At 41.6% G+C, this 72,089-nt stretch overlaps 1 protein-coding gene across 2 annotated transcripts; it reads left to right on the plus strand.

Moving 5' to 3' along the window:
• The first annotated feature begins 8,514 nt into the window (after positions 1–8,514).
• Positions 8,515–34,287, plus strand: Tsen15 (tRNA splicing endonuclease subunit 15). Of its 2 annotated transcripts, XR_009057154.1 has the most exons (6): positions 8,515–8,707; positions 11,199–11,280; positions 11,623–11,758; positions 27,190–27,331; positions 27,788–27,888; positions 30,939–34,287. XR_009057154.1 is itself a non-coding variant. In XM_057770477.1 (5 exons), exons 1-5 carry the CDS (start codon positions 8,579–8,581, stop codon positions 27,806–27,808), a joined length of 510 nt encoding a protein of 169 aa, XP_057626460.1. In that variant the 5' UTR covers positions 8,515–8,578; the 3' UTR covers positions 27,809–28,631. The 2 variants fall into 2 exon arrangements, 1 of the variants encoding a protein (XP_057626460.1); XM_057770477.1 differs by lacking the exon at positions 30,939–34,287 and having other exon boundaries at positions 27,788–28,631.
• The last annotated feature ends 37,802 nt before the right edge of the window (positions 34,288–72,089 follow it).

The following is a 72,089-nucleotide window of genomic DNA, read 5'->3' on the forward strand; positions in this document are numbered from 1 at the left end:
GGGGCCTATGGCAGCACAGAATAGAGCTAGGTGGGAATTCCAAGCAGTGATAGAGAATAAAAGAAGGCAAAGTCTAGAAGATGCCATCCACGTAGCTGCCAAAGGAGGCTTACCTTACCACGAGTCTCATGGTAAAATATAAAATAATAGAAATGGGTTAATTTAAGAGATAAGAGTTAGATAATAAGAATCCTGAGATAATAGGCCAAGCAGTGTTGTAATTAATAGTTTTAGTATGATTATTTTGGGTCTGGGCGGCTAGGAAATAAACAAATAGTCTCCAACTACAAATTGTACCAATGTGGGACAACTACATCCACATAAAACCTGAGAGAGCTTGAAAAGGAATTGTAGACACACACACAAAAACAGAGTTTAGTGCAGCTTCTTGGTAGCCGCATTTTTTTTTTCAGATGGGCTCTGTTTGCTGGCAGCGAGCAGAAACTCCCAGGCTCCTTTAAGAGAGGTCTTCCTGACTCAGCATTGGCAGTGAAGGCTGCACAACTTCTTTAGGGAAGGGCTTCCTGGTTTGTGCTAGTTACAGGAACAGTTCTGGCTCTTACAGGAGGCCGAGCACTTAAATAGGGTCTGTGAGCAGTGTGTTACAAATTGCTTAATGGTAACACAGACCTGCTGTGGTCCTGGAGCTGGGGTAGTGTGCATAGCTCTCAGAGGCAGTGAACATGCCTCCACCATGTTGGACTGGGTGGAGCCAACAGGCAGTGACAGGGAGTTGGTCCTAGCCACACCTACTTAGCATTAAAAAAAAGCACTTTTGGTCAGAAAAGATTACAGACACATATGCAATAAAGACAGATTCTGATGAAAAAAGCCTCTGAATTGGTCACAGTGTTGGATAAACGTACATAGGCTTGGGAGAGAAAGGAAAAAGGATATAGGCAGTTACAAAATAAAAGAATATAGACAGTCATACATTAAAGGAGTAATGATAATAAAATAAATACTAAACTTGTAGAAAAAGTAATAGAGTAAGAAAAATAAGCCACGTAAAGATGGAATATACACAGAGTCTAGATTATTTTTATTATTATGTTTTCTTTGAATTTTTGCCTGTAAATGAGCTAAGTACAGAGAGACATTTCATTGTACAGGCTGCTAAGCTAAACCAACATATATATTTTAAAGGTATCTTGACTTCAAATTTTGGGTCTAAGGATATGTTGCTTTGGAAAAGAGGTTCTTCTTTTGTTTCTACAGAGGATGAGAACCTATGGATTCCTTCCAGACTAATGTGGTTTGATGGATCAAGACCCCTTGAAAAGTCTCTGTGAACTCTAAAAATACTTTGCCTAACAAAAAGCAGGAAGCAGTTTGGAGAGAACTATGCCCAAATTCCCAAATATTGTTTATAAATGTTTGTTTTTATTTAAAGGGAGATATGCTATAGAGTTGAATACTTTGCATTGGTATGGATTTTGGTCTATTGGTACAAATTGAAGGTTAATTTTGTTACACGTATTTCTGTTCTTGTTTAAGGCATTATTTTTGTTCAGCTTATTTTAAAATGTAATATATAGTTAAGAAATACAGGTTAATAGATAGTCATTTATATAGTCAAACTTGTAGTCATTTTAATTAGGTTTTCTAGATGTACAGAGATATATTTCAGATGGATAGGTATTCTTAAATCTTTCAAAAACATAGAGAACATGGCATTTAAAATGCTTTAAGAACTTAGGACTTTTCGTGACAATGAGACACATCTGCTCCTGGCAGCAGCAATCTACTTCAAGAGGATGATGGGCATTGAAGAGGCTCCTTATGGAATTTGTTAGAGATTTGGGCAAGAGGCTGCTCTTGCCTGAACTGCTTGATGCATGATATATAAACTGGACATTCAGGACCCAAAGAAAAATGACTGTTAAAGTTGACTAAAGAAGGTGAGACAGTCCTTCAGGATTCCTGCTTCATGAAATAGTCTGCCAGACATTCTGCAGAACACAGAAAAAAGTACTTGACTAACTACCAATATAGGCGAAACTGTCCTTGAAATTTCCTGCTTCATGGAAAAGTCTGCCAGATTCTATGTGCCTATAGGCTAAAGATGGATGCCCCAACAGTACAGAACTTTGGGTGACTGTCCAGGCAGCAAGATGTCTCTGTTAATTCTAGAGTTTTGGAAGTTGCTTACAATGTACTTTCTGTTTACTTAGGTAATATTATATCCTTCTGGGTCTTTGACGGAGTTGAAGAAAGATAGTTATAATTATAAAAGATAGATTAGATATAAAACTTTAGACTAACAAAAATAGGACAAATGATAGAATATTTTTTAATTTTCCAAATGTAAATGGGCTAAATATTGTAACTATAATTCTTGCTTGATAACTGTTTTTATATGTAATCTTGCTATGTTAATTTTAAACTTTCCTTTCTTTTTTTTTTCGGTTTTTCGAGACAGGGTTTCTCTGTAGCTACGGAGCCTGGCCTGGAACTAGCTCTTGTAGACCAGGCTGGCCTCGAACTCACAAAGATCCACTTGTCTCTGCCTCCCGAGTGCTGGGATTAAAGGCGTGTGCCACCACCACCCGGCTTTAAACTTTCCTTTTTATTTAGACAGAAAAGGGGGGGTAGGCCGGGCGGTGGTGGCGCACGCCTTTAATCCCAGCACTCGGGAGGCAGAGGCAGGCAGATCTCTGTGAGTTCGAGACCAGCCTGGTCTACAAGAGCTAGTTCCAGGACAGGCTCCAAAGCCACAGAGAAACCCTGTCTCGAAAAACAAAAAAAAAAAAAAAAAAAAAAAAAGAAAAGAAAAGAAAAGGGGGGTGATGTAGGAATCCCCTTTGTATGCTGTTTTATTATGTTATTATGTTTATTATGTTTTATTACCATTGGTTAATAAAGAAGCTGCTTTGGGTCTACAGCAGTGCCGAATAGAATAAGGTGGGAATTCCAAGTAGAGATAGGAGAAAAAAGAATGTGGAACCAGAAAGATGCCATGTAGCTGTTAAATGAGAAAGATGCCCTCCCTGAAACCTTACCAGTAAACCATGAGCCTAGTGGTAAAATATAACATATTACAAATGGGCTAATTTAAGATGTAAGAGTTAGTTAATAAGACGCTTAAGCTAATAGGCCAAACACTGTTTTAATTAATACAGTTTCTGTGTGATTGATTCAAGTCTGGGCAGCCGAGAAAAAAACAAGTAGTGTCCTACTATATCTTAAGCTTGTAGCCATATCATAATACAAAACACATTTAGTCTAATTTCAGAAGTATCTCTAGTCTTTCACAGTCTCAACACTGTTTAAAAGTCTGGAGTTCAAAATTTCTTCAGAGACACAAAACCATCTCTTAACTGTAACACCCTGTAAAATCAAAATAAAAAAGCAGACCACATACTTCCAACACACAGTGGCACAGAATATATATTACCATTCCCAAAGGGAGAAAAGGAAGCATAATAAGGAAATATTGGATAAAGGCAAGACCTAAAACCAACAGGGCAAATTCCAAATTCTGCATCTCCAAGTCTTATCTCCAATTCCTTCCAGCTTTGTTGAGAGTTTAACACACTTCTCTCACTTGTGCTGGTTTCTCATCCTCTCTGAAGCTCTCCTTGGTATCCTACAATCTCCAGTATCTTGGGGTTTCAAATCACAGCTTCATGCAATGGCCTCTCCGAGACTTCACACAGTGATATCCCTGACAGTCTCCTGGTGTCCGAAGCTTTCTTTAGCCATGGAGGAAGATTCCACATCCCCTTTCTTGTATTTTTGACTTTAAAACCAGAGCCATATGGCCAAAGCTGCCAAGTTCTGCTGCTTATTGGGGATGGAGCTTGCCCCCTTATAAAATTATATTTGCATCAGCTTTCTGTTGTTGATGGCTTCCTTTACTGCTTAAACTTTTTAAAATTCCTTTTCACAAGTTGAAAGCTTAGCTGGGTAGGGCTTTGTCCTGGGGTCACTACTCCCTTTATTCCATTTAGCATCAGGTTTTTCTTTAATTTTATCTCCTTGAGCACTGGAATTTCTGTCTTCTATATTACACTTTTGTTCTCCTGTTCTCCTCAAACTGTATATTTTATATTTTTCCTTGCTCTGCTTGCTCCTTTCCATTACATATTTGCACAAGAGACTACTAATAAGCACAGCACAAAGTCAGTACTAGGCTGTGTTGAAATCTCTGCCAATACCATTAATCAAAACTCTTCAATTTGGCCTCAGAAAGATTTTTAGGACAAGAGCAAACAGCAGTCACATTCTTTAGCAAAATATTGTAAGAATGGTCTCTAGGCTATTTACTAATATTTTTCCCCTTTGAAATTTCTTGAGCCAGGTCATCATAAGTTATATTGCTCTCAGCATCTTCCACTCTCCTACTAGGATGACCCAGTAATCTTTGCTTACAGTGTTCAACCGTTACTAGTCCAAAGTATCAAAGTATTCCTTTAACAAACAGCATGGTTGGGCCAACCACAGAAATACCCCACTCCTGGCACCAATTTCTGTCTCAGTCACTTCCATCTGTTCTCCCTTTAACCTGGTCCATTTAGCCTGCAGGGAAATTTCATTTCAGAATCTGTCTCCTGCCCTAACCCTTTTCTATGGTGTTTATACTTAAATAACTAATTGATTAAAAACTACCCTGCTCCACATCCATCCCCCTATAGGAACTCTCTTCACTCTCAGAGACTCACCAGCCTGTGGAAGACACTAAATGAAACATCTACTAAAAACACCACGGCAGAAGTATATTCCAGCTACAGCAGAGGAACGTGAGGTCATTTCTACAGGAGTGGTAGTGATAGGTACCTTTTATAAGGGTTACACAAAGATGTTCTTTCTTCTTTTCTTTCATGGCCAATGTTCATTCAACTTTAAAAACTAAGAGCATTTACTTTAAGGAATATTTATCATTTGTCCATCTTACTACTAACCAAATTAGTTAAGACTAGGACATCATATTACCTTCTTGTTTCCTTCTGTTACCTAATAGCTTGCTTTAGCTCTTTTTTTTTTTCCCAATGAATGTGGAGGCCAGAGACTGACAGCAGCAATCTGTTTCAGTTGTTCTCTGCGGAACACAGAGTTTTCAACTCTTCCAGTCTGGCTGTCCAGCAAGCCTTTCAGTTCCCCATCACTGAAATTACAGATATGCCCTGCTCTGTCAGCATTTACATGAGTGCTAAGGACCCAGACTCAGGTCCTCATACTTGAACAGCCAGCGTTTTACCTACAGAACCCTCTCTCTAGTCCCTGGAATAATTTTCACACCATGTTTTCAATTTGTATTTATTTAGTCTAGGTTTATGTCAGTTTTCTTTAGAGAGATTGAAAATTCACTTTGGAGGCAGGTGTTGACTAAATAGCTAGAGATGAGATGTTTGGAGAACTATGACTTGATTTTGATGCTTTATCAAAGCCAGCTATTATCTGAGTACGTATACCTACATTTCTTTATTTGCAAAAATACCAAACTATTTGTGTGCTCTATAAAGTATTTGTTAAACACAAACTATAATTATAAACTAATATAATCCAAGAAAACCCAATGTGCTAGTTTTAACACTATTAATTGAGTACCCAGCACCTGCCTTGAGAAACAGATAATGGCCACCGACATGAAGCCCAGTATGTCTCTTCTTCTTCACATGACTTGCTCATTTCCCCAGGGATGAGCAGCAGACTGAGCTTCAGGTTTCTCAGTGTCTTTATTTTCTCTGGAATTCTTTATCCTGTGATTAATTCCATGTGTTAGCACATCTAGACAAGGGTACCAAACAGTATAGAGATTGCTGTGAAGGTATTTTTTCTCTTAGATATGATTATCAATCAATTCAGTAAACTTTAGGCTAAGCATTTTTTTTTTTTTTTTTTTTTTTTTTTTTTGTATTATGGCCAAACCTCATCTAATCTGCTAAGGCCTCAACCAGAAAAAATGGGATTCCAAAACAAGGAAGAAGATTGCCTTTGGATTCAAGGCTGGAGCATCAACTCTTTCCTGCATTTCCTCCTAACCTGTCCAAACCTGCTCTGCAGATTTGAGGCTTCTTGGCCCCTCTGATCACATGACACCCCCCCCCCCCATTTTGCAAACAAGAGCAGAGGTGGGATGTTTGGAGGACTATATATTGATTTGGATAACTTTTCATATTTACTTTTAAGCATGCATATATGCAGCTCTTTACAGAGTTACCCATCTATCATACGCTTACGCTGTTTCTCCGTCTGGCTTTAAACTCAGATTCTTCCTCTTTCAGCTTTCCAAGCGCTGGTAGTACACACACATATCATGCCGTCAGGTCGTCATATTCTGTTCATTGCAGACTTTCTTAAGCACTCTACTCCATGGTTTATAGCAAGAAAATCCTTAAATACATTTGCATCCTTTATGTACATTTCAGAACTGCTCATCAACTGTTAGGACAATGTCTATTGGTTTTGTTGGAGACTGAGAGAATCAATAGATCAATTTAAAGAAAGTTTTTTATTAAATTTATGATCTTGAGTGTTTCTGGGTGCATGGTCTTTCTAGCCATGTATTTAAACCTTGTCTAATAATCTCTAAAAACATCAGCAATATTCTTCAAAAACATTTTGCTTGTTTTTATCCTAGGAACCTTATTTTGTTGCTTTGTTCTAAATGTAAATAGCCCTTAAAATGAAATATATTATATTCTAATTTTGTAGATGGAGGCTTTAGACTGCACTTTAAATATATGAAAAGAATCAGAGACTTGTATTTGGTTTATTCTGGAAATGTTTGTACTTGTTGGAGGTTCCCTCATATACACACTTGCATATGAGTAGGAAAATATTATAGTTTTCTAAATATTTCACTAAAATTAATATCTCAGCTACTCTTGAAACAAGAGAGTGAGAAGCCATATGGTTTGTATACAAATCATACATACAGATATACACATATGGACATATATGAAGAATTAATACATAAAAATGATCTAGAATGCTAGATATTTTAAAACTTCGGGTTATTGTCTTATGCAATGCTATGTAAAAGCCCCTTCTTTTTTCCAATGCACTTTGCATCACAATTTAGTGTTGGCTTTTTCTCTTGAGATTAACTAAATATCTCTGCATAGACATTACTGATTTTTTTTTTTTTGTAGGAATAAAATGATCTGGCTCAAATATCAGCTTGGGAAATCAGCACTACAGGTTACTCAGAACGCAATACTCAGGAGGGAATCGTATTCACTGCTACTTACCTAGGTTTTTTTGTTCTAAGCCCTTTGGTACTCTAATCTAGCGAATTGTTAAAGCATTTACAAATGAGAAATTCCTGCTGCCTATCAGAGCTGAAACTCTACCCTGCTTTCTGGTAGATTTCACTCTGAGCTTGCCACAGAGTCCTTCTGATTCTGTACTTTAAATGTTCCGTTCTCTAAGAGTCCTGAATTCTTCCTGTTCATTCTCATTCTTAAGCAGCAAGACCTCCTTTAAAAATCTTCATTTCTTAATCTGGCAGCAAAAATTCCATTTTCATTCATCTCTTAATAGACAGTGAAATTAAAAGTCAGAAACACTTTATATATAACTGTGCATAAAACATTATTTTTCTAGACAATAGATTTTAATTCACTTGAAAAATCAGTTTCTAACACGCTTTTTCCCCTTCCAGGTTTGTTTCTCTCCCTCCTCCCCGCTACTCACCCTCTGCCCTCTAAATGTAAGGTACGTAAATTGTCCCTTCTGAGCTTGAGTCTTGCTCCTTGGATTTTTTTTTTCCTGAATTATAGGATCCCCTTTCTCAGATTAGCAACCAAATACTGTTAACTCTTCAACTGATTTAAGTCTTTAGGAGCCAGAAAGAAGGTTCTATTCATTTCCAATTGCTTGAAGTAGCATCAGTGTTTGGTACTCCAGGGAGCCTCCTAATTTTAGTATTATTTGCTTTGGAGGGCGGGGTTCAAATAGCTGTTTTGTGGAAGCAAAGATAACGATTTCATCTGAACATAACATATTTGAGGGTAACTTATGAATCTTTGTAGGTAGAGTTTCCTTGTGTTTAGTTTTCTGATACCTTCAAAGTTTTCTCTTTTTCTTTTGTTTTCAGCAGTTTTGGGACAGCATGAACTCAAGTCTCTTTGAATTGATACTCATTTATCATTTTGAACCTAAATGTATTTCATTAAAATTGTGAAAAATTTGACCATCATTTCTTCAACGTTTTCTACCCTCTCCTCTAAAACTATGTTTTTACTTTAAACTTCGACTGTAGGAAATTGAATGGGCCTTTTCCTGCTCTCAGGGAATTTAAGATCAGGATAGAAGCCTTCATTTCTCAGGCGAGAATAAGGACTTAACGAAGGGCCGAAGGAATCTGAAGTCAGGTTAGTAGCGAACTTCCCCCACTCTACAACCTGCCCAGATTGGGGAAAAATACAAATAAAATATAAAGGCCGGGGATGGGGGGGGGGGGCTCCCAAGCGCGTGCGCGCAGGTGAGAGCATCTCCCCCCTCCCCCGACAGGGGGCGTGGCCGGCATTCTCCGCCCAGTGTGCGCGGCGGGAAGCGGAACTGCGGCGCGCAGGGCTCGGCTGCTGGCCGGGCAGGCTTCGTGGGACACCACGGTCTCTGCGCGGTCGGCATGGAGGAGCGCAGCGATTCCGAGCCTACCCCGGGATGTAGCGGCCTTGGTCCGGGTCCCGTTCGCGCTGGCGGCGCCACCCCCCCCACGTGGGCTCCCGAGGACGCCTGGATGGGCACACACCCTAAGGTCAGGAGGCGCGAGGCCAGCCGGGCTCCGACCCGGCCCTCTTCACCGCGACCCCTCCGCCTGTGTGTGGGCGGAGGACGCACGTCAACCTCGTGGCGGGGGCGACCCGTGTGCACGGCCGCAGGTCGCCCGCAGTATCAATTTTTGTTTGTTTATATGACTAACACTATTCCTCTCACTCTGCCAAAGCGGCTCTTAATCCAGAGGCCGCTGATAAGTAATAACTGTTTTCCTAACTAGGTAGTCCTTTCTGGGATGAACTGATTGAATCCACAGTTAACCCAACTGTGGGCTGTGGCTGAGATGCAGGGGTCCGCAAATAAAGTGTTTAGTTAGACACAGGCACATTACACGTAGTCTTGGGCCCAAAGTGTGTGCATCTTCATTCTGTACGGGAACAGAATTCCAATTTTTCGGATTCTCAGAAAGTTTGAGGGCACAGGGCAGAACTATTCACGTTGTTGGCCTCAGGGAAAATAAGGATAGTCTTTTGCTAACCTCTGCTTGGGAAACTGGTGGTTTGTCTCCGTAAAGCCACAAACAGTATGCTGCTAACGAATGACAGTTGTGTACGGGTCTTGAAAACTGGATTGGTACATTAGTAAAATGGCAACTTTTCCTTTTGCGTTATTAACTTAATAAACATCTAAAATAATCGAGAAAGGGGAAATATTTGAAAATACAATTCGGAAAAGAAGAACCTTTCCCTACTTTTTGAAGCTTGATGTTTTCTTGCTCTCTTCCATTCATTTTCACCAAAAACAATAGCATGGAAATGTTATAAATTTAACAAATTATAACAAACTTAACAAAGTATAACAAGTAACGGGGAAGGGGAGAGCAAGAGAGACAGAGAAACAGAGACAGCGACTAGGAACATGGTGGACAACTCCAATTCAGACTTCTCCCATTTGAATCTTTTTTCTGTTACTTACCAACTTTGACTCTTTTTGACTTGGCTGACCTCATTGTTTTTCAATTTTTTGACGAGTCTCAGTATATCACAGTCTTTTCACTTAAAAACGGGATAATAGTGTACTTATCCTCATAGGGACATTTTTATAAGGTATTTGATATTTGACATAAAAAAGCACTATATAAATATTTACTAGTAACCTTTTAAAACCACATTTAGGTTTGATGTTGCCTTTAGACAATTTTCTTGCTTTCAGAGTCTTTTCGCTTTGAAGCTAATGACTACCAAATCTTCCTGTTGATTTTTTTTCTTCCAGGATCAACAAATTGATTTAAAAAGGAAAAGAAATAATATATGTTTTCCAGTTATACCCTTTAGTTACTTAATTTGAAAATTGCTTAAGATGTTACTGGATTTTCCCATTTACAAGCTTATTATTTGATTCTTTGAATCAGAAATGCGTAGTACTCTACATGGATAAAATTCATCTTTAGCTTTGTCACATGGACTTTGTAGCCTGACCTCAAATTATGTCTCAGTACTATTGTCAAGCACTTCTTGAGACTTGGGACACACAGATGCCCACCCTGTCCAACCTGTTTGTTTGCTGTACAGCAAATAGGAGAAGGTGACCTCAGGTCTGCCTCTTAGGGTTCTGCGAATATCTCATCTGTCCATGGGCTCTGCCCAGGGCTTTCCCTGCAGGACTAGGTTTCTGTTGTTATAGACCGTCTCACTGACTGTTTGGATGCCCAAGGCTTTCTGCTGCCAGGACTAGTTTCTGAGTTTTTCCTGTAACAAACAGTAAGTCTTATGGGAGTGGTGAGGAAATTAGCTGAAGTTTTTCTGTTTGCAAATTAGAGGCCAGAGAAATAGCGCATCCCATAACATAAGCCAATGAAAATCATACTTAACTTTTCTCTGCTCCTCGTGGATATGTTTCTTTGTAGACTCTTGGATATATGCAGCTTATCTTCACTCCATAGTTACACACTTCTCCATACTCAAATCCTACAAGGCTTGTTTTGCATCCAGTCTATCATGAAACATTTGCCAGTCCATCACCTGAGAACACTTCCTATTCTGTCATTGTTTTATAACTCATTTGCCTAACAGTATTAAGGATAGCTAGTTCTACGTATATGGAAGGTTTGCTATTGAAAACATTTGAAAAAATTTCCCATGTACTTTATACATCATAACTTTATTGTCATTATTCCTAAACATACAGCACTTGGATTGTATTCTGTATTGTAATTGTGGTAGGATTGCACAGGTTATATGCAAATATTTTTGCATTTCATATAAGGGACATGAACCTTCGTAGATTTTGTGATTGATAAGGGGGGTGTCTTGGATACAGCAAGGGAGGCTGTATGCATGTGTTTAACAATTGCAGATTTTTTTTTTTTTTAGGGCAGAGATAAGACCTTTCTTTTTAATTTCCATTAAATCTGGAAGAGAGCTTATATACATAGATACATATAATATGCATGCATTTAGTGAATACTTGTTAAATGAAAAAAATATTGAGCTATTTCCTTCTCTATTTAACAATTATGTTTTGACTTTCAGTACTTAGAAATGATGGAATTAGATATAGGAGATGCCACCCAAGTTTATATAGCATTCTTGGTTTACCTGGATCTCATGGAGAGTAAGTTCCTTGCTTAAATTGTTTTGCTATTGGAGTGTGGGAGGTTGGGGAATTGGGTTGTCCTATAGCATTGTTCACATATAATAAGCAAACACTTTTTATTTACTAGTAATTCTTCCTGCTAGTTTTACACATCTCTGTTCATTTACGCTGAGAATTACTAAGTTGTGGAAAAGATCAGAAAAACAAAGAGAGGAAGTTGTATTACGGGTGAAGTTTGCTCTCCTGAATATGAGAAATTTAGCATGCTTATCTTTTGAGTGAAGTTGGCTCTACTGCGTATGGGAAGTTTAGAGCGCTTATCTTTTGTTCTCAAGGAGTGCTTTCTTGGTGCTCTTTCAGGTAAAAGTTGGCATGAAGTAAACTGTGTAGGAATACCAGAACTTCAGCTTATCTGTCTCCTTGGCACTGAGATAGAAGGGGAGGGGCTACAGACTGTGGTGCCCACACCCATTTCTGCTTCCCTCAGCCATAACAGGTGAGTGAGTGCTTCTTGTCTTAGTTTAACAAACCCATTGCCTGTAAGTTTTTTGTGTGTTTTTTTTCCCACTTTTATAAATTCTTTTTATATTTTAATCCATCATCTTTTATTGGCCTTATTTTTAGTTTTTAAACTCACACCTTACTGTTTTAAGGTATGTTTTAAATGAGTAACATCTTAATTTGAATATGACCATATATGTCTGCTCTTTCTTTTATAATCATCATCTTTGTGTCTAGCTTAAGGTGGATTTCCTGTTTGGAATTCTAAGTAAAGGTCTGTTTTTAATTTTTAAAAGGTTACTAAGAGTTTCAGTGTTTTTTTTTTTTTTTTTTAAATGATACAACAGTAAAGGGCTCCCATTTTCCTATGAATAATCACCTTTCACCTTTATTTGCAGCAGTCGGTTCTCCATTATTTTCTCATTTATCACCTCTTATAATTCCCAAATTCCATACACACAGTGAAACCATGTTGTGGTTTTTGTTGTTGTTTCTTTTTCTTTTCTTTTTTTTTCTTTTTTAGTTGGGAAATTCCTGCTTTAATAGCATTACTATTTATAGATCTTTTAAGTTTATATCCATTAGGTTTGTTAAGTTTGATAGACAGTATTTCTATCAATTTCTTATACATTTTCCAATTTATTGGAGTCTAGATTTTCAAACAGTTCTTTAATGAGCCTCTGAATTTCATTAGTATCTTTTATCTCCAGATTTTTAGTTCAGTCATTCCCTATCTCTGGTTAATTTGGTTGTCTGTTTTATGTTTGTAAATAATGAGCTCTTAGTGTCTTTGGTTCTTTGTAAATTCTGCTTTATTTCCATTTCATCGATTTCTGCTCCATCATTGTTTTTCCATCTATTATTTTTGAGTTTGGTTTTTCTTATGGTTCTCAAACCTTAAGGTACACCATTAAGTTATTTATTTGAGACCCTCTCACTTTTTAACTTAAGCACTATAGCTTTGAGCTTTCTTTTACTAATTGCTATACCCCCAAGTTCTCTTGTGTTTTCATTTTCATTTGATCCTAGAAATCAGTAGCCCTCTGATCATTCAAGAACATAGTAAATCTCAGTGGGTTTGTATATTTACTGTAAGTTTTCTATTGATTTCTACTATTATTTCACTATGATATGAATGCCATCTGTTAGATAATATTGCTTGGAATAGTAAAATTTAATTCTATATGTATTGAGCGCATTCTATGTGTTGGTGATGGCATATTGATCAAGATGTCTTCATGAAAGTATTTATTCTAGTACAAATGTTGACTTGCAAAATAATTTTTTCTTTTTTCTCGTTTGATTATTATTGGGTGGGATAGAATAAGAACAAAATTGTCCTCTGTTCAAATAGTTCATTGAATGTGTTTTGGGAACTGTACTAGATAATTGAGTAGCAGGGCTATGGAGGACAGATAAGCATTTAGTCTTAGGACAGGAGAAGTCTATTGATACCACGTTTGGGACAGCAATAGTTCTCAACCCAACCTGTGTGTTACCACCTCCACAAGGGCTAATATCAGATATCCTGAATATCAGGTATTTACATTATGATTTATGACAGTAGCTAAATTATAGTTATGAAGTAGCACTGGAATAATTTTATGGTTGGGGTCACCACATGTGAGGAACTGTATGAAAGGTCACTGAGGACCACGTGGTAGGAGATCTGCGAGTAACTGAGCAGCGTTGGCAGTGGGTGCCTCGTGGGGTCTGATTAGCGCGTGGTGAGATTGCCTACATGAGTGAAGAGCCAGGTGAATGGCCGGGACTCAGGAGAGAGAGGGCAAGGGTGGGAAGTGAGGGGAAGGTCTTCTCGATCACAAAGGCCTTCACTATGTTCACTTTCCCCAAGCTGCGATGCTCCACTATGAGCAGCCTTATTGACAGCTCTTGTACTTAGGTTTGAGAATTTTCCTGAGGACATGATTGGGACATCCAGCATTGATACCTACCTCGCGACTATTACTGCTGTGGTGTTCTTGGAGAAGAGTTGCTATCAGTTTACACTCTGGTGGGCAATGTAGAAGAGATGTGCCATGTGTAATTGGCAAAGTTTAAGTTAGATTATATAGTTATTGTGACTCTACTCACCTGGTACTCAATGGAGTAGGCTAGGCTGGTGGGCCAGTGAGCACTAGGACCTCCTGTCTGCTTGCCTCATGCTAGGATTGTAGACTCATACCCTTGTGCTTGTTTCTGTTGTTGATTTGGTTTGGATTTTTTGAGATATGATTTCTCTGGGTAGCCCTGGCTATTCTGGAACTCTCACTGTAGTTCAGGCTGGCCTTGAACTCAGAGGTTCATCTCACGTGCCCCAGCCCCTCCAGTCCTGCCTGGGGTTAAAGGTGTGTAAGGCGTGTGCCGCCACTGCTTGGCTTGTTTTGTTTTTAATGGGGATTCTGAGGATCAGACTTAGGCCCCCATACTTGTGCTGCAAGCACTTTAGTGCCTAAGCTTTTTCCTCTGCCCCTTGTTTAAAATGCAATTTTTAAATAGAATTTTAAAAGATCTTTTATTGTAAAAGTCAGATACAGAATTTATATAATAATATGTAATCATTACATAAGCTCATAATTACAAATTTGAGTTATCATAAAATACTCATATCACATAACCATGGCCAAGAGCTTTTTAAGCCTTCACAGAGCTCTTCCCAGGGTGTGGAATAGCTCTCCTTCTCACACAAGAACTCATTTTTGCTTTCACAGTGCTGCTTTCCCCTTTGACTCAAGAACTATGTGGGAACGTGAGTGAATGAGACTGATATATTATCAAGAATACTAAGTTTTGGAGCCTGTCCTGGAACCAACTCTTGTACATCAGGCTGGCCTCAAACTCAGAGATCCGCCTGCCTCTGCCTCCTGAGTGCTGGGCTTAAAGGTGGAGCACATGGGTTTTGAGGCACTGTCTGAAGCTGTGCTGGTCAGCTTCATGAGACTGTTATTCTTAATGCTCTATATTCCTAACAAAACTGTAAATAATATTTTTATTAATAGGGAAATGGGAAGCATGTTAAACCACAGAGCCAAAGGAGTAAGCAGTCTATTGGCATGCAGTTTCATATGAATTTGCAATGATAACTCCTTGTATATGGTACACATTTTAGAATTTGTAAGACTTGGCAGCTGTCACTCATTAACTCTTGTTATGCTAACTGCAGTGTAGTTATAGACCTCTTACTCCTCAGTGCAGACAACAACAATCCTGCTGTATCAGTTAAACCATTTAGCTGCTGTCTCGCCTTTTGAGCGTTGAGTGGCAAATGCTGTAGAGTGTATATTTACTGATTCCTTAAAAGGTAATAGTCCTGGGCAGTTCCTAATGTCAGTTCTTAATATCACTATATCTGGCTACATTTCTCAGCATTTCTAGACTGTTTTGCTTGCATTTCCTGCTTATTTTCCCAGGCTTTGGACCTGGTGGCTCTGTTTTCTTAGTTTCTGGCACTAGACAGGCAGATTCCATTATAAGTTGTGTATGGGAATGTGCTGCAGTTGTGGAGTTGCAGAGATATTCTGACTTATCGGGAAGCCAGGATACACTTAGAGCTACAATAGGACAACCATGGAGAGGTAGAGCCTCAGTAGGACAGCTCAGACCCTTAAGGAGCATCCTAGCAAGGTTCTTCTGTTCTGTTCCACCTTGCTCGGGTCCCCTAGGGGAGTGTCTCAGCAAGGTTTTCCAGCTCAGTCCTCTAAGGGATATCCAATCCAGCCAGGTTCTTCTATTCTGCTCCGGCTAATGAAGGTCATCACCGAAGACTATTTTGAGAAAGAGATTTATTGAAAGGAGGAGTCCAGGAGAGTGGCTTTCTCTGCCATGGGGGGATAAATGGTGCCCTCTAACTGAACAGGCAGAGAGGCTTATATAAGGGCTTCATAGGAGCGGAGTTTTCCCAGGGAAAAGAGGAATCGGTTAGTTTTTCCCTGCTCAGGGATTGGTTAGTTTAGTTGGTCAGGGGCAGAGATGGGTCTGACTTTATGTTTCTTTCCCTGGCCCAAGTCTCAGATCCAGGGTGTGTTTCTTTCACTGATTCTGGGTTCAGAGGGTGCTCAGTGATTGGTTGGTTTCCTGCTCCAGTTGTCCCTTTAATCCTACAAGTTGTATGAGTACTTGAATGGGTGACGGTCTGTATGAGTTAGGTAAACTAGTTTGTCACAGTTTTAGACACACATTAACGTGGTGTATCCATATGCATGGAGCTTCAGCTTCTTTTCTGTTTAAATCAATCTGAGGGCTCTAAGGCATCAACAAAACACTTTGGTAAATGCCTGTGCGGGTAAATGCTTTCCCCCAGACAAAGTAATGCTATGAAGTAACGGCCGTAGATTTCCACAGAGGTCACAGAGCTGATGGGTTTGAAGATGAAACTGGGCATGTAGCTCTGTGGGTAAGAGTGCTTTCTCTATAAGACTAAGAATCTGAGTTCAAACCCTAGCACCTATGTAAAAAGCCAGCTATGTGTCTGTCACTCCAATGTTGAGGGGCAGAACAGGCAGATCTTGAGAGCTTGCTGGCCAGCCAGCCTGCCTCGCCAAAACAGTGAGGTTCTGGAGGGACTCGATTTTAAAGGACTACATATGGCACTGAAGAAGGCCTTCAGCATCCTCTTCTGGTCCCTTCACATGTACGTCTTATGCAGTGTGCACCACACCACACACTCATAAATGTGTGCGCGCGCGCACACACACACACACACACACACACACTTAAAAAACGATGACACAACAAGGGCTTCCCGCATAAGTTGGAGGCCTGTTCTATCATTTTCAATGCTGATGTTGAAAACGAAGGCTTCTCTTTGGGTGGAAAGTAAAACTAAGCATTTTAGCATGGTCATATATACTTACAGTTGTTAGAATACACATTCTTCCATAGAAAAGCTACTTTGCTCCTGTTTTTTGCTGAGAATCACGTGCAGAGGTTGTCACACTGAAGCCATGATTATAGTGTTTCAGGTGTTTGGGAAAGGATTGGGTACAGGTGACTAGAAAAGAGAAATATTGTAAGTACCTTACAGCAAGGCTCAGAAAGAAAAAAGAAAAGTTTTTTTGTTTGTTTTGTTTTCAATGTTTTGACTACTGGTGATTTGTTTCCCCCCTATAGACCTTATATATTTTTTTTTCTCAATTTCAGTTTTTCAGTAAGATACCAGAAGGGCTGAAACTTGGACCATAGCCAGCACACCTGAGTCTTTCTGTAGTTATATGTGCTTAAAATGATCTGAGAAAAGTTCCTTTATTACATGATCATAAAATCCACAGAGTTATGGAGTGCTATTTTTCACATGATGTTATAAAGTTGTCCTTATTTGTCCTTAACAATAGCTGGCTAAACTACAAAACTCTCAGTGTTAGCTGTGCAAGTGAGGATGGAGCCTCCCGGTCTCACAAATAGTGGCATCCTCCAGGTGAGAGAAAATCATGTCAGATGTCCTCTTTCTGGGCATGACTTCTAGTTCAGGTGTCACTCTGCAGATTAGGAAGCGATGTCAACACTGCCTGCCAGGTCACCTCTAGAGAGCCAAAAGCCTAAGCCTGCTCATCTTAGGCCAGTGAGTCTCCTTTGGCAAGACTCTTGTACAGTGAAGACTCTTGTGCAGTGAAGACTCTTGTGCAGTGAAGACTCTTGTGCAGTGAAGACTCTTGTGCAGTGAAGACTCTTGTGCAGTGAAGACTCTTGTGCAGTGAAGACTTGTGCAGTGAAGACTCTTGGAGCCAAACTTAGGGATCCTAGTCTTGGTTTTCCTCGTCTGCCTAACTTATGTAGTCATACCATATCCTGTTAGCCACAATGCTCTCCAAAGATGCACTTTCTTTCTCCCTGCATTGAATCACATGAGTTGCAGTCCTTTTTTTCTTTGTTAGAGTTCTTTTCTCTACTTAGCCTTTGAGGACCGCCAATGATGATTTTTCTTTAAGAGACATGATTACTTACACAAGTACTTTATCAGCTGTTAGTGTTGTCCCAGCGAGATATCACAGCAGTCTCCTACACAATAGAAACGGATAAATTATTTATGTGTATGCCAGTTGCATTAATGGATTTGCAGGGAGAAGAGCTGATATTTTAAAACACTATGCTGTATAGGGAGAATTAAAATCTTATTTACTGTTCTTACAGTAAAGTGTTAAGAATATTAAAAATGTATATAATTATACTTTAACCATTACATACAGTGAATATAAATAAGTGAATATAATTATAGGCTGTCAAAAGGATAAATGGAAAGATGTTTTAGGGAGAAGATGAGAGAAAGATTTCAGATTGCTCATGCTTTTATTCCTTTCTGTTGGATGCCTGGGACCAAGGGAACACAGTATCACAGACCTTTGCTACTAGATGCTTGGAGTCCAGGGCTGAGGGACTGATGATACCCAGTGTGATTGAGTGTGCTGAGGGATGTGTCTGTAAGGAATTGGTATCATTTAGGATCCCCAAGTCCAAGTCCTCAGAACAATGAGATTTGTTTGTCCCACAGGGACAAAGGGCAGGGAATGAGACAGATAAGAGATAGAGCATGAGGAAGAAGGGGAAGGGAACAAGAGAGAGGGGGCAGGGATGTTTGTCCTGGAGGGACAAAGGACTGTCTCTAGCTAGGGAGGAGACAGACATGGCACATAGGAAAATGATGGTTTATAAAGGTAAAAGGGGAAACCCCACATTAGGATGAAGTATCTGATTTTAATTGGGCATGTTAATTAGGGCTGCCTAAGGAGGGGGGCTTTTGATTGCTGGACTTCAGTACTTTGATAACTGAATCTTAGTAGTCAGCCTCAGGAGGAGGAATTGACCAAATAAGGGAATAGACCTTGGTGGCTAGCTTTAGGAATGTAATGTAACAGCTTTTAGCAGGGCAGAGGGAATGGGGGAGAAGGGCATGACTTGTTTGCCACGCTTGGGCTGGCTGGAGTCCCTTCAGTGCCAAGGACACTGAGGAAGACTGCAGAGGTCTAGGAGGAAAGGGGGAGTCTGGGAACACCCCCTGGAACACAAGTCATTTATTTGAAAGAAGCACAGACATTGAGGCTTGGGAGAAGGAGGTTTTTAGCAGAAGTAATTGTGGAAGCAAATTATCGAGCTGAAGAAAGCCTGAAAGTTATGACAGGTTTATTGTGACGGGGTTAGCAATGACAGAGGCAGCAGCTGCCTACAGCTAGTGAGAGTGCTCTGTATTTTGTGTTGGAGTTCATATGTGTATGTGGGTGGGGCAAGGGAGAGATGTGTAGTGGGAGGGGGGAGACAGAGAGAAGGTCTCAAAAGTAACCATCCTGGGAAGCAATACTCCAGGAGAAGCCCTGTGCCACTGAAGGGAGAAAGGAATTAGAGTAGGGATTGAGAAGTAAGAGAAAGCTACAGCAGGAGTTTGCCACCCTGCGTCAGTAGGAAACAGCACCGGGAATGGTAGGCAGTGCTCATTCCCATCCCCATACAGCTCATGGGACACACCTGTGCGGGCGCAGGCGGCTGTTAGTGCAGGAGCATCCTTGGAGCTTGAGGGTGTGCGGTGCTCTTTTACGTCCTCCTCACTTCTGCGGAACCTTTCCAAGTTTCTGGTCTGTAGGTGTTGGAAAGCTCTGGGGCTCAGCGCTTTTCTCTTCACGCTCACTCCCTAGTAGCTTCCCCTGGTCCGTGGTTTTATATGTTGTCAGTATACTGATTGTAGAAATTCGCTCGATACGGGAAATAACCAGGCTAATAACAGCTAAAGGATAAAACAATTATATTTTTATTTATTATAAGGGGAAAACTCACGAAACAGGAACGGGAAGTCCAAGCTCAGCTGTGTCACAAGAGTACCACAGAGAGAGAGCACCTGGTCCATGCCCCAGTTTTTTCTCTTGGGCTCCAGGAAGCCACGCCTTAACTCAGCTCCACCTCTTTTTTTTTTTTTTTTTTTTTTTTTTTGGTTTTTCGAGACAGGGTTTCTCTGTGGTTTTGGAGCCTGTCCTGGAACTAGCTCTTGTAGACCAGGCTGGTCTCGAACTCACAGAGATCCGCCTGCCTCTGCCTCCCAAGTGCTGGGATTAAAGGCGTGCGCCACCACCGCCTGGCTCAGTTCCACCTCTTAAAGATGGTTAGTTAACAAAGCTTCCCCCATCAGCTGATGGCTCCCAGTTTATACCTTCTAATTCCACTTCAGCCTCCACTGTGAACTTCAAGTCATATATGTAACTCTTTACTTGACATGTCTGCTGTGGTCTAAAAAGACGTCTCTAGTTAGGATTAAGATTGGATGTCTTAATGTCAAATTCACCCTACATTTGCTCCTTTTGTGATTTCCCCAGGTTAGGAATAGCAATTCTGTTCATTCTGAAGCTCCCACACACGGGGGTGGGGTGGGCTGTGTGTGTGTGTGTATGTGTGTGTGTGTGTGTATAGGAGGGGAGAGAGGAATATATGTATTTCTTCCTATTCCTCATATTTGACAAATGATCACCAATACTCTCTTTCCCTAGAATGCATCTGGCAGTTTCTTACCGTCTCTGCCACAGCTTCCTCACTGTGGCCTGAGCCATCATTTCTGCACTTTCTGAGGTGTTATATTACAACACTTGGCACATACTGCGTGTTTGGTATTGTTTGATTACTTATGTTAGTGTTTCTCCGCTAGGAAGTAAGTTCCATGGAAGCAGAGCTTTACTTGGTTCCTTGCTTTGCCCCCAGTGCCTAGCCTGTGCCTAGCCTGGTGTCGGTGCATAGAACCCAGTGTTCATTTGTAGACTGACTAGGTTCCTTGATAGGTAATATACTAAAGAATATAAGGATATTTGTTAACCATACATCCTTCCAAGAGTTTACAGCGAGAGAGAAAGTCTGCGCTCTGCTGTTAATTTGCAGAGACTCACCCCTTCCCATCTTTCAGTTGTAACTGCGGTATACTCCCCAGAACAGTCACCAGGCTGATGAGACAATTCACCAATGCTCGTTCTTTTTACCCGTATGCACCTTGCCCCTTCAGCCTCTGTCCCCTTGTGTTGTCTTATGAAATAAACGATGAGAAAAACCAAGTTTCTAAATATCATTTCTACTTAAATTGTTAGGTATTTGATTTTTTTTTCTCAAGACAGGTCTTGCTTGCTCTGTAGCCTGGACTACTTTGGTATTCACTTTGTAGCCCAGGCTGGCCACATGATGGTCCTCCTGCCTTATCTCCTGAGTACTGGGCTTGTAGACATGCACCACCTCATCTGGCTGGGATTTAATACTTAAATGCCACATTGTCTTCTTGAATAATGACTTGGTACTTTAAAAACACTCCTTTCTGAAAGCGTGGCTTTTTTATAAGTTTATTTAGCAGCCACTCTTATTTGAGGCCTGAAGTCTAGTACCTGATAAAATGACTGGTACGGTAATCAGGACACATGTCCTCATGCCACCTCTGTGGGAGCCGTTGCTTGCTTAGGAGACCCAGTCCTGACAACTTTTTTCAATTGACTCATTTTCTTCCCTTACCCTAAGAAAAGGGTAAGCTCCCACCTCTCTGTCTCCCTCTCTCCCTCACCAAAATGACTTCCCAGTGAGGTGAGTAGCCACACAGGCACTTGATTCTTCAGCAGCTCTGTTGCGAGTTCAGCTGCCTTGTTTTTTTGTTTTTATAAATTGGGAAGTGTTGGCCTGATTCCCAAAGCTGTGGCCTGTTCTCCCTGGAGCTTTTCTTGAGGACTGAGCCCATGGAAGAACACAGCTTTCTTGCTGTTTCTGCTTCCAAGTGACTTCTGAGCTGCCCCAGATCCACATTATGGGGTAGCGTTCTGTACAGCAAGATGAGGCTGATGGAGAAATCGGTGCCTTCTGGAGCCAGGGCTACAGCACATATATCCCTGCTTAGCCACAGCGAGAGCAGCAGGAGACACTCCTGTGCATAAAAGTCAGTATTACTTTAGTTCACGGTTCATTTTAGTTCAACATGTTTTAGTTGAAAATATTACTTTCCTCAGCTTCTTGTTCTCACTGCAAATTTCTAAAGATTTCAGGCTCTGTTTTTAGGATCATTAGAGAAAAATAAAATTTAAGATTTATGAAAATGGTTTAAATAACTTGATATAGGGACATTACCTAAATAATTTTGACTTTGTCTTGATTTAGTCTGGTTGTCAAATTAGTTATATCAATTTATTAAAATTCAACACCCCTTTTTATCATATAGGAGTCATCTGTGAAGAATTATGAAAAGGGGAAATCTGCCATCAGCATCAAATGTTGTTACTGAGAACCAACAGCTATGATTATTATTGATATACCCTGTTCTTTTTTTACAATGAAAGAAAGAATTGGTTCTTTAATAAATAAACAAAAATAGGAAAACCATTATCTAAACTAATAAAAAGGCAAAGAGAGAATATCCAAATGAACAAAATAAGAAACAAAAGGGGGATATAACAACAGATACCTAGAAAATCCAAAGAATGATTAGGTCATACTTTATAAACCCATACTCAATAAAATTGGAAAATATAGAAGAAATGGATAATTTTCTTGATAGATACCACTTACCAAAGTTAAATCAAAATCAGATAAACAATTTAAATAGACATATATCCAACCTCTAAGTAAATAATAACAGTCATTAAAATCTACCAATCAAAATCGGCCAGGGTCAGCAACTTTCTGTGCAAAATTCTACTGGACTTAGTTGAGATTTTCTCCCTGAGATTTCATTGAGTGAAAAAATGAAATCCTTGTTAGTGTGGAGGGCATGCTCACATGGAGAAATCCTTGTTAGTGTGGAGGGCATGCTCACATGGAGAAATCCTTGTTAGTGTGGAGGGCATGCTCACATGGAGAAATCCTTGTTAGTGTGGAGGGCATGCTCACATGGAGAAATCCTTGTTAGTGTAGAGGGCATGCTCACATGAAGAGTTCTCTGTTTCCAAATGAGGTTTCACATTACTGAAGATTAAGTAAGTTGCCCTTCTCTGCATCTTAACAGTCACATGTGATTTTAAAGTAGAACTTCAGAGTCTCCATTGTTATCCATAGTTTGTTTTTTGTTTTTTTTTTTTTTTTTTTTTTTTTTTTAACTAGACTAAGGTAGCATGGTTGGTTGGCTTAAATATATTTGTGAGTTTATACAGTATACTGTAAAAGAAACAAAGTCTTGACTAGGAAGATGATGCCCTAAGTAAATACATGTTCAGAATAGACTAGACAAGATTTTGAACAAGGAACTTTGTAAGCTTGCCCACACGTGGTCGGGTAGCAGCTAGGTAGCATTTTGTCCGTCTGCTGTGAAGATGCACTGGGAATTTTCCCACACATGCCACCAAGAGGGATAAACAAGCTCAGAAATGGGAACTTCCATTTAATTTGGGCAGTAAGTTCCCTCAGCTCTAAAAACAAAACCTCCTTTACAGCTCTGAGTTAATTCTCTAACCTTAGGTGTTTGGGGTAAGCCTGAAAATACTTTGCTGTTTAGGACTCTGAAAACAAATATCAATTGAGATTCAGTGGTGACTGAAGTGGAAATTTCTACCCTCATTTGTAGTGTGAAATATAAAATCCCTATATGGCTCACCACTTTACCTTAGGAGAAGCACACACACACAACATGCACATACACGAACATATGCATGTGCACACACACACCAATCTTCAGCTTAAACAGTGGATCATATCCTCAAGAAAAGAAATTGTATAAAGCTGTCTTAACAAGGTTTTTTCTTCTTTGTCTGTGTCCTGTTCTCATCACACTCTGCAGTTAAGGATGCTGAGAGAAATTCATGTTCAGCTTGTCCATTGCAGGGTTTTGTAGGCGTGTCTTACGTTTTATATGTGTTGCGTATTGGGAAATAACTGCATCACAGCTCTTTAAACTGGTACGAGAAGACTTATATAAACATGTGGGGATTTTGTGTGACCATGTTGAACCAAGGATCCGTTAAAGGAGGACTGTCATCTTACTGTAGTTTCTCCTTAGGAACACTGCTCTTCCATTCCTGTTGGTCTTAGTTTTTCTCAACAAAAGCAGAAATCTTAGCACTGTTCTATATTAGAGGGAAAACTACCTTTTATTAACTGCATTAGCTAAACAGTTCTGATCCTGCCATTTATAATAGTGAAGACATTTCCCTTTTTTTCTAGTTTCTGTTAAATTTTATTTGTTTATTTATATTTATTGTGACAGGATCTCACTATGTAGCCCTGGCTGTCCTGTAATTCACTCTGTAGACCAGACTGGCCTTGAACTCACAGAGATTCATCTGCCTCAGCCTCCTGAATGCTGGGCTTAAAGGTATGTACTACTACCTCCTAGCTAAAATATGTTATTATTAAAAATAAAAAACTGTTTATGGCTAAAAATTTAGGTAACTTAGTCTATTTATTCTCATCTTGGTAGGAAATATTAACTCAAAGTAGAGAACTTATAAATGTTATCTTTTTCTGTAGCTATCAATTTAGGTACAGGTTTGTCATTCTTTTTTTTTTTTAATTTATTTATTTTTTATTGAAAATTTCCACCTCCTCCCCTCCTCCCACTTCCCTCCCCTTCTCCTCTCCCTCCCCCTCTTTCTCCAGTCCAAGGATCAGTCAGGGTTCCCTACCCATGGAAAGTCCAAGGTCATCCCTACTCACCCCAGGTCCAGGAAGGTAAGCATCCAAACAGACTAGGCTTTCACAAAGCCCGTCGGTGCAGTAGAATTAAAACCCAGCGCCATTGTCCTTGGCTTCTCTGTCAGCCTCCACCATCAACCACATTCAGAGAGTCCAGTTTGATCACATGCTCCATCAGTTCCAGTCCAACTGGCCTTGGTGATCTCCCATTAGATCAGTCCCACCGTCTCAGTGGGTGGACGCACCCCTCGCAGTCCTGACTTCCTTGCTCATGTTCTCCCTCCTTCTGCTCCTCATTTGGACCTTGGGAGCTCAGTCCAGTGCTCCAATGTGGGTCTCTGTCTCTATCTCCATCCATCGCCAGATGAAGTTTCTATGGTGATATGCAAGATATTCATTTAAGAAGGAAAGTAGTCAGCCTGGTCTACAAGAGCTAGTTCCAGGAGAGGCTCCAAAACCGCAGAGAAACCCTGTCTCGAAAAAACCAAAAAAAAAAAAAAAAAAAGAAGGAAAGTAGTTACACTAAAGACTTTCAATCCATTGATGGTTTTTATTGCATGGCCCCTTTCCATAGAGCAGAATAGTGAAGTCCTCACTAAGACTTCACGAGAATCTCTCTGGACCCTGACTCACGGTCATGCAATTCAACAGAAGTAGAATCCTTTTAAGAGTTAAGTCAGGGTCTTGGATTCAGGCTACTTTAAAAAGTGAATAGTTCCTATGATAGCCAGCATACCTGTGTAGTTTAGATTAATGTTAATATTTACTTTAGCAATAACTATGGAGGTAAGTGTGAATACCACATATTTTCCATAAGAAGGAAAGCTGGCAGTTAACAGTACTTATGCTCTGTGACTACATGACCCTTACAAGACTTTATTTCAGCTTTAAATAATCTAATGTGGACTTAGGAGTTCACTGTCTTCGATCTAGAGCACTGTTTGTTGGAAAGATCATCTTAATTGAATTCCTTTTGTACTCCTGTAAACATTAATTTACCAACTTTATAGCATAGTAAGAAACAGGATGCGGGGCTAGAGAGATGGCGCAGTGACTAAGGGCAGTGTTGCTTTCACGGAAGACCAGATTGATTCCCAGCGCCCGCTAGCCAGCAGTAACTGTAGTTCCAGAGGATCCAGCACCCTCTTCTGGCCTCTGCGGGCATTGCACACATATGGTGAACAGACAGGGTAGGCAAAGCACTCACATGCGTAAGATAAAATGAATAATTTTAAAGAGCAGTATGTATGACAATTTAAACAAAAAGTGTAGGGGAGAGTAAGTCAGTTTTTAAGCAAGTAAATGATACCAAAGAATAATGTTTAGAAACAAATGGCAGAAATCTTGAGAATGTTAATATAAAAAACTGTGTCCTATTAACTTGAAGAAAAGAAAAAACTTAAAGGACAGGGTTATTGTAGAAATTCGCTCGATTTGGGAAATAACCAGGCTAGCTAAAGGATAAAACAATTATATTTTTATTTATTATAAGGGGAAAACTCATGAAAAAGTCCAAACTCAGCTGTGCCCTGCAGGAATCACAGAGAGGAATACCTGGGCTGTTTATCTGTTTTACTCCCGGTCCCAGAAAGCCACGGCTTAACTTGGATCTTAAAAGATAATTGGCTAACAAGGTTTCCCCATCAGGTGTTATTAAATAATTTAAATGGAAAAATCAGTAGGTGACTTTTACAGTTGTATAATCTCAAATATGTTGACCAGACATGCACTTAGAATCATGGACCGTTTGTGTATTCTGTGGTAGAAGTCAGTATGCTAATTAACCTTCCAGCCTCCAGTATCTGGAAGCTGCTCTTAACCACTGGAAATTGATTTGCTTTATGATAAACTAGTTAATCTTTTTATTTTTATTTACTTGTTTTAGAAAGTGTTTGGAGATGTTACATTTTTACCAAATTTTTGATCACAGCCCTTCTTGAGTAGGTAATAAGGAGTTTTAGCTTGTAGTTAGTAAAAGTAACATTATTTTGAAGGCCTGGAGTTAGATCTGATGGATTATCTTCCAGGACAAGCAAACTAAAATTTTAAATGTTTTTTTCTATTTTTCTCTTAGATTTTCATTGTCAAATTATGTAACGAAAATAGTAGGACTGTTGCCACTTAAGTCTAATAATTCTGATATGTAGAAAGACTAACCAGAAATATTTGAAATGTCCAACATACAGAAAGATGCCCCCTGCAGCCAATCTTTATTGATGTGTCCCCTTGCCTGCCCCAAGTCAATAAAAACTGGAAGAACCCCACAGCAGAAGGTGAATAGTTGGGCCAAAGAGTGACCAATGGGGAGTGACATATTCAATGGCAGTAGCTGTAGATGGTATGTGGAAACAAGGGGACATATTTATTACAATCTGGTCATTATAGTTCAGGGATTTTGAGACAGGGATTCACTGTGTAAGCCCCAGCTAGCCTAAAACTCTTTGTAACCCAGGCTTGTCTCTAACTTTCTGTGCCCTCCTCCCTCTGCCTCCCAGGCCACAAGTACAGTGTGTCCGTCACACCAGCCTACAAGCTATTTAAAATAGTAGACCCCAGCGTCACTTTGTTCCACTGAGCTTTCAGGCTGGGAAACTGAAAAATTAGCATCTGTAGTTTTTAGCCAATTAGATGCACAGACCATTCTTACCGTTGTATTTTGTGGGTTCCAGATACAGTTCATCTGAATGGGTAAGTCTTTCTTAGGGCGTTCTGTGTGAGAAGACAGCTTCAGATGTTTATATTTGAGCTCAGACATTGCCTCAGCAATATGAATTGCAGTATCCTACTTCCCCTCAAGAATTTATACTGTTTGATCTGTCGTTAACTGGGTGTCTGTGAGTCTCAAACATACTTTGCTTTCATTTTCAGGATAAGGGAAATCTTGAAGGCGTCTAGAAAACTGCAAGGTGATCCAGAACTGCCCATGTCTTTTACTTTGGCCATTGTGGAGTCGGATTCCACAATAGTCTATTATAAGCTTACAGATGGATTTATGCTGCCAGACCCTCAGGTCAGTTTTGAAGTAGCTGACAGAAAACTGGTGGAGGAAAAATGGCGTGGCATGGATCAGGCCACTCGGCTTCAGCTTCGAGGGAAAAACGGCTGTTTTTATCCCTCAGAAAACTGCCCCTGTCTTATGCAAAGCAGTGCGTTCCTAGCTATTTTTGAAAAAATAATTTGATTTTCCTATCCTCTGGAGAATTCATTTCTCCATAGCATTTGTGAACTCATCATGCATATAACCGAGGTGACATGCAAAGGCCAGTGACAGTTTTAATCAGAGCGCCTTTCTACAGAACCCCACGTTACTTGACGTCATGTTGGCAACATTTTAATACATAGTTGGCATATGCTTCCTCTCCATTTGTCAGCCTGATTGGGATAGTTATATTGCATATCTGTCTGATTTTACTCTTGCATGTGCTCTCCGCTAGCTGCATTCTGATCTTCTTCCTTTGCGTTACAGAATATTTCGCTCAGAAGATGACATCTGTCCTCTTGATGCTGATTTCATTTGTGAAAGATTGGATTTGAGGGCATCGGCCTGTTTCGTCTTTTGTCTCAGAGGTAGTCAGGCTTGGCTTAGCTTGTCCCAACCTATAAGCTTTCTTTCAGCATAAAACCTTCTCAAGTGGAAGAAATCTATATTGCTTGCAAATATAGGGTAGTTAGCCTAGAACTTTACCAGAGACATTGCAGTTATATGTAGGTTTATACAAGGATATGTTTAGAGTGGGGAACCTGTAAATGCCTATGCCGTCCCACAGCTCAATGGACAGGTGTCCATGAATAGTACATGAGAAAATGACACAAGAGCATCAGAACATAGTTGTGGGTGCAGATGACACACCAAGGTAAAAGAGCAGACAATCAAATTACCAGTTGTGGTCCTGGTAAGATGGCAGGGCAGTGAGTGGATAACTTTGTCTTCTCTCAACGTTTCATTTGTTACTTGTATTACTTTTATAATAAAATGTTTTAAAATAAAAAAAAAAAGCTTGACACCTATAGTAGTCATCCACCATTGCATGGTAAAGTGAGCATCTTGTAACAGCATATTTATTTTACTTTTGAGACAGGGTTCTCTGTGTAGTCCTGGATGTCCTGGAACTCGCTCTGTACACCAGGGTGGCCTCTAACTCACAGAGATCCACCTGCCTCCACCTTCCAAATGCTCAGATTAAAGGTATGTCTCAGCACTGCTGGCTTAGCATTATTTTATGGGTCAGTGAATTGGGCTTGGGTGTGTTGGCTGCAGTCCTAGCTGAGTGTCATTGAGATGCGCCTCCTCCCTCAGCTGGATGTCCACAGCTGCCCACGCCTTGTGATACTCTGTATAGGGGAGGCCATGTTCAGCTCCTTGTCACAGTGGGCTATTCCAGCATGGCTGGTTGCTTTTTCAAATCCAGCAGGAGGTACAGCAGGAGGGGCTGCTGTCTTGTGTAATGTAAGCCTTGTCCCCTCTGCACCTGATCTTGTGACCGACCAGGAAGCAACAGTGGCAGGGGCAGAGAGGACGACAGAAGGCAGAAGTATGACAGTGTAACAGGGTTTCTTGGTCTGTAGTTGATCTGCACTCCCTTGCCCGTTCCTGATTTCACTTCCATTGATGAAAGTCGTTCAGTGTCAGATCCCTTTGCTGCCCCTGCAGTCTTGAAGAAGGGGACTCTGTGACTCCAGTATGGCTCTTCCAGAACCTTCAGGTGTGAGTTCTCACCTTAGTTCCTGCTGGGTCAACATGGATTGCATGTAAAGAATTCTTTCATCACGGTGCTAGAGAAAACAATCTACATTTTCAGATGGAAATGTGAAGTTTAACAAGTGTCAGATTAGTGAGTTGGAGCTGGGTGACAAGACCAACAGGGCTTTTTAAGTCCAAGGCCAGCCCTCAGTTTTACTGTACCACTCGGGGAGTTGACTCAATTTCTGAATGTTCCCTGTGGCTTAAAGCTGTCCTGCCAAAGCCAACCAGGTAGCTGTTCATGTGCCCAGCGATGCAGCACAGCTTGAAGAGTGAAGTGTCAGTGAAAAGACTAGGTTAAGTGGCCTCTTGGATGAAGTCACTTTGTAATAGAGTTTACATTCCATTCTCCAGTTAGGCTGAATCCTTAGGAGCGGAGCAGGAAACCGTGGCTTTTAATGGGTTCTTGATCCTATTGCACGTAATGGCTTTGTGGGAGCCCAGGTAGTTTGGATGCTCACCTTAATAGACCTGGATGGAGGTGGGTGGTCCTTGGACCTCCCACAGGGCAGAGAAACCTGCTTGCTCTTTGGGCTGAGGAGGAAGGAAGACTTGATTGGGGGAGGGGGAGGGAATGGGAGGTGGTGGCGGGGAAGAGGCAGAAATCTTTAATAATTAAATTAATTAATTAATAAAAAAAATCAGCAAGAAAAAATAAAATAAAAAAAAATTGAAGAAATAAAAAAAAAATTGAAGAAATTAAAAACACACTCGGTTCCAATTCCCACAGTTACTGGCCCCTTGCAAATTCTCTAACTATTTGGCAAACAAAGCATGCTGTGGATTTGGGTCTTAGACAGTGACTTGCTTTTTGCCTGGAGGTGAATTGAAACGATATACTTGGACACCAGAGGGCGCTCTAGGCTAAGTGCATCTCCAGACTGAAGCCTCAAATTAGCTTGAGGTTTATCTTGAGAAGTGCTCCTGAATTTTTATTTCAATCTGTGGGAAGTAGCATAAATAAAAATACAAATAAGTCTTATGTACCCACACCCCCTCTTTCTGACAGGCCTCTAAAATTATACTCTACCCGCATTAAATATGTTGCTTGAGTCATTCTTACTCAAAATGAAAATCTCTATTTAAAAGCGAAAGCCTTTTGGGGGAAGGGGTGAGTGGGAGAGACTTTTTTTTTTTAATTAAAGATTTCTGCCTCCTCCCCGCCACCGCCTCCCATTTCCCTCCCCCTCCCCCGATCAAGTCCCCCTCCCTCGTCAGCCCTAAGAGCAATCAGGGTTCTCTGCCCTGTGGGAAGTCCAAGGACCACCCACCTCCATCCTGGTCTAGTAAGGTGAGCATCCAAACTGCCTAGGCTCCCACAAAGTCAGTACGTGCAGTAGGATCAAAAACCCATTGCCATTGTTCTTGAGTTCTCATTTTTTTTTAGACTGTTTTTCCCCCAGATCCATATGCATTTTTGCTTGCAGAGGCCTGATTTATTCATTGAGTTTCAGGATCAATCACCTAGCAAGAGGCCTCAGCTCTCAAGCTCAGTCTGTATGGGCCACATACCTGTAGAAAAGACATGGATTGCCTCTCTGATCCATTTAAGCTTGTTTTCTTCCTTTCCTTCCAGCTGGAAGGAGAAGAAAAGGCTTTGTGGGGTTTCTCTGGCTGCTCTCTCCTGAAGTCCTTGCTTGGTGTGCCCTCTGCTGGGAAGGACCAGGGCAGCATGAACTCACCCAGGTCCAGTTGCTACTGACTAATTTCTTTTGTTCTCTTGCCTGGGCCTCTTTAGAAGACTCCTCACACCATAGGCCTGCTGTAGGGAGCATGGAGGGGAGAGGCGCTGCAGAATTCACCGATTTCAGTAGAGCAAGCATTTATGAAGTCATGGGATCTGATGTTTTGTTGTTGTTTGTTTTGTTTTTGGCAGAAACATCTTTTCAGTTTCATAAGCCTGGAACCAAACAACTTAAAGCTTCACACATGGTATTTCATCTCTTTTGTTCGGAGCATTTCTGGGCTGACTTCCTCTGTGAGGTCACTTTTTCCATTGCTGCCCCAGCAGGAAGCCACTTCCCGACTGCTGCACAGTACTGCTTGCCAAAGCATATAGAGCTCCCGTCAGGAGAGGTTGTCCGCCAGCTGGATTTTACCTTGACCACGCATGGAATAATGTGCTAATCATATACTTTCCCCTTCTCCCTGGACAATGCTGCTTCTTGACACTGGCCCCTTCCAGCAGTGCACTCTTGATGACCTGTGACTAGCAACTGCTTGTGCTCACAAATGAAAAAAGATGGAAAGACCATGTCAGTGGAGTTATCATAATTCCCAGCTATATTATTTGATGATTCCAAGAAACTTCCTTCAAGTCAATGAAAGCAAAATCTAAAGACTGACATTTGTTTGGGGGCTACTGAGTAGAGACAATATTTTATTAAATATTCACTTATTAATTTATCAGATATTAGCTAATATCTTAATCGGTAGCTTAGAAGTAGAAATGCATTTTTTTGTAGTGTAGGGTCTGGAGGTTACAGATCAAAGTGTCTGTCTTTTCTTACAAGGACATAGCCTCGTTATTGGGACCCCATCCTCATAACCTCACATCACAATAATACCTCCCCAAAGCTCTTCATTCCTAAATTCAGTCACACTGGAGCCTCGGCATGTCAATTTGGGATGAAGGGATATGATACAGTCCATAGCAACTGCTTCCTACATGTGCTTAGATAATGCATGGACACAGGCCCTCGAGGAACTCAGAGGCAGTGGCAGTTCTCATCCCAGACTCTGGAAGCGTGCTGGCAATGTCAATTGAAGAATACTTGTCATACAGCAATATAAGCTGTCATTTGTGTAGTTTATGCCATTTACCTAAGGGGGTGGGGCACAACAGCTTCTGATTAAGTTTTCAAACACTCATTTTATACATTCTATTTCTTCTCAAGAACATACACTAGAAGAGACACAAGGAAAAATGGAAAATCAACAAGCTAAGCAAACCCTTATCCAAACTTAATTGAAAGAGAGAAAATATCCAAATGAACAAAATCAGAAATAAGAATGGGACATAGCAGACACTGAGGAAATTAAAAGAATCATTAGGTCATACTTTAAAATCTGTACTCCACAAAATTGGAAAATCTAAAAGAAATATGTCAGGAGCATTTTTCACAAGCTATTGTGAGCCACGATGCAATTACAGCTTATAGCAATTGATAATTCAGATGTCAGCCCACCAGAGAAATTATTCTCGGAGCGACCCTGCAAGGAAAGGCCATCAGGGCCACTGGCTCTGAAAACTTGCTTTCATGTGATTTCACATGTGCAATAACAGCTATGATATCCCCCTATCGCCATGCATTTTCATGCAGTGTGTACATGTAATCTCATGGTTGGATCTCAACCTTATGAGTACATATATCTGTGGATGGTCAGGAAGATGGCTTCTGTGTTGTTTTGGTATATAGAGCAAGTGCTCATAGTCAGAAACTTTGAAGCCTGTTCTCTATCAATAGCTGGACCCACAGGGCAAATTGGCCAGATGAGTGAGTGCCCAGTGGACAGATAACAAGCAGGACTCACAGATATTGTTCATTAGCAGAATTGCAGATGTCTGGCCTTGTTTGGATCAAAGCCCTACAGAAGACTTGGTGAACTAGAATGATAGTGCAGGTGTCTATCCTTTTTATATCACAGTTCTTCAAGAGATCAATCACACCTATGTTGCTTCCTTCACCGGCACCTCCCTTCTCTGATTCAAAATAGCAATTAACACTACCAATTTTTTAATGCAAGATTTTAAATTCAGCAGACTAACTATTTTTGTTTAGATCCTGAGATTCAGGTGATAAAAAACCTGTTAACTGACTATATCCAGATATTATTAATCACACTTAAAAAATATAGAATAGTACACGTATTCATTGCCTCTTCCTCAGATCTCTCAGTGGGGTTTAGTCTCCTTCCTTTGTAAGAGATAGTCAATACCTCCTCACAGCTGCAGCTCCAGTTAGCTACAAACCAGCTGATAAGTTTTGCTACGTAACTTCAAAGAATGCCTGTGTCCCTGAGAATTTTTCTTGCAGTTTTTTTTTATTACTAACAAGTTGCTAATGAATGGAGGTATAAATGCTTGGGATTTTGTGACGATGAGGAGAATTAGAATGTAAAGAAATAAGATTGGAAGAATGTAGACTGTAGAGAAATAAGAATGTAGAATGTATAAGAAATAAGAATGGTAGAATCGGGACAAAAATGGAGCTAAGAAATTATAGGCAATTAGGAAAAGAGAATTTGAACTAATGAAGAAATAAAGCAGCAACCCTCAGATATTGTGTGGAGTTATTATAGAACTCTTTCAGTTCCTACTCCCGAGAAGCATTTCTCTGAGGAATCCTGGGTAAGGGCTGAGAGCTGATCTCTTGGCCTTTAGAGAAATAGACAATTTTCTCAATAGATACTGCTTACCAAAGTTAAATCAAGATCAGATAAACAATTTAAGTAGACCTGTAAACCTTAAGGAAATAGAAACAGTCTTACAAACAAACAAACAAACAAAAAGCCCAGGGCCAGAAGTGCAAAGTTCTACCGGACTTTCAAAGAAGAGCTATTGCCTATATTCCTCAAATTTTCCATAAAATTGAAACAGTAGGAACATTGCCAAATTCATTTTATGAGGTCACAGTTACACTGATACCCCAACCACACAAAGATTCAACAGAGGAATTACCAATTTCTCTCATGAACATAGATGCAAAAATATTTAGTAAAATACATACCAATCCAAGAACACATCAAAATCATCTATTATAATCAAATAGACTTTGTCCCAGAGATGCAAGGATGGTTCAACATAAGAAAATCCAGTCAATGTAATCCACCATATAAATTAACTGAAAAAAAAAAAAAAACAAAACCCTACATGATCATCTCATTAGATGCTGAAAAGGCCTTTGACAAAATCCAACATTTCTTTACTATGAAACTCTTGGAGAAATTAAGGATACAAGGACATACCTAAACATAATAAAAGCAATTTACAGAAAGCCTATAGGCAGTATCAAATTAGGTGGAGAAAAATCAAAGCAATTCTACTAAAATCATGAACAAGATAAGGCTGTCCATGCTCTCCATATCTATTCAATATGCTACTTAAAGTTCTAGTGGGAGCAATAAGAACCAAAGTAGATCAAGGGAATACAAATTGGAAAGAAAGAAGCCAAAGAATCAATAGACTTTTGCAGATGATATGATACTGTACATAAGCAACCCCAAAAATTCTACCAGGAAACTCTTACAGCTGATAGATACCTTTAGTGAAGCAGCAGGATACAAGATTAACTCTCTCTCTCTCTCTCTCTCTCTCTATATATATATATATATATATATATATATATATATATATATATGCCCCCCCATAAACAAATGACAAATGGACTGAGAAAGAAACCAGGGAAACAATACCCTTCAAATAGCCACAAATAATATAAAATATCTTAGCTCTAACCAAGCAAGTGAAAGATTTGTATGACAAAAACGTCAAGTCTTTGAAGAAAGAAATAGAAGAAGATACCAGAAGATGGAAAGATCTCCCACATTCATGGATTGGCAGGATTAATGTAGTAAAAATGGTCATCCTACCAACAGCAATCTACAGATTCAATACAATCCCCATCAAAATCCCAATACAATTCTTTACAGACCTTGAAAAGACAATATTCAACTTCATATGGGAAAACAAAACAAAAATCCTACCCAGGATATCTAAAACTATTCTGTATAGTAAAAGAACATCTGGAGTTATCGCCATCCCTGATTTCAAGCTCTCCTGCAGAACTATAGTAATAAAAACTGCATGGTATTGTCATAAAACAGACAGGTAGATCAATGCGATCAAATCGAAAACCCAGATATAAATCCATACACCTATGGAACCTGTTTTATTTTTATTAAGAAGCCAGAAATACATAATGGAAAAAAGAAAGCATCGTCAACAAATGGTGCTGGTTTAACTGGATGACTGTAGAAGAATCCAAATGGATCCATATCTACCACCTGTAAGCCCTGGTCTCTGGCCTCCATCTTTGGAGGTCCCATCCCTGTGCCCACCAATCCTTGATCCCTCCCTCCCTGTAGGAGAGTCAAGATGAGCCTGCCAAAATCTTGACCACTCCCTCAGTCTGTTCAAACTGCTTCCCTAGAAAGTTCCCTCGTGGTCTCTTTCCTCTCCCTCCAGTGGTGGTCACATTCATTCATGGCTTCCTGGTTTTCCCTTGGGGCGACCCAAGAGCACAGGAATCCCATTAAACCTGGATAATTTTTAATTTGGCTTGTTGTGATTTGGCTTGATTGGGATTTTTGCATCGGCAGAGAGCTCTCCTTAGAAAAATTCCTAACACCACCCTACTCAAAAATCACATCCAAGTGGATCAAAGACCTCAACATAAAACCAGATACACTGAATCTGATAGAAGAGAAAGTGGGGAATAGCCTAGAACTCATTGGTACAGAGGACAACTTCTTAAACAGAATACTGATAGTATGGGCACTAAGAACAGCAATCAATAAATGGGATCCTATGAAACTGAAAACCTTCTGTAAGAAAAAGGTCACAATCAATAGGACAAAATGGCAGCCTATTGAATAGAAAAGGATTTTCACCACCTGTATATCTGACAGAGAGCTAATACTCCAAATATAAAGAACTCAAGAAATTGGATATTAATAAACCAAATAATCCAAAATAAAAAAATGGAGTAGAGATCGAAACAAAGAATTATCAACAGAGTAATTTCAAATGGCTAAGAAGTACTTAAAGAAATGTTTAACAAGTTGCATAGTGGTGGCACACACCTTTAATCCTGTCTCCAGGAGGCAGAGACTCTGTGAGTTCAAGGCTAGCCTGGTCTACAAAGTGAGTTTCCGGACAGCCAGGACAGCCAGGACTCTCACAGGGAGAAATCCTGTCTCGAAAAACAAACAAACAAACAAAAGGAAATGTTCACCACCCTTAACCCTCAGGGAAATGCAAATCCAAACTATGTTGAGATTCTATCTTAACCCTTTCAGAATGGCTAAGATCAAAAACACAAGTGATAGCTCATGCTGGCAAGGATTCACATTTGTGGATACTGCATTGGCAGCTCCTTATAATCTACAAGAGTGTCCTTAGTGAAGTCTCCAACTAATGGGGTGGAGCCTGAACTAGCCATCTTCTTTAACCAAGCAAGGCTCCTAGCATTGAGGCTGGAACAGAAGCCCAGCCACAAAACCTTGAACCTATAATCTGTTCTGCCTGCAAGATCTGCTAGGGCAATGGTGGCACAGAACTTGTGGGAATGGCCAACCCATGACTGCTCCAACTTGAGGCCCATGCTGACATAGCAGTTTAAGATTCGTCTGATTCGATAAAAAAGAATACAGATGCTCAGTAAAGACAGATCCAGATTGGAAAAAAAACAAAACAAACAAACAAACAAACATAAAAACCTCTAAACAGGTTACAGTGTGTTTAAAAATATACATAGGCTTGGGAGAAAAAAAGTAGAGACCATCACAGATTAAAAAATAGTTCAAAAACAATAAAGTCCTTAAAAAGGAATAGAGTAAGAATATATAATAAGCTACATAAATATGGGAAATACACAGAGAGTCAGTATGTTATTGTGTTGTCTTTAGATTTTCTGATGGCTAATGAAGGAACAACACTTGCTAATACACATTGAATTATGAAAACTGCTAGGTTAAACCAACCTATATATTTAAAAAATGTCTTCAAAATGGAAGTCAAAATATATGTTACTTTGGGGAAAAGTTATGCTTTTATTTCCACAGGAGATGAGAAGCTGTGGATTCATTCCAAGTTGATATGAATCAGGTTTGATGAGGGAAGATTGCCTGAAAATCCTGACTACAAAAATAAAGAAATAAACCTAGATGAACTACAAGATAAGTGATGTGTGTTTTACCTGCTCAAACGTAAAACAAAAAATCATCTTTGGCTGACTTGTACAATGCACAACCTATACTTGTATTAATACAGATATGTATGTTCCCTTTAAAAGTTTGTGTATTTTCAGAGCAAGGGAACCAGACACCAATAAAAACAGATGGCCAGATGGCCCAGGTGATCTAGCATCTAGAACAGCTTCAAGGCTGCTCACTGAGATGATCCAGCCTCGTAGAACACATAAGCCAAAACTTAACAATTATCTTGATTTTCTCACGGTTCCCCAAAAGATGTCAGTACCCCCAGACAGCAGGAAGCATTCCAGAAAAAAACACTGCCCACATTCCCAAAAGACGGGTTATGGATGTTTGTTGTCATTTAAGGGGGGTTGGTTGCAAGTTGTTATTGGTCATAGTCAGAAAAAAGCCAAGCAAAAGAGTTAAATTCAAATATCTCTTTTTAAAGGAAAAAAAAACATTGTATGATATAGAAAATATGTGATAAAAGATAGATTATTGAATCTACTTTAATTCAAAAAACAGTTATTACTCTCAAAATATTTTACATTTGTATGGATTTTAGTTTATTGATATAAATTTAAAGTTAATTTTGTTATACTGTGTATATTTCTACTTTTCTTTAGAGTATTATGTTTATGCAGCTCATTTAAAATATATAATTATGAAATACAGATTGATAGTTAATCTTCTATAATAGTCAAACTTACAGTCATGTAAGGTATGTTTTCAAGGTTATACACAGATATATTTCAATAGATAGATGGTTTTCAAACATTTCAAAGACAGCACCAATTTACTTCAAAAGAGGATATTATGCATTGAAGAAACTCTATATGTAGTTTCTTTTCTTTATGGCAAAACTAGCCATTTGGGCAAAGAAACTACCCTTAGCTCAATTGCTGACAGTATGTTGTCCAAACTGGACCAGCAAGACAAGAAAAATGACTGCCAGACTTTACCAAGGCAAAGTAGGACAGTCCTTTGAAATTCCCTGCTTCTCAGAAATGTCTGTCACATATACTAGGCCTGTAGGCCAAAATTGGATGCCCCAATGTTACAGAAGAACTTTGGGTAACTGTTCAGGAAGTCAGATGTCCTTGTCATTAGGTAACATTGTACCCTTCTGGGGTCTTTGAGGGAGTTAAAAGACTAAATAATTAAACATGTAGTTTTCCTTAGTTATGATAAAAAGTAAATTAATTATAAAACTTTAGGCTCACAAACATAAGATAATAATAGATAATAAAGGATTTTCTCTAATTTTGCCAAATACTTGATTCTTACTTGATAACTGTAGTAAGAGGTCACTTGTTTGTTTCCTGACTGCCCAACAGCTCAGACCCAAAATAATCACACAGAAACTATATTAATTAAATCATTGATTGGGCTGTTAGCTCTAGCTTCTTATTGGTTAGCTCTTACATGTTAATTTAACCCATCTCTATTAATCTGTGTGTTGCCACAAGGCTGTGGCTTACCCAGTAAAGTTCTGGTGTCTGTCTCCAGTGGGGCTACATGGCTTCTCTCTGACTCTGCCCTCTTTCTGCCAGTATTCAGTTTAGTTTTCCCTGCCTAGCTCTATTCTTCCCTATTACAGGCCCCAAAAAACTTCTTTTTTTCTTTTTTAAGATTTGTTTATTTATTAAGTATACAACATTCTGCCTCCATATATGTCTGCAGGCCAGAAGAGGGCACCAGATCTCATTACAGATGGTTGTGAGTCACCATGTGGTTGCTGGGAATTGAACTCAGGACCTCTGGAAGAGCAGCCAGTGCTCTTAACCACTTCTTAATTAACCAATGGTATTCACAGCATACAGAGGAGAATTCCACATCAGAATACATAGTTGGTTATACATAGTTTTGCTATGGTAAAGTTAAAAATTTTCTTTTTTAATTAGACAAAGGGGGGAATGTTATAGAATAATCTTTTTGTACACTGTGAAGATGTGTCTTTGCCAAGGCTCCCTCTGATTAGTTTAACAAAAGAGTTGACTGGTTGGTAGTTAGGCAAGAGGTATAGGTGGAACAGTAAGACAGAAGATGCTGGGAGGAAGAAGGGCAAGCGACTCAGCAGTCTTGAGAGATGGACAGAGAAGCAAGATGAATGTGCCATTTTGAAAGAAGGTACAGCCGTGTGGCAGAGGGTAGATAAGTAATATGTGTTAGTTTAAAATGTAAGAGTTGGCTAGTAACCAGCCTGAGCTATCAACTGAGCATTTATAATTAATAAATGTCTAGATGGTTATTTGGGAGTGGCTGCTAACACACAGAGAAACTCTACATACACTTGACATAGCCTAGATGACCAGGAACCAGAGGAAGGACAGCCCAGAGAACCAGCATAGAACCAAATAGAACTGGGGAGGGGATTAGTGAAATAATTCCTAAAGCTATTCTGCCATAATCATCAGTCAATGCCTAGCTCAATTGTCACCAGAGGGACATCGACCAGCAACTGATGGGAGCAGATGCAGAGACCCACAGCCAAACATTAGGCAGAACCAATGGAACCCTGAAGAGTGGGCAGAAGGACTGTAAGAGTCAGTGTGGTCCAGGACACCAGGAGAACACGGCCCACAGAATCAACTAAGCAGGCCTCATAGAGGCTCACAGAAACTCAAGCAGCAAGCACAGACTCTGTATGGGTCTGACCTAGGTCCTCTGCCTATACATTATGGTTGTAGAGTTTAGTGTGCTTGTGGGACTCCCAACAATGAAAGTCGGGGGTGTCTCTTCCTCTTTTGCCTATGCTTGGGACCCTTTTCCTCCTACTGGTTGCCATGCCCAGCTATGATATGAGGGTTTGCACCCAGTCTTATTATAACTTGTTATGTCATGTTCAGTGGATATCCTTGGGAGCCCCCTCCCACCTCCCACTCTAAGAGAAACAGAGGAGGAGCTGATCTGGGGGAGTTGGGAGGTTGGGAAGGGATTGAGAAGATCAGAGAGAGGGGAAAATTTGGTGGAGATGTAATGTATACAAGAAGAATAAAAGTTCAAAAAACCAAAAATATAGGAATATACATTTTTCAAGAAGTTTATTGTCTTCTAGAAAGGAGAAAAATCTAAACTGAGAGCACTATAGGAAAGGATAACATTCTAAATTATAAATGTACTGTGCTGTTCTCACTAAGTACTTCTCAGCTCTAATCTGATTCTCATAATAAAGCTGATGTTAAGATGATGATGATGATGTGCTCTGAAGATGAAGAAAAATGAGTACCTAAGCAGTCAAGTAAAGATTTCCTGTGGAAGCAAGCGATGGGGTCAATGGGGTAAGAGCCACGTCTCTCCTCTCAATATCTGCCTCACTTTTCATCTCAATACCACATTGCTTCTCTCCTCAGTGGCACCCAGAAACATAGTGACATGTGTCAGAGGGCCTTGGGAAAAGAGATAGAACAGGAGGGAGGTGGGGTTGATTTAAGCACCAGTCACATTCTCCAGAACAAATGCATCAATATGTCAAGCTGGTTGGAGATAACTTGTGTTTATGGCACTATATTTACATTTTTATTTCAGAGAATAAATACATTTGTTTCCATGCTCTTCCACAGACAAACTTAAAACAAAATTCAAGAGTAGTCAAAGAGCTTAGAAAATGTCTCCACTCATTGGAGCTAGAGTTTGTGTGGTCACAGAGCATATGATGTTGGATTCCCCTCTGTATGCTATATGTTTTATTACCATTGGTTAATAAAGAAGATGCTTTGGCCTATGGCAGGAGAGAATATAGCAAGGCAGGATTTCCAAGCATAAAGATGGTGAAGTCAAGCAGACGCCATGTAGCTGCCCAAGAAGCAAGAGGTAACAAGCCATAAGCCTCATGGTAAAATATAAAATGATATTAATGGGCTAATTTAAGATATAAGAGTTAGTTAATAAGAAGGCTGAGCTAATAGGCCAAAGAGTATGTAATTAATATTAAGCCTCAGAATGGTTATTTCATAAGCAGCTGCAGGAGCTGGAGAGCGGTACCTGGTGGGTGGAGAGAAATTGGAACAGGGGACAAGCAGAATGGAGAATATTTATAGCTACAAGTATACTCAGGGGCACAGAACTGATTTCAACAAGCATGTCCTTTATCTGCTTGCTATTGCTCACAATCACACTGTAATTCTACTTCCTCACAAAGTTATGACTCAATTTTATCAGACAAATATTGTAGGACCCTCATGGCTAAGACACAGTACTACATATGAATTTTTGGAGGGTAAGTCTACATATTTTCTGATTAGTCTCAACATTTAATCAGCTGAAGGTAGGAGGCTCTGAGTGGCTGCACTTCCTGTTTGGAGACCAGCAATAGTCGGCAGCAGCTTGTGTTGAGAACTCAGAGGAGCAGTGTAAGAATATAAGCAGTATAAAGTCCCCAGCAGGGACTTTCTCAGGATGGCTCAGATTATGACAGAGTAGCAACCAGTGACTTTACTTAACGAATAATCACTTTGCTCTCCTCTCATGTCCCCACGTAGCGTGCATAAACTCACATTGACATTGGCCAGGAATCCTTTCTCTGGGAATCTACTACTGATAGATCCTCCTCCTTCTGGAATGCGTCAGTTCCCGTGACAGGAGGAAGAAAATGGTGATGTGTCACAAACTGCAGTTTCATTCTGCCATCACTCCAGTCGACATTTCATTGGCCAAAGCCAGTTAGATGGCTGGCCATGATCAGCTTGAGGGAGGTGAAATTCTGCCATGTTCCTGGACTGGGAGAAGAGACTTACAGGTATGGCTCAGAGAGGAGAGATAGCAGCAAGGTGTCTTTAATAACTGACAGCCGTGGAAACCGGAGATGGGTCGCAGTGGGGAAGTAACGAGAGGACATGGCAAGGCGAAAGGCTCTAAAATCCACTCAAGTGGAAAACAGGCTGCTCTAGGTGAGTTCCCGCCATAGCCTTTCCTGGCTCCTTTGTCAGGTTCTATCCTTTGTGTATTAGGAGCCTATGTTCCCATGAGCTGTTACATACTGTTACCCTGAGTTTTTGCTTCCTAAGCCCCACGCCTGCTTTGCAGGAGACCTAGTTGATCCCCTGAGAGACTGTGTCTGAAGGAAGCTGGCTCCTAGTGCGTGATAGGCTGGGTTTATGAGGACCCTGGTGGCTTCTCTTCTAGGAAGAATAATCATCTGCATGGAACTGTGAGCCTGGAGTATTTGTGGAGACCCGGGGAGATTTGGGCACCCATTGGCATGGATGGGGAGAGACTTGGGGACAGACATCACTCCTTGGGGTTTCTCACCAGCCACATTGACGTCAGCTGAATGTAACAAGATCCTCATTTGTCCTCTCCACATAAATCACCCTGGGTCCTCCCAATCCCCCCACTCCAACACACACAAGAGCTTCCAGGTCTGGGTCTCACTCAGGCGTTTCTCTTGGGCCCCAAGGAAATACTTGGTTTTGTCCCTTTATTTCCATGGTCACGTGGGGAACTTTCAGGCCATTTGGCCCCTTCTCCATCTAGATAATTTTATCAGGTAGATGTTCTCCACTGGCATAATAACTCACAGGCAAAGAGCCTCAGAACCTTTGTCTGTGGAGGTATTACCCACCCTGGGGGTGTAGGGCAGGGGCCCATGCTGGCCATAGAGTACTTTCATAGTTTGTCATTTCCCCTGCCATGTCTATTGTCTCTCTTCTGGGCCAGTAACTCAGCTGGACCAGGTGGGGGTGGGGGTGCAAGGGGCTGGGGGGTGGGGGAGTTGGGGGTGGGGAATGGGGACGGAGCAGTGACTGCTCCGCGACCCATTCAAATCTCTGATTCTTTTGTTTCTGTTCTCTCTTCCAGTTTTCTTTCCCTCCAATTTATCTTAGGAGAGGGGCAGGATAATTGACTTTGGCTAGTTTGGACTTTATTTTTTTTCCAGACATAACTTTTTTTTTTTTTGCCAAGATTTCAGATTTTAAAAATCAAAAGCCAAGAAATTACCTCTTTTGTTCTGTAGTATAATCCACCCCATAAGGCAGTGTGCCAAAACAGGCTGCACCAGAGAAAGGTCACAGGTAACAAGAATCACCGAGCAGGGAAAACATCATTTAATGCCTCAACATATTATCCTGCTGTGTTTGCAGACAGAAGGTGTTAATTACCACTGACATGCATATTTATTTTTGCAAGAACTGTTTAATCTTGAGAGTATACGTTCTCTCTTTTTTAACACGTGGTGGTACTCGACAGAGTAAGCACTCAGAAATTCTATTTTATTGCATTCAAATATTCATAAGTTGACTACGTCTCATCCAATTCCATCCCCGCTCTTCAAAGAATAGAGCAAGGACCTGTTCTTTCTGCACTGCATAAAAAAAAAAAACGGATCTCCATGTTCCTTGAGCCATGAGCAAGAGAGAGCATATCCCAAGCTGTCTTCTTTTGTAAACATGCTTTTGCTGTGAGACTCTATGCCTAGTTTTGATAAATTAAAAAATATACATACCTGATATACTCACTATTTGATTACACATTCCTTCTTATGATGAAACTTATATTTATTTATCCAGCAGTTTGGAATGGGTGAAGACATGAAGATAGTGCTAAATTTAGAAATTACATAGTAATGGTAATATCCCTATATAATTATAAAATTAGGATGGCAGGACTTCTGTGGACCATAGATGTGGATGCTAAGGGTTTAAAAACTGTGTGAAAAATTGCTCCTCTTTTCTCCTATCTCAAGTAAGTCTGATGTGTAGCTTGACTCTTGTAAATATAACCCCATAGGCTTTCTTTTCCTAGGTAGTAGGTTCTCAGTCATTTAGATACAAAGGACTATTATTCACCCCCTTTTGCCTATCATAGTTGACTTCTATAAACTGAAGGGGTGGGTGCAGATATGAGTTGAAATGCCTTGTAGTCATGAATTTGGTAAGTTGTGACTGAAGGGTCTTGCGAAACATATCTTCTCTTCCTCCCATCACTTCTGCCACCCCGTTCTGTCTGCACTCATGTTCAGTTTTTTAAAAACCTTTCAATTTTCTATGGAGTCCATGCTCCTTTGAGCCTCTAAAACTGAGGAAGCTTGAAAGGTGATTTTGGTTTCAGGCCATCTATCATGAGACTGAGCAGTTAGACAATGTCCCAAGCCTCAGTTTCTCGTCTATAAAAGGAAGGACACACGGCACCTTTCTGAAGTGGTGTTTCCTCGTGTGATGACATGACTGCTGAGGAGAAAGACTGGTGTATAGTAAATGCTCATGTTCCTTCCCTTGTGATCTCCAGGGACTTCCTGGTTACATATAAATTGCCAGTTTCAGAGATAACACACACCTGACTGCAAACCAGGTTCTCCACAGAACGGAATCTAGCTGTGAAGCAGCGTGGAGCGGTAGCTGTGTTACTGTGACTTGAGAATGGGTGATTATAATGCATGTGTGTTCACTGTGCAGTGTTCTTGAGCTTGGGAGGGCCAAGATGAAGAAGCTAGCATCATTCTTGCCACATCATTTCACGGTAGAAGGCACAGAAATAAAAGAGACCAAGAAGTATCCAAATGTCCTTTCTCAGAAGCATCCATTATACCCATGAATATTGCCATTTCTTCATGGTCTCGCCTCCCAAAGCCCTCCTCAAATGGGCATGAATTTCTGCATGGACTTTGGAGTGGACAAAACAGACCACAGCAAAGGTACAGAAAGAGAAAGTAACAGGACAGCAACACATTGCCCCAGAGCGGTCCTTCTCAAGCCTGACTTTGGGACTGTTATTGTTGCTGACAGTGATACAAACCAGCTTCGAAATCCAGCTCAGGGCGTGAGAGCAAAACAAACACCAGCTAGGAAAATGGACGCACACACGATGTCAGAGATAGTTTCCAATGCAGGAAAACTGTCCTGGGGCAATTTGTTATGATTAAAACCACCCAGGCTTCACTAGGCCAGCCTAGGGTGACATCCCGCTGATGACACCTCTCCCAGCAAGAAGGTGGAGTGTTCAAGTTCTGGGACCTGGCATGAGTCTTCTGCTCTTGATGAGATCTGAGCCTCTTCTAGGAGAAATAATGAGGGCTTCTGTTTTTGTTTTAGTGAAATGCTGACTAGCAACTTGTATTTGTATCCTCTAATATAGTAAGAGATTGAGGGACTTTGTTCTGTTCTCCATGGTGTCCTCAGAAGTTAGAACGCTGCCCAATCCACAGCAGGTGTTCCATAAATATTTCTGAAAGGGAAGTGTAGAAAACGATTATATAAAATGTTGTATTGCTGAAGAAAAAGTGGAGTGGTAGGAGATTGTGATGGCTATTCTTGATTGTCAACTTGACTACATCTAGAATTAACTAAAACCCCCAAATTGAGAGGTACACCTGTGAGAGATTTTGCTTAATTTGAAGTGGGAGGACCCACTTCTAGTATGCACCTTTGAGGTGGGACGACGCCTTTGATCTGGATCTTGGAGGTGGCAAGACCCACCTCTAGTCTGGGCCTTGACCCCTGCTGGAGCCCTGTATTAGGACGGGGAAGAAGGAAGCCCTTCTCTTGGCCCACTTGCTCTCGCCTCTCTAGCAAGTCCGTTTCTTCACTGGCATTAGAGCCTGCTTCTTTGAGATTCCAGCACCTACTGAAGACAAGCCGAGATATCTAGCATCATTGGCTGAAAAACTACTAGGTTCTTGGTCCTCTTGTTAATAGACAATCACTATTGGATTAGCTGGACTACAGCCTGCAACTCATTCTAATAAATCTCCATTCTCTCTCTATATATTCACTCTCCAAGTTCTGTTGCTCTAGAGACCCCTGACTAATACAGGGTTAGAACATGACAGGAATCCAACTTTCCTTTGGCTGGTTGGGAAAAGCTTTTCTTTGCAGGAACCATTTGAGCAGAAATGAAGATGCAATAGGGGGATGGTTCACGCAAGTAACTGAAGGTCTGTTCTTGCAGTCAAGGGAGGGTGATGCAAACGTGCTGTGGTAGGGGCATTATAGGGTCTGAGCTTATGCATTTCTGGAGAGTTCTCAGGCGATATGGCTACAGCAGGTCCATGGAACACTCTTTGAATGACAAATAGTTTAGCTTAGAATGTGACCTGGGAGTCAGTAGGTGAAACCAAGAGATCAGGAACCGAGAGGCAAGCTCATTGCACGATGAAAGGATGGTATAAAACTGCGTATGAAGAATAATTTGACCTATATAAGAAGTCTGAAAATAAGGGATATTAAAATATTATTCCTTTTCTCAGTGAAACCAAATATCAGATGACTTAGTGTTCCTCTTTGTCTCAAAATTTATTTCATTCACACTGACTGCTTTTACATTTAGACTAAGATGTTTTGGGGAGTTAATAAAAACCAGGAAATACTTATTTTAGTTAATACACTGAGTTCCCTGCACCCACATGACTGTCTATTACTCCAGCTGTAGGGGAGCTGAAGCTCCTGTTCTGATCTCTGCAGGCACCACCCATGCAGGCAATATACTCAAACACATTAAAGCAAACTAGATAAATCCTTAAGTGGTTTTCTTCTCAGTGATCAAAGTGAAATCAAAAGAAACACTGAATTTGAGGAGTAAGCAAGTGTGTGTTGGGGTGGGGACAGGAAAAGGGGGGGATGTGTGGAGTGAATGGACATCCTGGGCGTCCCCTGTGGGTGTGACAATGCTCACTACGCCTCCTCCTTTTCCTGACCCCTGGCTACAGATGCTATATGCTACAGGGTCCATATGCTGTAGATTCTACATGCTAGAGATGCTATGTGTCACAGGGTCCATATGCTATAGATTCTACATACTACAGATGCTATATGCTACATGTTCTATAATTCTATAGATTCTACATACTTCATCTTGTATGTGCTACAAATTCTATGTAACAACAATTTAGGAGACTGAACTGTGCTTGATGGCTCTCTGCTCACTAAAAATAGTTCACAATTCTCACACCAAGACCTTACAAGGGGATGGAGGGATCACTCAGTGGGCAAAATCACTTGTGTGAACATGAGGATCTGAGTTCAAATTCCTACCATTCATATAAAAAGTCAGGCATGGTCATGTGTGCTTGTAACCCTAGTGCTGGGATGGATAGAGAAAGAAGGATTGCTAGTGCTTCCTGGCCACCAGCCTAGCTTCACATTCAGCAAGAGTTGCTATCTCAAAGGGAAAAAAAACAGAGCATACTATAGAAGGTCACAAAGTTCTCTTATGACCTTCATGCGTGTGAGTATATTGCTGTCCATATGGCCCCATACACACATGCATATGTACACATACACCACATATACAAAATCTATACTGTGTTAGGCAGGGTTCTCTAGAGCTGTGGTGTACAGCTTGACACCAAGAATAACCATCACACCTTTATGTATACATACATAAATAGGCCATATACAAAGTTTCTTGCAATTTTATTTATATTGGTGGAAATTAGAAGCAAGTTGAATGTCCATCAGAAGGGAAGAAGGTAAACAAACAATGGTACAGTAACAAAAAGAACAATCTACGGATATACAAATCACAACACATTCTGCTGAATTAGAGAAGTAAGATCCCAAAGTTTTCATATGATGTGACTTCCATTTTTATGGAAATATCGAAACACTGTTCTATAGGAGCCGCAGAGCAGGCCATTGTTAGAATAATGCTTGAAGTGGGCACACGGAATGCAAAATGGCGTGAAGGATGAAGAAATGACGTCATCTGGCTCTGGAGGTGTTGGAGGTGTTCTCTGGGGACGAGAGTTTCAAGACACACTTAAAATGGGTGAATATTACTATATGTGAACGAGAGCTCCTGAGATTTGAATGTGAACTGTCCCCAGAGCAGGGCTGTATTCCCCTGCCAGCTGTGGGATGTCATGGAGCCTGTAGGATGCAGGGCCTGGGTGGTAGCAGTAACTAATTGGTGGTCTTTGAAGGAAGAGCGGAGGCCCTGGTTCCACCTGGCTCTACCTGCTTCTTTAGCCTCCCCTGGCATGCCTGGCTAGGTTGGGCTGTGAGCCAACACAAACTGTTTCTACCCTAACTTGTTTATGCCATGTGTTCTGTCACAGACACAAGAAGATAAAACGCCACCGGAGAGTTGATGGAAACCAACTCTCCTGCACCCGTTTCATGTGGGCTGCAGAAGCAGTCCATAGGTTCTTCCTTCTGCTTCCATGTGGTCTGACTAGGGAGGAAGCCGACCCTTTCCGCCTAGGACCTGTCCAGCCAGCCCTGTGCTCCGCTGTCGCATCTCCAGGGTTTCCGTCTGTGTGCTCTTTTCTTCCAGCAGGGGAAGACTGGTGAAATCTCGAAGTTGGACTGGGGCAGGGGGTAGCCATGATGCTCTCCCTACAAGTCTCCATGCTTGCGCTCGTGCTCCTGCCAGGCTCCAGGGGCTCTGGGAGACGGGCGTCTGACTTAGTCCAGCCCCACTGCTGTCTGAGACTGTCTCACAGGCTGACGAGGTTCATCTTGGCTCATGATTTTGGAGGCTGAGACACACGATCCCAATGTCAGCACTCTTAGTGAGTGCGTCCAGTAATAAAGAAAAGGGCGTTCATGTAAAAGTCTGTTTTCATTGTAACGGACCCAGTTGACAGGAGGGAGACTTCGCAGCCCTGAGAGTTAAATCAGGCCTGAGAGAAAAGTGTTTATTCCTTGTGCAGGCTCTACCTCTCAGCACCCCCACGATGCGTTCCGGACTTTGCAGACTATAGCGAAAGCAGGACAGGAGCCGAGCTCTGAAGAAGGAGACACTGGCTTTCCTTCCCATTGCTTACTCTCCTGTAGGCTCATGGCTCCCTTGGGGGAGTTTTGGAGAGGAGTAGCTGAGATTTAGGACATGATTTAGATAGTATCAGTGTTAATGGTATATCTCATTATCACAGTCATTGCTTACACGAGTCTTTCCTGACTACTGTGCCTGCTCAGGCCACCATAACTTTGCATGCAGATCTCGAACAGCAAAGTCATTTCCCGACTTCAGTGTCACTTTGACTTTTAAAATCCAGCTGGAATCACTTACATAATCCTTCCCACGGGCCAGTCTCAAAGTTCGTATAGCTGTGTGTCTCTCGTTCTGTGGAGCACAGAGAGTGAATGGGCTTAGGACTGAGGTGAGTGTGGGGTTACATTCTGATCAGTCATTACTCTCTCTCTCTCTCTCTCTCTCTCTCTCTCTCTCTCTCTCTCTCTCTCTCTCTCTCTCTCCCCCTGTGTGTGTGCATGTGTGTGAGTATTTGCAATTCAATATTTGCAATATATATATGTGTGTGTGTGTTTAAATTTTCAGGGTTGTTATTTATTTATTTATTTTTCAAATATTTATTTATTTATTATGTATACAATATTCTGTCTGTGTGCATGTCTGCAGGCCAGAAGAGGGCACCAGACCTCTTTATAGATGGTTGTGAGCCACCATGTGGTTGCCGGGAATTGAACTCAGGACCTTTGGAAGAGCAGGCAATGCTCTTAACCACTGAGCCATCTCTCCAGAAAATTTCAGGGTTGTTATATGAAAGAATATATACAACTTGTAGTGTGAAAATATACAAGCTATTCCAGCTGTAATTACGAAACTGTGCGTCAGTCATGGCTGCCAGCCTTTCCTTCTTTCCTTGCTTCTGGGTCTGGACAGGTGACAGGATGAACACCTGCTGACGAATGACATCTATCACAGCATTAAAACTCTAGATAACTCGGGAAAGTTAGGTGATAATGTGGGAAAAACTTCAGGCGCTAGCGTGTTATCTCCATTGCCCCTTTCTCCTGTTGGATGGATGAAGAAGCCAAGGAGATTCTAGAAGATGGTAGAACTGGAAGACACATGGGTTCCCAGGGTCCCCAACTCAGCACGCAGAAGACAGATGCCTGTCACCCAAGAATACTCACATTTTGTAAGGAAGAATTAAACTGAATTTGAGTTGGATCTTGAAATCGTATTCATTAAGGCAGCTAGTGTTAATCACCCGGCTCTTTGAAGTGTGGGGGGGGGGGGCGCTAATAAAAACCAAACACCTAAAATGCGCTGCATTGGCTTTGGCAGCTGGATGGCGGTGGCACAGACACTAAGATGAAAGGTTGGGGAATGGAGAGCTGTTGGGGGGATGGCAGAGCTTGGGTGAATCTGCTGCTGGTGATAATTGCAAAGGCAAGGCCAGACGCTTGACAAGCTTTCATCTCCAAAGAGGAGATTGACTGTTAGCGACGACAGCAGGTGGAGAGGAGAGAGAGGCGCTCGGGCGAGGATTGCTTTGTATTGCTGCAGAAATAAGAGGGACTAGGCAGAGTTCAGAAATTCGATGCTTCGGAGGATTGGAAAAGCAAACTGCCTTTTAGACTTCAGTCTGTAGATGACACGGTTGTCCCCGGGTTTGAGTAATGTGTGTACATTGAAATAGCGCCATCCAGCAGACAGCAATTTAGCGTGTAAAGGGGTTATGGAATAGCCAGGCGACAATTTCTGCCCTCAGGCAATTTAGTGCTTAGTAGAAAAGAGTACAGAAGTACAGACAACTGCAGTGGGTGAAGTTAATCAAAACATACATTGCTATAAATGATGGAAAGATTGCAAGACTCCCCAAGAGTCCAGAGTGGGGGTTCTCAAGCTAACGAATGAAGCTCAGCCTTTCTGTCTCACTCATCACACTTGTTTCGTCTTTCTAAGATTTCAAGGCTCATGTTTGGCCCATGGTTTAGTAGCTGACATACTGGGCATCGAGATGGTCCCTCAGGTCACCTGCCACTCCCTGACCCAGATCTTCACTGGCTTTACAAGTTGTTCATTGGAGTGTAGCCTCGTTTGTGTAAAGACAGAGCAGGGTCCTGTTACAATCAGCCTCTGTCACCTGCCCGCAATTATGAGATGCTCCAAACCCCAAGCACACCATTGTGTTTGCTGATATAGCTTGTTTTTATTGTCATTCGTGGATTCAGAATAACCATTCTTTGGGCTAAACAGGAGCTTTTGCAGCTCTTTATTGTGTCCTGGCACCAGCCTAGAATCTTTGCGGCTTGCTTTTAGTGCCTCCCTGGCTGTGCAAAGCATTCATCTAAATATAGAAAGGGACAACACCCCGGACAGGACTAGAATAAGATAAGATTCACTTTCCAATCAATTGTCTTGCAACTTCCCTGGTGCCAAGACTGGCAGCAAAAAGAAATGCTATTGAGTTGTGGAGCTGTCCAAAACAGAAGCATTTGCTGCAGGCTTCCTGGGGTTAACGGCCTTTGAAGGTTCCAAAGCCCAGATATGCAGCACTATAGACACTAGCTCTACCTGGAACTTTGGCAGAGTCTCATAGGGATGCTCAGCGCACACATGTAACTTTGGGATAGCCTCATAGCGATGCTCAGAGCACATATGTGACTTTGGGATAGCCTCATAGGGATGCTTAGTGCACACATGTAACCTTGGGATAGCCTCATAGGGATGCTCAGTGCACACATGTAACTTTGGGATAGCCTCATAGGGATGCTCAGAGCACATATGTAACTTTGGGATAGCCTCATAGCTATGCTCAGAGCACACATGTAACTTTGGGATAGCCTCATAGCGATGCTCAGAGCACACATGTAACTTTGGGATAGCCTCATAGCGATGCTCAGAGCACATACTGCCCCTTAGGAGACAGAAGAGTTGTGGGAGGGCTCTGGTGTACGGATCAGAGCTCTTTTCCCCCAACACTTTACTGTGGGTTATGTTGAGTATGTTGCTTGCTTTCACCTGTACAAGAGGGAGATAGGAATAAAACCCATAATGTTCTTGTAGGGATTAAAAAATGGTTTTAGGTAAGGCATTTTAATTACCATTTATTTTTTAATCAATCAATTTATCTATCTATCTGAAGCATGATTAATAAATACTTGGGGAGAGAAATTGGGGTTTAACCTGAAGATCTGAAAAGCAATCTCAGAATGACACTGTGTCTAGAGCTGTCTCCTACTGTCTTATAATCCTTTCTAGGACTGTGATTAAAGGTATGTACCACTGAGATTAAAGGCATGCACCACCCAGTTTCTATAGCAACAAGTGTGGCTACTGGGATTAAAGGTGTGTGTCACCACTGCCTGGCTGTAAAACTGACCAATGTGGCTGTTTTACTTTTCCAATCCCAGGAAAGCTTTATTTATTAAAATACAATTGAAATGCTACTACTACTACATCTATCTATCTATCTATCTATCTATCTATCTATCTATCTATCTATCATCTATCTATCTATCTATCTATCTATCTATCTATCTATCTATCATCTATCATCCATCTGGGAGATAGCATCTCAATATGCAGCCCTGACTGACTCAGAACTTGCTGTCTAGATCAGGCTAGCCTCAAATTCACTGAGATCTGCCTGTCTCTGCCTCCAGAGTCCTGAAAGTAAAGGTTTGTGCCATCATACCTGGCCCTAAATAATAGCTAATTTTTTAAGGGGGATACTTTCCAACAGTTTGTGACTGTATCTTTTACTCCAGGAGAAATGACCTGCGTACATTTACTGATATGAATGAAAAGCAGATGCCACCTCCCTGGTTACTAGGATCTAAGTTCCTTGCTGCCTCCATTCTTCTGGTGAGGGGATTGCTCCGCTGGAGACAGTAACGTGCAGTGGTTAAAGCAGGGACTCTAGCTAGCACTGAAGACTCACATCCTGGTGTCCCGGAGCAAGTTCTCCGAGCTACTGTCCATTACCTGCAGCTCTGAATTGAAATGTTTTCTGACTTCACTTTCTTAATATATTGTTTTTCTATTTTCTGATGCTGAAATATCATACCACATAGAAGCTTGGTGACTGTTTAAGTCTAGGTCACTGCTTAAGATCCTGGTGGGAATTCCATAATGCATGGATACATGCTCCATTTACCTTTATTAAACGTGGATTTTGAATTCAACACTCATCTGGATTTAGGAGATTTGAGTGAGACTCCCTAGGTATATCTGCATAGTGTTGCTGAGCTACGTGGACTTCATGTAAGCCTCTTCGTATCCTGCTGGCAATTCTTACTGTGGTGATTTGAAGGGAAATGGCCCCAAAGGGAGTGACACTATTAGGAGGTGTGGCCTTGTTGGAGTAGGTGTGGCCTTGTTGGAGAAAGTATAACACTGTGGGGGTGGGCTTTGAGGTCTCCTGTATGTTCAAACCATGTCCAGTGACCACTTCCTGTTGCCTGCAAGCCAAGATGTAGGACACTCAGCTCTCTCTCCAGCACCATGTCTGCCTGCACGCCACCAAGTTGCACCATGATGATAATGGACTGAACCTCTGAAACTGTAAGCCACCCCAATTAAATGTTTTTCTTTATAAGAGTTGCTGTGGTCATGGTGTCTCTTCACAGCAACAGAAACCCTAACTAAGACAGTCATCGTCCATGGAGTGATCTTTTGGTGCAGCAAATGTACTATTTTGTATATGAGTAAAGTAAAGCCTGAAGAACCTGAATAGCCATGCAACTCCTCTGTTTTCCAGCCCAGTGCAAACGGCCATTTGGGTGCCAGGCATCACATGCATGATGACAGAGTAGGACCTGCACACTGTACTCTGATGTACTCCTCTGCCCACTTCTCTGCTTGTTTGGAATCTCTAATCTCTCTAGAAGTAGACCCTGAGAAAAGATGTCAGTACGCGTAGTTCATTTGTGAAGTGAAAAAAACCACAATACAACAGTGATAGACTAGCAGGGTAAGAAGAAGCAGCCAATAGCCAGCCTGCCCTAACCCAGCCAGCATGTCTAACCTAGGCAGCCTGCCCTACCCCAGCCAGCCTGCCCTAACCCAGGCAGCCTGCCCTACCCCAGCCAGCCTGCCCTAACCCAGCCAGCATGTCTAACCCAGGCAGCCTGCCCTACCCCAGCCAGCCTGCCCTAACCCAGGCAGCCTGCCCTAACCCATCCAGCCTGCCCTAACCCAGCCTTTGTGCTGAGTGACTGGAGCTCATGGTAAGCTGGAGTCATAGCTTAAAACACATCACCCAGAATAATCCCCCTCAGGGGATGGGGGAGCCTAAGTATGTATACCCAGTCTCTCTAGAGTCTGTGGTTGAGGGTTACTCCTGAGGATGCCATTGTCAGGTGACCAGAAGCAGCTTGACCCTTCCATTCTGAAATGGGATGCCTCAGGGACACAATGATCGTGGAAGTCTGTATTTTAGCCAAGTTTGGTGCTGTAGAGGAACAGCCTTATTTGTGAGATCTCTGGAATGTTTGCTTTCTCTCTCAGTACAACTTGCATGCCCACTGACAAATACACCTTGTATCAGAAGATTCCTATTATATGTGTGTGTGTGTGTGTGTGTGTGTGTGTAAAACCATATCATCCTAAAATACATGCCACAAGTCACCGGTTCCCAGAGGCCCCCAGTGAAATGTTATCTTGTCATTCAGCAGAAGCAGTCAGTACACCTCGACTGTCCCAGCAAAAGATGTGCACAATGGAAGGATGAAGTTTGGAATGAAGGTGTCTTAATGAAGGTCTCATCAAGTAGGGGGTTAATAAGAGATGGGTTAAGAACACTGACGACCCAAGCAAGCTGAGGTACCAAGTGCCAGGTTGCTGGTGGCCTCTGAGGAGGAAAAGCATCATATGAGGACTCAAGTAGTATTTGTATCCAGTCAGGACCTGGGACGAGAAACTTTCTGGGATGTGACCGGGACTGTGAGCACCTCGAGCTCAACACAAGGACATGTGAGCCATTTAGCTGAGCAGAGCAGCTGTGGGGTTCGCGCCCCACTCTTGTTTTCAGCTGCCAGCTCTCTCTAATGTTTATGTGAACAACCTTATATATATTCAAATGAACTCTACGTCTAGATGACTTCTAAAAGTTCACATCAATGTGAAACAACTTATTGGTGAAGAGACTTTGGGCAAACTACCAAAGCCTATATTCACTGATAGGAGGTAGAGTAGTCAATGACTTCCAAAACCAGACTAGTGGCTCGGTGAAGTTGTGATGGACTGAACTGTGCCCCCTTAAATCTCCTGTGCTCAAGTGCTAACGTCTACTGTGACTAGAGATATCTCCTATGTGGAGACAGTCAGTTAACACGAGACCTTAAGGGTGGGACTTTCATCCCTAGACAAGGAAGATCTTTCTCTCCTTCACACTGTCCGCCACAGATGAAAACCCAGATGAGGATACAAGAAAGCAGCCATTCACTTGGAAGAAAGGCTTCCCCAGAGGCTGGATTTCCTTACACCTTGACCTGGGCTTCCAGTACCCAGAAGTGTGAGAAAGCGAATTTCTGTTGTTTAGCTCTAGTAGACCAAATATAAAGCTAAAGCATGTAAAGGGATTTGAGAGCTCTTGGAGCAAAGCGAAGATTCATTACATGTAGCTCTCACTACTCTTGCTATTAATAAAACACCAGCCTTCCTAGGACAGAGGGTTCTGGAACTCTGCTACCAAACAACTGTAGCACTATATCAAGTTTCTTATGAGACATTGAGGGCATTAGAAAGAAAGCTAATGACATCCACTAAAAATTTCCAATCCCAATTTTTTATATGTCATAATAATTTGTGTCAAATAACATGACTGTGTCTTTCCTTTGAGAAACTGAAAAAGCTTGTGCTAACTATTAGCCATTAGGCAAATGTTTGCCAACATCATTAAACTCAAGGACTGTTTCAGAGACTCAGGTGCCTGAGGTTAGACCTGTGCCCAGAGGGGCACTACTAAAAAACAAAAAGTTGAGATTTGTTCCTTCTTCTCTGCAGTTGAGACAATGCAATTAGGAATCAGGACAGGTTATGTGATGTTAAAATTCACAGCTAAGTATACAGAACCAGACTGACTTTCCTTCAGGTCCAAGTCAGCCTTGAAATATGGTTGTTTTGCTATTTTTTAGAAGACCAGTTATATGTGCACAGTCATATCAGGGATGGAGGACGTTCAAGATTTTGGTCTTTCACATAAACTCTGAGGCCCTTATTCCTTAGGCTATCTCTAACTGGGCTCTCCACATGGACTTCTGTGTGAAAACTAAGAGACAGACAGGAGAAGAGGGCAAAAGAGGCCTCTTAAGCGACCTGATTGTTTTTGCTTTTGTTTACACTCTAACTGAATGCAGAGGAGATGATACAGAGATCAGTTTGGGAAAACAGAACCCACTGGGATCATCAGGGGGAACAATAAATGAGAAAAGGGGAAACTATGTGCTGACTTCTGACATGCAGAACAGGGTTGCATTGGCTTAATTGAAACCAGCTGAAGGATTTTGAACCCAGCTAAACTAGTGTTGTCCAGTGGTCCCCAGAGGGCCAGTGAGGCTCAACTGAAAGTTCCAGTGTTCTTTTCTGTCCTGCCTCCATGACCCGGACTTCCCAGGATGCATGTGTAGCCTAAAGGATCCCTTGTCATTTGTGCCTCCATCACAGGTCAATGGAAGTCTCAAATCAGAATAATTTGACTTACTTCTTTGTGCCTCCTAACACCAAGTTGGTGTAGAACAATTTTGTATTCTGTCAATTATGTTTTAAATAAATGCTGATTGGCCAGTAGCCAGGCAGGAAGTATAGGCGGGATAACCAGACAGGAAGTAGAGGCGGGGCAAGGAGAACAGGAGTATTCTGGGAAGAAGGAAGCTCTTTCCCCAGTCCTGCCCAGACCATGGAAGAAGCAGGATGTGACCTGTCCTGATAAAAAAGGTACTGAGCCATGTGGTTAACATAGATAAGAATAATGGGTTGATATAAATTATAAGAGTTAGCAAGAAGCCTGAGCTAATGGGCCAATCAGTTTATCATTAATATAGACTCTCTGTGTGATTTTCGTTGGGGCCAAACAGCTGTGGGACCTGGTGGGAGGACAGAAACCCCAACAAACAGGCCCACATGTTACACCAAGTGTCTGCTCACAATATGTCAGTGTTTTCAATAGATTAAACAAATCTTTCTTTCAATGTCTATCACATACAGCTCTATTAAAGGCCCTGGCAAGTGAGATGAAGCTCTTACCTTCAGAAGGCTCAATGCAAGGGGAAGGCAGAAATATATTAGCATATGGCTGCCAAGAAAGACAGGCACAGAGAAAGGCTTTGAAGAAGATAAGAGTGGCCATAGATGTGACCTCTGATGGAGGGAGAGAGGGAGGGAGGAAGGGAGAAGGGATGAAGGGAGGGGCATGAGGAAGCATTAAGTGGGAGAAAAATTAAGGAAAAAGAAGCAGAGAGCAGAAAAGCAATCTTTAACGTACAGCTGATGGGTATATGATGAACATATGATGACAGATGTATGGCTAAAGGCTGCTAGTAGTGTTAGCATAGATGAGCTTCCTTATATACTTATTTGAAAAAAAGAAAGGAAAGATGAAGGAAAGAAAACAAAGTCTCATATCCTTGAGAATAAACCATTGATGAATTCATACACAAACCTGTTCCATAATAATGCAACCTCCTCCCAAGGGCCAGGAGATTGGTCTAACATTGTCCTCAACATGTAAGAAATGAACACCAAATTCCCTAGTTCCCTGTTTCTGAGGAGAATACTGTGAAATAGACTCAGCTTGCATCAGGCCCCCAAGAAACTCACTGACTTAGGAGAAACAATGACAACATTGCACACATACATACATACTTACTAAGATCATTATATTAAATGAAATATATATTACTATATGGTTTGGACACTATAGTTAATTAGAATATTTCTCTGCATTTGTCTTATTGCTTACCAAAAATCCATTGAAACATGTTGGGATGTAGTCCAAGTGCACCATCCTGAAAGCAGGTCCCAGAGCTGCGCCCTGATTTCTTCATACACAAATGTAGACCTTCTCACAAGGAGCAGGATGAGAGAAGTATACGCTGGCTACTGTGTTAAGGGTTGCTGCCCATGAGTAGGGCCAGTGGTAGGCTTGAAGGCTAGGACGGACAAGGGGTGATGTGGGATTAAGTCTGACCGAGAGTACCCACAGTCTTCTGTTCTCCACTAATTGGGCTTAAGTAAGGATGTTGGTTTAGACTTTTATCTTCTTAATATACGAGGAGGCCCAAATAGTGATACAAAAGGAATTACCTCAAACTTGCACAGCTCAGAGACCAACTGACGGAAACAATTTACTCATCTTTGCACTCTGAGTACCCAGAGAAGACACTCTATATGTTCATTATATAAACGAAAGTGTTTACCACTAGGAAACTTGTTTTTCAACAAGTATTATGAGTTGTCTTCTCCTTGCCATGTGCTGTGCCAAGCACTAAAGATGAGTGAGCAAGTGACCTTGTCTTTCTGAAACCTGCTATCTGCAAGAGAAGACAACAATTAAACCTGGCATTATGATGTCATCATGCTGTGCACAGTACTAACGGCTCGTGTCAGGAGGACAACCTCTAGCGGTAAAAGGGTCCAATGAAGCTAGCTGATGCTCAGTTCTCATGGGCCTCACTACTGATTTTTTTTTTTTTAAAGACTGCTGTACATGCAAAAGTAAGAAATGGGCTAACAGAAGAACCTCAGTGCAGGATGGTGGCAGAATAGGTAGGATTAGAGATTTCCAAGAGGAGGAAGCCTCGAACTCTTTGAAATATGCGGAGGACAGTGGAACAAAACGAGGAACATGCCAGATCTCATTTGTTCAGAGCTGAGCAGGTGTGGGCCTGATTAGTACTTGGGAAAATAAGAGAAGAAAGGAAGAGATGAAATTCTAAGTCAACTTGACACTAATATAGTTATCAGAGAGAAGGGAGCCTCAATTGAGAAAATGCCTTCATAGGATTGGGCTGTAGGCCAGGCAGTAGGGCATTTCTTTAACTAGTGATGCTGTGTGAGGGCAGAGGTACCATCCCTCGGCAGATGGTCCTGGGTTCCATAAGAGAACAATATGAGCAAATCAATAAGAAGCACTCCCCCAAGGCCTCTGCCACAGCTCCTGCCTCCAGGTTCCTTCCATGTTTGAGTTCCTGTCCTGACTTCCTCCACTGATGAACGTTGATGTGGAAATGGAAGCCAGATAAACCCTTTCCTCCCTATGTTGATTTGGCCATGGTGTTTCATCACAGCTCTGGCAACCCTAAAACAGCCAGTTAAGGTAAGATCTGGAAAAAAGCAGAAATGAATGTGTAAGCATTAATATCCATTATTCCTAAGAAGGTGGTAAAATACATACAACGTCTGAGTCTGGGTTCAGTGTTAAGAATGAAATATTTAAAAATTGGCCTGCTATCCATTTTCTTTTCTTAGCAAAGGAAGGAAGGCAGGCAATCTGCTCACACCTTGATGCAAACATGCAGACTCCAGGCAAACAAACACATCTTCAAGTGTTAGTTCTGGATCCTTACCTATAGATTCTCTTAGGAAAAAGTTCCTTGCCTGTCCAGACTGCTCGTTACAACAATCTCGGAATCTACAGATGTCTGGGAAAGGGTCAAGTAAGTCAGTTACTTGACTGAGTATCAAGTAGACATTACACGCTAGCTCTCTTTAGAGCAGAGGCTGTGCACATGCACATAACTTGAAGATCTGTGATGATCTGGCCAAGAGAATATCATCTTATGGAATAAAGTGACCCAAGGGGCTGCATGGCCATAGGCCATGCCTTCTTCATACGAGCCTTTTTAGGGACACAGTGTTAAGGTCTCCATTTTATTGATTTGATAATATGATCCCTTTTGTTATCTTAGGTACTTATACATTGCCTCACTTCAACCCTATGTGGTGTGTGGCAAGAGAAACTAGTCAGTTGTTCACTTCTTTCATACTCTGCCATGAGGAAGCACCAGGAATGGAGGCTAAACCTGCTGTGACTCCGGATGACCTTGAAGCTCAGCAGGGATGGCTCTTTCTTTCCTCCCACCCCAGTTGCTTCTCTTTAGATCCCTGAATAGAACCGAACAGGTCACAGGGCTCTAGGAAACTGTCAGAACCATCCCAGTGCTCCTTGGAGAGCCATTTCCTCAGAGTAGAATTTTAAGGGGAAGGCTTTCTGATGTAAAACATGGTTCATTTGTGTCACATTTTCCACGGAAATTCATTTTTACCAATACATCTCCTCCGGGACTCTGCCACTTATGGAGAGTTTGTGTGCTACCAAGGGAATACTATTACATTCTTTAGATGCTGAGAGAATAAGCAAAAGAAACAAAACAAAGCAAGCAAACAAACAAAAAGGAGCCCTGATCAGAATCAGATGGCATGTAAGGGGAATTAAGTCCTAAAATGGAAGTGGCGCCTTGTGGGAAGGGTCACTAATCCCTTGTGGGTAGGGCCAGCCATATCCCACCAGGATTTGTGGTAGGAGGGTATTTGCATGCATTCGTTCATAACCGTGCCTTCTTTTAGCTTTTATAAAACGGTCCTTAGAAAAGGCATTAGGAGAGACTTCCTATGAGAACTTGAGCTTCCCTTAAAATGCAAACAAGTAACAAAATACCTAGCAATGTGTATGAAGAGAGCCCTGATGATCTCTTTCTTTCTATACAGACACACACACACACACACACACAGAGAGAGAGAGAGAGAGAGAGAGAGACAGACAGAGACAGAGAGACAGAGACAGAGAGAGATAGACAGACACAGAGACAGACAGACACACAGAGAGAATAACTGTTCTATCCAAAGACTAGAATTTTATATATTCAAAATCTTAGACTTTAAATGAGCCATCTGAGGCTTAGCCTCTCAATATCACTGATTAAGTGACTAGAGAAGGGTTTAGCTGGTTTTGTAATGAGGCTCTTGGGTGCTTAATCCTGGGCACATTAACTGAAGTGAACCCAGGGATAGTGATAATAGGTATATGACCCACAATTCCTTTCTTACTGTCTGGTGACAGATGTGGATCTCAAACAAATACTCGGGAAGCGCCAGAAGATCCCGGGACTGTCTACTGAAATACCCAGGGGTTTCTCTGACACATTTGAAGACTCATTTGGAGGAATGAGTAAGGGCAAGATGAATTCCTCTCAGGGAGTTGGTCACAGAGGCATGTACTTGCCTGGCACGCTAAGATCGTGTTTGCTCTCCAGTAGTGCAAGAAAACAAACAAACAAACAAAAACCGATGGACTTAAAATACATTGAAAGATCAAGAATAGACATTTGGATTCTAGAAAGTGTCTAAAGTACTTGAGTGAGGCTTTCAATACTTGGATTATTGAGCTGGCTTGGTAAGAGTTTCAGGAAAGCCCTTGTTTTCTGCAGAATCAGGGAAATAACAGAGTGAAGCCAGACCTTTAATCCTAGCACTTGGGAGGCAGAGGCAGAGAAAGAGGTATCTATGTGAATTTGAGGCCAGCCTGCTCTACATAGTGAGTTTCAGCACAGCCAGGGATATGTAGAAAGACTCTAATTCCAAAAGAAGAAATTAAAAAATGTTAAAAAGGGAAGAAGTAACAGAGTGGGCATGTAATCCGCTCTGATATTTGTGGATACCAGAGTGGAAAATTAGTAGACAGGTTATTAGTGACTATTTCCACAGCTTTCCTTCTGGCTTGGATGTGCTTCTGGAAGTCTGAGAAAATGAAGAAATATTAAATTGTGCTTCAGATCAGTTTATAAAACACTCATGAAAGGATCTAAAAATAAATAACATTTAATGAAAACATTTTCTATTTTATACAAAACAGCTTCGACTGGTATCCTAATGTCAAATCCAGGAGGGGCGGTGAACACTTCAAGTCATTTTCCCCACCAGAAGGAAGCACTGTAGGACTTGGGGCACCCAGAAGGGAAGCATTTGCTCCTAGAGTTCTGGCTGGTCACCAAGGACAGTTTGTGAGAGCTTGAAAAAGGTGTCTTTTCTGTAAAAAAATTAGGGCAGAGACAGAATAGGAACGGAGACCATTGAGACTTAAAAAAAAAAAAAAATGGAGTTTTCTTTGATGAGAGTAACATACCATTGTGGTCTCCTATTCCGTTTTGAGGTCCCAGCACTGCGGCGAACTCCCTGACCAGCAGGAAAAGACGATCACCAGACGAGGATTCTTCCCAAATCACGCTTTATTGGAGCCTCTTGGTTGAAGGGAGAGTGGAAGCGAGGGGCCCCGAGTGCCAAACGGCGGCTGCTTATATAGGGGGTAAGGGAACGAGTCGTGCCTGGATTGGCCGATGCTCGCTTGCCGATGCTCCTGGCCACGGGATTGGCCCTAAGCACATCATCGTCACTGCACATACGAGAGGCACGGTTCCACTGCATTGCCTAATATGGAGCTGTCCAGCAAGAGAGGCCGGGGCCAAGCGCCATCTTGTAATGGCGGCCACTTGAATCGGCTCCCAGCACAGCACCAATGTTGCCTCCCTAGGGAAACACAGACAGCTCAAGTGCCTTCATGAGATCTTGTCCATTTGATCGCTTGTGTTTTCTCCACGCAATCCTTACTGTCCAACATCATTGCTTAGGGGCATACGGTTGTCCACATTGAGGTTATGATGCTGAATGAGTGAGGTCTTTTCCTAGAGGAGTCCCAGTCTGCTTAGGGGAAGCAAACAGACCTAGAGGGTTTGGGCAAACACGGCCAGTGCTGTGCTAGACTTGTAGTAGCTGTTGCTGACACACACACAGAAAAAGAAGCCCCCCCCCATTCATCTGGGTGGCCCCGGAGATCACAGAAAGTGGGATTTAGATGTGTCAAAGGAATCATGAATGTTTGTCAAGTTACTGAGAAAGAGAATTTCACTCGGGATCAGGCTGCTCCTTCTACCAATATAGACATCTCCCATCCCTCTGTGCTCATCACCACATCTCCCCAAACCCGACCACATAGCTCACCACAAACATGTACCCCATGCCACCCTGTCCGCAGGAAGTGGCCCTCTCACGGTCCTGTGTAAAATCGTTAAAGGCACTTTCCTGCTTTTCCTGATGAGATAGGCTCCGTTGGACACTCTTTTCTGTCTGGGGCTTAAATTTCTTGGCAAGTATTTTGAAATATGTAGCGAAGCTTTAAATGCTGGAGTATTTGTTTCACAGTGAGGGGAAGATGCCGCTCACCGGGAGTCTGCAGAGCGGGGAAGTGTTGGTTGGCAATGGCTGTGCTAACAGTTCATTTCCATACGTGATAAAGTGATAGATGACGTCTATCCCTGATGGGAGAATAAGCGAATACCGAATGTGATGACTGCCTCATTTCTAGATCCAAGAAAGCAAATGTATTTTCCACCCAGCAATTGAGAATAAACTAACTTTGGAGAGGCTACCAATCTAGATTAGAGAAGTTAGTCCCTTAGCTTCTGCCTTGAACACACGAATCATGGAGTGAAATATTGCCAATAAGAAATTGAAGTGGATTTACTATTCAGACTCATAGTAAATAAAACTGTATTAAAAACCATTTGAAATTTCTCTAAGTTCTTTTTAATGATCCCATAAGGATGAGTTATCACCTTGCATTTTAAACATGAATATTTAACATTTAAGTAACTTCAGGCTTTCTATACAGAAGTCATTATAAAGCAAGTCCCAAGGTTTATTTTCCCCCATGAGATCCTAAGAACGTTGGAAAAGGAAACAGAAAAGCATCATTGGTGCTTGATGCAGAATCGGTTTGATTAGAATAGTAGCGTCTACAGCATGGCCACATACAGAGTTCCACATGTGTGGCTGGGTTCAGTGGCATCTCCATGGTGCTCATCACACAGGGATGATAGCATTCATTTGTTTGAATCTCATTTTAGACTTCTCTTAGTCTCTCTCAGGGGAAAATCATCCTTAAATAAGTAAATTACAAAATATCAAAGCAGAGGAAATTGAAGAATATGTGTACCCAGTGAAGTGAAATGTTGAACAATACTTACTCAGGCTTTGGTCTAGTTGAAAGTGTTCTCTGAATAATACAGGCTTTGTGTGTGCGCGCGTGCACTCGCGTGTGCGCACCTAGGTGTATATGTGTCTGTCTGTCTGTCTGTCTATGTTTTAGTGAAATAGCACTTTGTTTCTTCACAGACAGAAAGCATTATGTACAGGGCCAGTTTTCAGGGTGGCTGTACTGCCCGATTTTAAGCAAAGAATGCAGTGGGAAAGGTACTTACTCTCCTGAATCCTTAAAGGATAGTGGGTTTGTTTTGTTCAAGCACCAATGCACTTTACATTTGAGCTCACCACAGAGAATTTTAGCTAAACTGAGAAGATAAACTTTAGCTCTATTTCTAGAAGAACAATAAAAGCATAAAGGAGAGACAAAATGTGTCCACAAACTTTCAATGAATTAGCATCTCCAGAGGGGTTTTCTTACAGATTTGATGGATATATATTTATTTCCACCAGGAACAAAATTATTTTTGGTATGATGGAAAAAGTCTAGTGTCTGAATGAAATTATTAAGTGTTTTTGCAACTTTCATAGTTTAATCTAATTATATTGTCTTGTTGAGCAGAATAATTGTACTATTTCCCACCTTGTAGATTGAATTGACTTGCACACAATTTGGTGCACTCCTTGATAAATTTAATAAAGCTTTATAGATACTTAAAAATGATGTTTTCTCAAGTAGTTTAAGAAGGCATGCATACTTTCTCATCCCTGTCTTTCTTAGACCTTTCTTTTTTTAAAATACCACGTCCCTTCAAGACTACTTTACCTTTCAAACAGTATAGGGTATGCATATGTGCATGCTTATCTAATCATCTACATCTATTTTACCTTTCAAACAGTGGAAGTATGCATATATGTATACATATATAATCATCTACATCGATTTTACCTTTCAAGCAGTAGAAAGTATGCATATATGTATGCATATATAATCATCTACATTGATTTTACCTTTCAAACAGTGGAAGTATGCTTATATGTATGCATATGTAATCATCTCCATCTATTTCACCTTTCAAACAGTGGAAGTATGCAGAACCTTCTCCGAGGGGTGACAAATGGATGCCATGGAGCTTTAAGAAAAGCCAAGTATAACCTCAAACAAGACCTGGAATCGCCACTAACGAAGCCAAGTGATAAAACACAGCACAAAGGCACTTAGTACCAAGAAGAGGCTTTCTCCACCTGCAAGCCTATGTCTCTCGTCACTCTTCTCTTGCTTGCAGACAGAAAACTGAATCCCACCAAGGCAAGAAGATTTACAGCATCATTGTCAAAAGACTTCACTTCCTGATTTCCAGCTCGATCATGACTGGCTAAGTCTCTCCAGCATCTTGACTCCCATTCTGGTTATTAGAGTAGAGATGGAAAACAGAACACAGACAAGGTATAAAAATGGTTGCTCATTACTAAATTTGTCCTAATTTGTTTTTATTATTAGAGTTGTTTTAATGCCTCTCAAGCAATTAGCTGTTATTACTTTAGCAATACAAATGCATAATATAAAACTTAGTAATTTAATAAGATCACAAAAGAAGAAATGAGCATTCAACTAATTTATTATTATTATTATTACTATTTAGTAAGCTGTACTTGATAAATCTTAACACTGGGCCTCTCTACTCAAGACCTGCTACAGCACGCCATTCACCAAGAGGCAGCTGCTGGAATTCCAGCTGTTGTCAGAGAAGAGATAAGCGGCCCTGCCCTGCCGACCTGGGAAACTCATCTCATTAAGCAGGGCTGTGTGTCGTAGGCTAAGGATGCTCTGAAGAGAGCTTTGGCCGGTAGACACAGCTGTCATCAGGCTCTGTGGAGACAGCCGCTGAAGACAGAGGCTAAGAAGATGAAGGCCTCACCAGGCTGTGGAAGTGGACATGACGAAAAGCAGGCAGTGCATGCACACGCTACAGGACAAGATCATCTGTATGGAAGTTAGGAGTAAACCTTTCATGCGCTTCCTGGTTACTCCACGTAGTATTCTTTGCCCCATTGTTTCCGCCCTTCGAGCATATTTTGTGTATGTGTGTGTGAATATTCAGTTGGTCCAGCTCGTCAGAGTGGCAGTCATGTCAGTGTATACTGTAGACTTGCCTCAATGTCTCTGCGTCTTTTGACTTTTCTGACATCACCTTGGGGCTCAACTCATACTCTAGCCATTCTGTTGTGGCAAGCAGTTTGGTGACTCTGAAGCCACATAATGCAACTCTCTTGATTAAGAGTTTGATATGACTACTCTATGATCAGCAGAAAACCCCTGGAAATGAGGCAACACCAACTGCAGACTGCATGAAAGAATGAGCCAAGAGCCATGTTTAAACATCAAACATTATGTCACCATTGAAACTCCACCAGCAGGGCCAGCTTCTCCCTCCCATACTGGAGTACCATTGCCTCTCACCTTTCCCGAGCAGCAGGAAGATAAAGCAAGGTTTTGTTCCTGCCCCTCTAAGTCCTCCAGCACTCCCCAGAGCAGCTTACAGTGGTCATTGTGCTGCCCACATAACCACAGTGGCAGAGGGTCTGAGTTGAACCTTGCTTGTCTTCATCCCAGACTTTGTTATGCCCTTTGGCTTACTGTGTGATCATAGACAGATTTGTTAGCTTCTGAGACCCTTCTTTTATTCAGTTGTCAAGCTGGAATAATGCCAATCTCATAGAGGTCTAAAAATGAGAAAAAAAAAACAACACTTAATATATTTGAAATGGCTCTGGAAAGATGTGGCCACACCAAATGAGTGTAGATATTCAATAACCACATATGTTACATATATTGTGTAAAACTGTCATTATCGCTGAATTGTATTTCCATCCTTACATTCATCTATCTATTGATACATTTATTCAATAAAATCTTATTATAAAATCGGCCTGAGAAATCACTATGTTGGTATGATTGCAAGAAGCCCAGATAACATTTCCTATATTAGGCAGGGTACTCTTGAAAAATACAAACAAAAGGATGTATTTTTCTCTAGAAAGGTTCATCGAAAGAAATCAGAGCAAATGTGTGAGAGCCTAGGAGAGAGGGGTAACTGTCTGAAGGCCAGCAAGCTTGAGACTCAGCCAAGTTCCATTGGAGACGGGAAGAAGGCAATGTCCTGGTTCAAAGGCAATCAGAACAGAATTCTCCTGCCTGAGGGATGCCAGCCTTTTCATTCTGATCAAGTTGGCAAATAAAGCTAAACATCACATTCCTTGCAAAGCCTCCCATCCACTTAGGAGAAACCATGATTCATGCATAATTACAAAGCTTTCAGGGGCTCTAAATCTAGCCGAGCAGGCTGCCAGGTGTGAAGATAATGGTAGGACCATGTGACCACGAAATTGTGAGGTTCATAGACTTGAGGCCAGAACCTCTAAGCAGTAGGGAGTGCACAGACCTCAAGACCTCTGAGGTTCTGAGAAATCTGAGAGGGCTGTGTGGCTGAAACACAGGAGAGGAACCATGCTGTGAGATGTGAACGGGCAGAGGGAGAGCCTTGGGAAGCACATGGTACCCAGTTAAGAATTTCAGAAGTAAGGGGCAGTACAGGAAGCTGAAGAGAGGTCTGCAGGCCAAGGGAATGATGCCCTTGTTAAAGAAATATAGTCTAGTTAAGACATGATAAATCTACTAGGAATTTGATCTCTCAGGTTTTGAGGGATCTCATACCATTTTGTTTAATATTTGTATGTAGACACATGCTATCTGTCATTGTAGTGACTCTATACTGTTCTACAGAAACATTTCCCCATTGTATCCCATAAACTTGTCCTTTGTAAAGCGTGTAATATTCCATCATGGTTCCCACCATGGTGTCTCTGGTCCTCATGTACCATCCTATGTGTTTTACTTCTGTGTGTTTCTCCTTAGAACTGGTGCTGTCAAGATCATATTTTGAACTCATTTTCTTATGAGCTCTTCTCTGAAGTTACACTCCCCTCAGGAGTCCCTTCTCTGTGGGTCACAGCCTCCTCTGTTTCCAGTCTCTTGTGTCATGCTTCATTTGTCTTGGCTGGGCTGAGGAATTCCGAGACATTTCTGGGACATTAGATACAGAGAGGATGGAGCAAGATGAGGACCAAGCTCATGAGGATGAAGAATCCCTTATGGGGCCAGCACACTTCATCCTTTGCATGTGGCCTCTGCCGCAGATTAATTCTGCACTTGGCATCCCTGTGTCCCTTAGCTGGAAAGACAGCTTATTCTCCCTTGTTTTATAGTTTGCTTGAGGGCCAGTTAGGCTTCTGGTACGAGTTGCATCTGGAATAAAGAATGTGTTAGGAAGCAGTAACAGAGAGACAACTGTTCCTAAAAGTTCCATGAATGTAATTAACCGAAGTTAACATGACGTCATCCGCAACAGTTGCCAGCCCCCCATTGCCAATGTGTTTATTTCTTCCTTCATTTAATATAATCATTCTAAACCTTTTGATGTGGAGAAATTGGCCAGGGATGGACTTCTCTGGCCAAACAGAATTAGGGAAGCTCATCCCGCCCCCTTTCTTGGCCTGATGATAGTTTGTCCACTCAGCTGAGCACATACTGCTATGGCTGGCCAAGAAGCAAATAGAACAAAACGGAGCAACTAGGTCGCTTGACTTAGGAGAAGCATGGAGTTGGTAGCTGGTTCTTTGGAGAAGAATTACATTCCTGGTGTCAAACACAGTTTCATATGGTCTTGATAACTAGAGAATAAATTCCAAAGGATTTCCTCAGTGTATCCAGAAAAACAAAGACAAAACAAAAACAAAAAATGACAAGGCAAGAGTAGAACATCAGAGCCATTTTATCCTTTCCCCTGAAAAGGTCACACCAGAGAAGAAACAATCTCCTGCGAGACTCCTGTAAATCTTAGCCATTTGGGTCAGAATGACCACCTATGACCACCAGCAATGTCTATATCTAATAATAACAGTGTATGTAGCCATGCTGGGGCCATGTTCCAGAGACAGTGGCTCACTCCCATGAGATGGGTTACCCCAAGTCTATATCTAATAATAACAGTGTATGTAGCCATGCTGGGGCCATGTTCCAGAGACAGTGGCTCACTCCCATGAGATGGGTTACCCCAAGTTTGCAAAGCTGGAAGTGTGAAAGACTCAAGATTTAAAGTGTGGCCCAAAGCCAGCTCTCCTGATCCCTTCTACCAGGTGATAGCCCAGAGACTGGAGGCAGTAAGGGAATAGCCTGGGATGGCAGGACAAGCCCAGGGCCCAGGAGACATAGTACAGACAGCCATGCATCGTGTTCGTCCAGACTCTGTTAGGTGGAGTTAGGCGGGTCTCATAAACTCTTCAAGGCAAAGCTATGTCTATTTTCTCTAATTCCCACTTGGAGACATGCTGATATCAAGCGTGGAAGTTCCTTGATAGCTGACCGTGGAGCCCTCCGGATGTGAAAGACTTGCTCTTCTCTACTGTATTTGCTAGGATGACGAGGAAATTTCTCATACTTAAAATATGAGACACGCTGTGTCTGTTCTGAAATGTGGGAACCTAAGGGGATGAAATCTAAATGTCTCATGCCATGGACTTGAGCTCCACGATGAATCAGGTGATAAGCTGATATCCAGGGAATTGGATCATTCATGCCCAGGCAGCAGGACTCCAGTGTGCTCTGTATTGATTTGATTGGTGGAGTGGCAGATGTATTCTGTAGGCACCAGGCTTCCCAAACAGATCTCCTTCCAGGAACACTGGTAGCTGGGCAAGTCCCCCCTCCAGCTTCTGCAGCCTGGGGACTGATCATAACAGATAATGAGGGAGGTGTCTAGAACAAGACTGCTGTGTAGCAGGACCCGGGTGCTCTTCTGGTCACCTGGCATTGTTGACATTAGCCCACAGATGCTCTGCTGTGCCTCTACTGCTCATCACTCGGTGTTCTAAGTGGTAGAGTAGATTTTATATTCAATTCACACAGAAGGACCTGGAAGCAAAGGCCAAGATCTCATCCATACTCCAATAAACACACTTATATTGGCAGTACCAAATCCCAAGAAAACTAAAAATCACTTGGATATATCAACCAAGTGGAACTTCTTGGTCCCTATTCCAAGAGATGATTATTAATTCCACTGGTCTAAGGTAGGAAAGAAGAATCTATGTTTGAAAATTTTTTCAAGGGATTTTCTGCAGAGAATGCATGATTTTCGTTTGCGGAGACACAGAGCAGTAGATGAGGGAAGGGCTCAGCTGAAGACTGCCATGATAAAAACCAGAAGAACAACATTTATCTAGCGCCTGCGATAAAGCAGGCGCTGGACATGAATTTACTCATTCTTGATCAACCTTGTGCTCACATTTCCTGTTTTACAAAAACATGTGTTCTAGTTGGATTTGATTGTTTTCCAAACTCTCCTGTGTTTAAGGCTTAGTCTCCAGCAGGTGGCGTGGTTGGGGGCAGTGGTTCCTTAGGAACACGTGTATTTTAAGACTACTTTGAGACTCCCCTGGTTTCCAGCCGCTTCTCTCTCTTCCCTGGTTGCCATGAGGTGCGTCTGCCATGACCACCACAGGCCCAAAGGCACTAGGACCAAGGGGTCATAGACTGACTTCTCTGACTGACACTCTCAGCCAAAATTCGACATTTCTAGCTCCTTGTCAGGGTGATAGGAAGCTAACACAGGCAGCAGAGAAATGAGCTAAGCAGACTGCAGCACCCATATAGCAAGTCTCATAAAATGTGAAATCTTGCTATCTTAACCTTATTGCAAAGAGATAGAATGCGCAGGTTCAACCCAGAGGGACAACAACCTTTCCCATTATTGCAGCGATGTAACCTGATTCTCATATGAAGAACCTCACGATAGCTTTGTAGCTCCGGTAAGGATGGAAGCAAGGGACTACTTCACTCTAGAATCTGTTTCATGGTGTGCAAACTCTATTACCCCAAAACATGAAGCTCCAGTAATCTCTTAGTCTCGAGTGCTGGAGTTGCCTTTCTCACCACTGTTTCTCTGCCTGGGATGGGTTGCAGTGCTATAGGGCCTCGTTCATACTTGCTCCATACATCTGCAGAATGGAGAGTTTAAAAGCATCTAGAAATTACAAAACCTCAGAGGCAAAGACATAAGAAAGAGCTGGCCCTACCAAAAGAAATAGAACATTCCAGGGAATCTCTGGGTGAGATTGAGGCATCTAGGTTGCTACTCCACTGTTTGGATCCCCTAATGAAAGAGGGACTTGGTAGGATCTCCACACAGCTTAAGTGTTATTTCCATGGTGTTACTCACACAGTCCCCTTTCCTCAGAATTTCTCCCTCTCTTTCTTTCTTCTTCCATTTTTCAAAGCCTTCCTCATCTGCTAAGGTCCAGCTCAAAGGCCCACACCAAGCCAAGGCCTCCACGAACCCACCCCTGACCAGACCAGCAGAAAGTGAGCTCACCTGCTGTGGTGGGGAATGTTGTCAACCTGACAAACCTTAGTCACCAGGGAGCCGGGCCTCTGGGTGCGTCTATGGGGCTTTATCTTGGTTACGCTAGTTGACATGGAAAGACGTACCTGTGATGTGAGGTACCATCTCATGGGGTGGAGATCTTGGACTGTCCACAGTGGAGAAATCAAGTAAAGCACTACTACTAGCTAGCATGAAACTTCCTTCTCTCTCTGCTTCTGGGCTGAGGATACAGTGTAACCAATTCCACCAATTCCTGCTGCTGTGCTTCCTTGCCGTGATTATGAGCCAGAGTAAACCCCTTCTCCCATAAGCTGTTTTTCTCAGTGCATTTTATCACAGCAACAGGAAAACAAACTGGGACTCTTACCCTTGAACTCTAGAAAGTCTGTAAAAATTTTCTGGATACATTTTTAACAAATAGATGGATGTGTAATTCCCTGGCAGATGGGTATGACCATTGCATTTCTGTAACTGGTCTATATGTCCCTTTCCAGGTCGCCTGTGCTGAGACAGCGAGGATGAGAATAGGTTTGCATGTTAAGAAGGATGCTGAGGCAGAGGAAGTGTGACGAATGAGCCCAGGGAGAAGAGACATCTTCTGCAAGGACACTCACAGATCACTAGCAAATGGAGAGCAGACTTCAGCTCCAGGACTTAAGGCTGGAGGTGAGTGTGTGCTGTGTGTGCATCAAATGGGGACAAAAAAGTCTCCACGCTGCTGATGTAGCAATTGTACATTAGGGTTGTTCTTTTCTGTAAAAATTCATTTATTTTTAATTTAAATATAATTGCATTATCTCCCTCCTTCCTCCACCCCCTCCTATGGCCCCAGATCCCTCTCAAATTCATGGCCTCTTTTATAGAATTATTATACACACACACACACACAAATAAATGCAACTTTTTGAGTCTGTTTAGTATTATTTGTGTATGTGTTTAGGGTATTAGATAACCGATTAAGGGGCTTATCCCCAGAGAAGACTGAATCTCCCTTCCCATTGCTAATTCCTGTAGCTCTTATACTAGGGATGATCATGGTATCTTATCACGACAATTCAAATGTA

The sequence above is a fragment of the Chionomys nivalis genome, chromosome 5 (assembly GCF_950005125.1).
Source record: "Chionomys nivalis chromosome 5, mChiNiv1.1, whole genome shotgun sequence".
NCBI classification, from domain to species: domain Eukaryota; kingdom Metazoa; phylum Chordata; class Mammalia; order Rodentia; family Cricetidae; genus Chionomys; species Chionomys nivalis.

Coding starts and splice junctions, on each gene's coding strand:
- Tsen15 (XM_057770477.1), top strand. CDS start 8,579: ATGGAGGAGCGCAGCGATTCCGAGCCTACCCCGGGATGTAGCGGCCTT. Junction 8,708..11,198: donor GGATGGGCACACACCCTAAG/GTCAGGAGGCGC, acceptor TTTGACTTTCAG/TACTTAGAAATGATGGAATT. Junction 11,281..11,622: donor TTACCTGGATCTCATGGAGA/GTAAGTTCCTTG, acceptor GTGCTCTTTCAG/GTAAAAGTTGGCATGAAGTA.